Here is a 72,089-nt window from a genome sequence, read left to right as displayed (position 1 = left end):
TCCCTTAAAGATGATTAATTTTCGCCAAAATATCATTACAAAATAATTGGAGTGAATGAGCAGATAAGAAAAGAAATGAAAGAAAATGAATAAATAAACTTTGTAAAATCAGTCTGTACCAGGTTAGAAGACCTTTTGAGGTTGTTTCATCACAATATCCATCTCCAGATAGAATTGTCCCTAATGTGGATCTGGTAGCTCACCTGGCTTCAACCCCTTTTAAAACCATAAAACTTTTCAGGAGCTCCTCATTCTGTTAATTATTTGGTTACGTATAACCGATCTGTTTATTTAAAATGTGTAATGCTTATATAACTTATATATCAATACTACTGAGTTTTAAATGCCTGAGGAGGGATATATGCTACATTCTCTAGTTCATACTTTCAAAGTAATCATCACGCATATATATTTCCATTTCTGTGGCTTCCTGAGTCCTCACCCTAAGATTTCCAGGCAAAATGTGTCTTTAACTGCCTTTGGGCATTGGCACAGTGGAAGAGGCTGCCCGAGACTAGCAAAGGAAATAAAAATAGCTAGATTTCTACTATATGCTAAATATTTTATGGTATTGGGGTATTGGCTGGGCGCGGTGGCTCACACCTGTAATACCAGCACTTTGGGAGGCCGAGGTGGGCAGATCATGAGGTCAGGAGATCAAGACAATCCTGGCGAACACTGTGAAATCTCATCTCTACTAAAAATACAAAAAATTAGCCGGGCATGGTGGTGCATGCCTCTAATCCCAGCTACTTGGGAGGCTGAGGCAGGAGAATCACTTGAACCTGGGAGGCGGGGGTTGCAGTTGGCTGAGATCATGCCACTGCACTCCAGCCTGGGCGACAAAGCAAGACTCTGTATCAAAAAAAAAAGAAAGAGAAAAAGAAGAAAGAAATCCTATGTGAGTATAGTAAAATAACAATAAATAGTGAAATTATTATTTTTTTGAAGTCTTCGCTATGAAGCAGAATTGAACTTCGAATGAATGTGCATTCATATACTCAGTGCTTACTGTTCTGCAAATAACCCTGCCACTCCTGTGACAGATGGTTTCGCAGAAACAATAAGATACTATACATTTAATATTCAGACCTTAAATGTGGTATATGCATACAATGGAATATCATTAAGCATTAAAAAGAAGAAAATCTGGCCATACATGACAATGTGGCTAAACCTGGAGGACATTATGCTGAGTTGAAAAAGTCAGGCACAGAAAGACAAATACTACATGATTGTGCTTACATGAGGCAACCTAAAAGTCAAACTGATGTAAGTGAAGATGAAAATGGTGATTTCCAAGGTCTGGGAAGTGGGGGAAATGAGCGGCTGCCGCCAGTGGCTACAAAATTTCAGTAAAGAAGAATCAGGAAGTTTTAGAGATCTGCTGTCCAACCTTGTGTCTGTAGATTATGATACTATATTGTACATTTAAAAATCTGTTTAAAAGATAGCCTTAGGTTATTAAACTAAAAAGTTGGCAGAAAAAGGTGTAGGTGGCTAAAGAAAGAAAGAGAAGAAAAAAAGGAAATCTGTATAATTCAGAAACTGAGCAAACGTCTTTGAATAAGTTAAAAAAAATTAATGCAAACCTTAATACTCTAAAAAGTAAGAAACATTTATTATTCTTTCAAGCTTGTCTTTTTTATTTTCATTTGTTCTTTTTTATTTTGCTTTTTATGTCATAAAATATTTATACAAAGAAAGGATCTCCAAACATATATTAAATAAAATAATAACTAATGAATAACAATTTTTCTTGTTACTTTTCCTCAAGGTAGATTGTATCAGTTACAATGTGTACAGTGCAGATAATTTCATCCTTCTGTTTTGCTTCAGTGAAAGGTGAATGGATATGCTTGGCCTGGAAGTCACGTGTTCCTTGGACTTGTCAGGGAAGAGGTTATAATGGTCACATATGAGGCATGACCTTGTGCTCCTGCTAATTGGACCTGGAAAGGGGAAGCCAGATGAAGGGACAGATATACAGAGTCGGGGGACGGGGCTGGTGCAGAGATGTTGGAGGAAAACACCTCAGCCAATTACTTAATATGAGACCCGGAACAGCTGCTTTCCTCCAGATGTATAAACAGGTGAAATCATACCTACCTTACATGATTTCAGTGAGCATAAAACCAGATCACATACAGAAACAACAGGAAGTGTCTGGAGGAAAAGCCTGTCAGCTCACCAGGACCTGAGCCCCTCTGGCTGGCAGCACCCTCCTCAGGGTCACTCCCTGAGTGGGGCTAAGAAAGTGTCACCCAATTCCTTGGGGTACAGTCCTTTTCCAGGTACTCTCTCTGCAGGCCACTCCTGCCTTGTTCACCCATTGAAAGACTCAGGCTCAGCAGCTCCATGCAGCCTTCCTGTCCCGCACAGCCCCTCAACTAAAGGGGAGGTGGCTGGTCACAGTCCCCGCATGCCCACATCACACCTCACTTTCCTCTGCCCACCCTATCCCTGTCCTGACACTGATTCCCAGCCCTTGCCACCCCAGCCCCTACACCCTCCTCTGCCCATGCAGAGGCAGAAACACTCCCTTCTTGGTGCCAACCCTGGCCCTACCTTTCCCTGGGCAGTCCCAGGCCAGGACCTACTCTAATTTCCACCTAATCTCCTGATGTCAGCAGGCAGCCAGGCATTCCCTTCCGCCCTCCTTTCCTGGCCACCCTTCCACCCCTCCCCAGGGTTCCCTGCAGCATAGTGGGGCCACAGCGCCCCCAAGTGGCCAACATTCCATAATCCCATGGATTCACACCTGACCTGATGAGCTCAGGATAGTCCAAGTCAGGAACACGGTTGCCCCCACTCCAACCCCTGCAGCCCCCATTCTTTCACACATCCTGTCTATTGCTTTCCCGGAAGGGTTGATTTAGGGTGGAACTTCAAACTCACCCTTGACCAGTGGAGACAAAAGGACACATCTTGATTGCACAAGAAATTACTGTTACATTATTGCAATGAGCATCCTAAGATGGAAGAAAGGAGCCAGAATTATACAGGCCACAGGATGAAAGTGTGACAATATCAAGCCAATCTGGGCTGAAAATACTACATTGCAGAGCTCCCTTTGATTAGTCAGATGCACATCTTTTCACACATTGCATTTAGTTTAATTATTCACAAATTTTAGCTAGCACATTTTATAAAAAGGGTTTTTTGATTTTACAAATTTATTTCTGAATGTATAAAATCTTGAAATAAACTATCTTATCAGCTATAACTTAGGCAGATTCCGTTAGGTCTGCTATTTTCTATCCTTACCTAGAAGTGCCTAGGAGCTCTGCCAGTGATCCAGCACCTCATAAAATGCCACCAGGGGAGAAACTTCTATGTGAGTGAGTATCCACAAGAAAACACACACACACATTCACACTCACAAACACGTAATATCTTTTCATTGTCAAGGATGATAAGATTCCATTACTGAGCAAAGCTAGTTTTTTTTTTTCAATGTTGTAGATTGATTTCGGTTGATTTCATCAAGGATGATTAAGAAGCACCTTTGACTATATTCCACCCTCACCAAATCTCTAAAAATGTGGCTGTGGAAAGTGTGGTTATGGTGAGGAAGTTTTTTACAGGATTATGAGTCTTTATAAATATTACTGTACCATAATTTTCTTTCTTTAGTGATTCTTCAGTCAGCCTAAATAACATAATTTTCTTCACTCCAAAAGAACATTTGCAAATTCCAGCATTAGATACCCTTTGGGAACTTGACAGCACTGGTCATCAATCCTGACTGTGAAGACACAATTGCTAGGAATATTACAGAAGTTACATGAAATACTAAGACTATTCATAATCATTCTCCATGATATTTCATGTAGAGTCCCTTGTAAAGAGAAGACAGTAATTAATCACACTCCAGGATTCTGTATGAGAGGGCAATAACTTATTAGTTTTGCAAACATCAAAGAGTATCAATTGTATGCTTGGCTTTAAAATAAAGGAAAGAGAGTGATACAGTACAGTCCCAGGGAATGTCACAGTAAGAAGTGAAGAGGAAGGCAGGTGTGAGCCTGTCCTTGACAGATGATCAGTATGTGGCCCCGTCTTAGGAGAACAAAGGTCCTCCCAGGCCATGGAAACAGTGAGGACAAACGCAGAGGATGTAGAGACTGCTGAGTTTTAGAAAATGTTCAAAGAGCATTTGGTCATAGAAGGTAATTGGATTTGGGAGGTGAGTGTCAGAAAGGAATCCCAGGGTTGCAGAATTTATTTGGGGGGAAACTGGAAAGTATTTGCCCCTTTAGGAAGAAGGGTGACTTTACCTTCCTCTGTGTTTTGGGAAGTACCTGACTGTGGCCTGAGGAGTCAAGATCAGGGCTGGAAGAAGGAAGACAGCAGAAGCAACTCCAGGGCTCTCACAATGGCCAAGCGGCTCTTTGGTGATGCCTCCGACTGGGACCGGCTACCAGGTGATTCCAGTGGCTATAAGAACTTTCCTTATTTTTTCTAGGTATTGAAAACTTTGGGGGTGGGGGATAGAGAGTTCATGGTGCACAGAATACCACTTTTCATCACCTTCTGCTCTATCTCTATTTTCAATCATCTTTCGTTTTCTCTCTACTTGACTTTCCCAAAACCTCAATTTCTTCTCCCCAAGTTGTATAAAGCAAACCCCGTGACTCTCCCTTCTACACTACACTGTTATCAACAATCTTGACCACAAAATTAAATCCCTTGTCCTGAAAAAGAGTGCGCCAGCTGTTAAATTACACACATTTCCTCTACTCCTGTAGCTTACAGTGTCGGCAAACAAGGTAATGCTGCAGTCAACCTACGGAAGCAGCACCATCCTCTGAGCAGGCTCTCTTGGCCTTGTTTTCCCCAGCCCTAGTTGCAGAAAGCCCCAGGCTGTGGATCCTAGCATTCTAAATTGCCTTTCTTTCTCCCTGCAGTCCCCAGGTTCTCACAGATATGTCAGGGCTGAGGTTGCTCCACATTGGGCCAGGGAGGTTTGTGCACAGAATGTGGTTGGCTTTGTAGGGCTGTGCCAAGCTGCTGGCGCAAAGATAAAGGGCCGAGTCCCCCAGCTCCAAGGTGCTCACATTCATCTCAGAGCGAGAGTTAGAGAACTGGCGCCCTGAGAATCGACCAGGGAAGTTTCCTTTGTTTCTCTGTGTCTCACTGAAGTATTCGAAGAGGAACTGAAGGCCCTGTCCTGGGGTCTGTTGGTACCAGGATACACTCCTATGCCCAGAGATAGGGGAGCAGCTCAGTGTCACTTGCTGTCCTCTCGCTTTGATCAGATATCTTGGAGTTTGAGTGACTCCAGCCTCTACTGGGCCTGTGGGAAAAGCAGATGGAGAATGAGCACCGGAGACAGCCTGGTGATGCCTCCCCATGGTAAAGTGGAAGACACAGGGGTGAGGACAGGCTCAGAATGGGGTGCTATCCTGTCTGCAGGGACTCACCTGCTCCCAGGAGACAAAGCAGCACCCAACAGAGCAGCCTGGAGCCCATGGCACAAAGGGGCAGGCAGCACTGTGTCTGTGCTCAGGGCTTGGTCCTCCTGGGAAAGAGCTAAGTTCTCAGCCTTGCTTTTCCTGGTGGGAGGGGCATACTGTGATGTCACTGTCCTATGTCCTCCCCTTGCAGGCCTCCTGAGGTCCACTGCTCTCTGTTCTGCACAGCAGAATCCACTGGGCCTGTGAGGGAGGGAGACAGAGGCTAGGGCAAGAACACAGGAGGGAGCCTGAGGGTGCCTTGGATGAGGCGTGCTTCAGAGACATCCCACCTGTGCCAAGGATTCACTTGCTCCCAAGAGACAAAGGTCTTCCCATCAGAGGTACCTGGAGCCCATGGCCAGGTGGGATAGAGCTGGTCAGGTGTCACCCTGCGAGGGATACTTGTCCTCTGAGAGCTGGGGTTTTGGGCATCGCGTCTCTGAATGGATGTTAGGCTGTGATATCACTACTCTGATGTCATCTCTGCAGGTTCCCATGCATCCTGCCTTCCTCGTTATGCCCCTGGCTTACCCGATCCAGGACCTCTGCTTTGTGCTGTTGATACTCTCACATACCATGTGGGGCTGGACTGAGGTTAGGCTGCATGTCCCCCCCACAGTTCCTTTGCTTTTCCTTCCAGGCAGTTGTTCCTCTATCTGCCCCTGCCCTGGACATGCAGGTTGTCCCATCCCAGCATGGGACACCCCATCTTCATTCTCCCTCTTCGGCTCACAGAGGCTTCCTAACCCACGCGTAGCTGAAGTGCATGGCTCCCTGATGAGGGGCACACCTGCAGTTTTATGTATCCGTCATCACATTTTTTAGTGAGCACAAACATCAAGCAAGGCTGCTCCTTAACCCTCCCTGTCCCAGGCTCCTGGCTCTGTGCACGCCCGAGACATTTGGAGCTCAGTGGTTCCACAGCACCCCCATGTGGCCCACTGCGCAGTAACCAAGATTTTGCCATTGTTAGTGGACTGAATATTGATGCCCCTCCAAAATACAACCCCCAGGGAGACAATATTTGACGATAGGGTCTTTATAGAGAAAATTATGTTTACATGAGTTTATAAAAGTGGAGCCCTGATCCAGTATGATTAATGCCCTCTGAGATGAGACACTTGATGTCTGGCTTGTTCTCTCTCCACCATGTGAGGATTCAACTGGAAGAGGGTGCTCTGCAAGCCAAGAGGAGGGCCCTCACCAGAGCCCCACATGCTGGCATCCCCATTTCATGCTCTGGAGTTGTGAAAAAAAAAAGATTTGTATTTAACCCATGCAGTCTATGCTATTTGCTGTGGCTGTCTGAGCTGATGGATACAGCCTTTCTAACATGGTGCAAGGGACATGGGACATATTTAAATTAGGAACGATTTCACCATCTTGACTATTATACTGTTTCTCTAGGGGAACTAAAAGAAACCCCCACATTTTAAAACTTATGTTCTTCAAGATCACTTTTTGCACTGTAAAAGGGAAAAAAGTGATAGAAAAGAAATGTTGCCTTTGAGAAAATGCTGATGAAGGAGATGATGCAAACCTGGCCTAGCTCAGGTAGGTGTGCTGCAGGAAGAACTGTGCCAGAATCACATCAAGTCACCCCGTCTCCCTCGCGGCAGGCAGACTCTCAGGGATCTGTGGGTGATTTATTATTAAAGTTCTTTTTTCTGTGATGACTCCAGCCAGCTTGCTCCAAGCAGACCTTTCAGACCACTCTGTGCTACATGCCAACTAATCAGCTTATCCAAAAATAAACAAAACAGTACCCACTGTTCCCATGCCGCTGGGGAATTTGTTTCGTTCCCATCTATACTCTCTCTTTTAGAAATCCTCTTTTTGCCTGAGTTCACTGACAATATCCTCTTGCCCATTTTCCCATATATGAGTAAAGATATGTGCAGAAAATGATTAAATTTCTAAGTTTCTATTTGTGGTTCTATACTTAGTAAGCTAAGAAGGAGAGGCCAGACTGGGTTTAAAAAAGAAACATGAGACTAGGGAAAACAGAATCTGAGAAAGATTCCGTTACAGAACCGCTATCCTTCACTTGCTACTTCTGATTTAGTTTATTTCCAATCCAAATTTCTTTAAATATCTACATTTGACATATCTGTTATCAAATTTTAAGAATAGTTACATATATACAGTAAATCTAGATATTGTCATTATGAAATTTCTTGATTTTTAAGTCCAAAGGCAAATGACCCCATGAGAAAGCAATGAGAAGAGATTCCAATCCAGCTGCATCTGACATTAGCGGTCACTAGCCAATGTGCCAGTGAGATATGATCAATGACCGGTACCTCTTCCAAGATGCCATCCAGAGAACAAAAATACCCTACTGAGGGAGTATTCATGGATATAAACCAGTTAAAATTCTCTCAAGTTCAGATGGCAGTGTTCTATAACTTAATACCTTTTATGGATTTTCTGCATACCTCACTCTCCAAATAGAAGAATCAGCTTCTTTCATAACAGAAGCTGATTATCTGATGTGGTTTCTGATCCTAGGGAAGGTAAAGCTACTACACAAAATCATAAAAATATAAACTATCAATAGAAGTCACGTTAAGAAAAACTATGTATTTTTTACTTTTAAAGGAATACCTAAAATAAAATTGCTAGAGTACTGGTCAATTCTTTACTAGAAAAAGAAACAAACAGATATTTAGATTGCTTCTGAGATGCCTCATATCCCATGATGAATAGCCATTATATTTCAGAGAAGAGGAGGCTTAGATAATATTATAAAGAAGTGCAAAAGACCAGCGCACTCGATCTGACTGCCCCTAAAATTGCAGACTTGTAGCATCTCCTGGCTCCTTCCTCGAGCCTGATGAGACAAGAAATAACTAAGAAACCAGAAACAAACTGAAAATCATGAGAATCTTCTGGGAAGACTGAAGCTATTTTGAGCCAGAGAATGAAGAGATGAGTGGTAAGTCCAAGACTGCAGTGAGAAAACAAACCGTGAACATTGGTTAAGCTCTGCCCTGTCTGACTTCCTCCTTGCGTGGAGACAGTCTGATCTACATTTAAATTTCAGAAATCAATAGGAGAAGCTAAGCGCGGTGGCTCATACCTGTATTCCCAGAACTTTGGGAGGTAAAGGCGGGAGGATCACCAGAGCTCAAGAGTTTGAGAGAAACCTGGCAACATAGCAAGACCTCATCTCTACCAAAAATGTAAACAAAAAAATTAGCCAGTGGTGGTGGTGTGTGCCTGTAGTCACAGCTACTTGGGAGGCTGAGGTGGGAGGATTGCTTGAATCTCAGAGGTTGAGGCTGCAGTGAGCCATGATTGCATCACTGTACTCCAGCTTGGGTGACAGAGTGAGACCCTGTTTCCAAAAAAGAGAAGGTTCCCAGCTACTCGGGAGGCTGAGGCAGGAGAATGGTGTGAACCCGGGAGGCGAAGCTTGCAGTGAGTCGAGATCGCACCACTGCACTCCAGCCTGGGCAACAGAGCAAGACTCCGTCTCAAAAAAAAGAGAGAAGGTTCTGCTACCTCAATTCTTATACAGATAGAAACTTTAGAGGAAAAAATAACCAATGTAACCCCAGAAAATATAACTTGATTAGCAGCAGCTGACCAGTTACCTGGGTTATCATTGAGGTCAAATAAGCAAAAGAGAAACATAAAAATGTCAGATGTTAATCAAATAAACTACAATTAAAGTTAAAATATAAATGGAAATGACAATAAGAAAGAGAGAAGTCTGAGAAGCATGGTCACTGCAGGTCTCAGCAAAAGCTTCCCAGAGAAAAATAGGGAGCTAAGTAGAGAGCATGGCTACCTTGTACCAAGCAAAGGGGCTAAATGATTACCTGGCCCACAGTTGTGCTAATGATTTGAGAAAGTGTGTGGAGTAATTACAGATGGCAGAATCTAAGTTGAAAGCACGATATTAGGAAGCTACATCTTCCATTGGAATGTGCACTGGGTTTTCCTGCTTACTTCAATTTACAGGATTTCAGCCCAAATGAATCCATTTTCACCTCCATGGCCTTGCTCATGGAGTCCCTCTGTAACCACAATCGGGCATTATCATAGAACCCCACTTCTGCCTCTGGCTGAAATCAAGTGTTCCTGACTTGGTGAAGATGTTGCTCACTTTGCCCACCTTCTAAGGCAGGAGGAAACCCTTTCTTCACAGAAACTCCAAAGCCATTAAGCACGGACTTCTTTCCAGAGGTGACTAAATTTCTCTTTATGAGAACTTTTGTTTGTTCCTTCCAGCCTCAGAATTCTGTGAGAGCACAATCATATGAAGGGACATGTAGACAGCACTAGCCCTGTGCAATATACACATAAAACAAGATTTACTGGGGAAAACTCACAAGCAAGAAGCAGAAACACTGACTCAATTATCCACCCCTTCCTTTGTCCATGCAGAGATGTGCTTGGATAGGCATAGCTCCATGCATTGTGGAAAGTCTGCCAAAAGAAGGATCCATCACCATTCTGCCATATGTATTATGGAGACAGTGGGAGGTGCACATTTAAGGTCTACTCATGGTAGAATACATAGCAGGGGTAGCTTCTGGGCTGGAAAATTGTTTCGTGTGATTGGAGATTAGAGGTATACCCAAGCCAGTGTTGCGAGGGCTAGCTAGAAGCCTTTGCACTATCTCAATCTGACTGAATTAATTGCCTGCCAAATACTGATAAGGGTGAAGGTAGAGAGACAAAATTAAAGGAGACAGAAGGGTACTCTCATTTCATAGGGGTTGTGCCCAGGTACTATCAAGAAAGTGGAAAGGAAAATTTTCAGACTGAGGAAAAAGTTTCACAATACATATATCAGACTAGAATATTGTATCCAGATTATATAAAGGATTATATATAATATAAAAAATCCTTTATATTTTATAAAGGATTCCTATAAGTCAATATAAAAGATATATAATTTAACCTTTAAAACTGGGCAAAAGCATTAATAGGTATATGAAAAAGACATATCTGCAAATGGTAACAAAAACATTAAAATGTCCTCAACATCATTAATCCTTAGAGAAATGCAAATTAGAACGCCAATGAAAGATTAATATTATGCCAATAAATTCAACAGCAGACAAAATAAACAAATTCCCCAAAAAACACAATTACCCACTCAAAAAGTAGATAACTTGAATGTCCATAGGGATATTAAAAAATACAGGTAGAAGTAGTTTTAAAAATTGAACTCATAATAATTAAAAGCATTTCCAGAAAGAAAACTCCAGGCCCAGCTTACTTTATTGATGAAATTGAGCAAGTTTATCAATTTACAAGTTGTGAAGAATAAATAGTACTAATATTAACATAGAAGCAAAAATCCTTAACAAAAATCAAGTAAATTTAACTCACAATGTATAAAAAGATTAATATCTAATCAGTAGATGAGATTTGCCCCAGGAATGCATAATTGGTTTTATATTTAAAAAGCAATTAATGTAAGTCACCTTATTTAAAAATTACTTAATTAGATACAAAAATTTTTAACAAAATACTGGCAAGCTGTATCCAGCAGCACATCAAAAAGTTTATCTACTGCAATCAAGTAGGCTTCATTCCTGGGATGCAAGGTTGGTTCAACATACACAAATCAACAAATGTGACTCACCACATAAACAGAACTAAAAACAAACCCAGATGATCATCTCAATAAACACAGAAAAGGCTTTTTGACAATCCTATTAAAATCTCTGTAAACCTCTAGCCAGCTTTATGACCCAGGAATGTCTTTCCCAAGACTCTGGGAACCATCTTTTTGAGATACAATCGTCAAGGAAGATAGAGGCCCTGTCTCCCAGTTTTTGTGGGAGAGTAGGAGCCTAATTTAGGATCCTAACTTTGCTTAGGCAAAAGCCTAATTTTGACAACTAACTTAAGAGGCTGCTCCCCCCAAGTTGCGAAGCTACCTCATTTCATAAAACTGTGAGAAGAATATCTTCTCTTTTGATACAGCACAGATGACTGTATATCTTGGGATAGGGAATCTTTTGTCTCTATAATAAATGAATGAATGAATTAGTGAATGAAAACAGATAAACAGAACAGCCAGGACCCACTCTCCTCTCTAAAGGCTAATGTAGAGCTGCACTCTGGAGGCATTAGGCTCTGAGCCTGATGATTGAACACATTGGGAATAAAGAGACCAAAGGGGGAAAAATAATCCTTCAAGTGTCAGTCTGGAGAGGCAATCCAGGGAGGCGCTGAGATCTGAAACCAACAAGGAGGCTTCCAGCCAAGAGAAGGAGAGTGGATGAGTCAGGAAACTTCTAGACCATGATCCATGGGCTCTGCAGCAAGGGGAGCAGACAGAGGCAAGTTTGCTGCCTGCAGGGTTCAGAGAAGGTGTCTGTGCATATGTGGAGCTTTGATCAGGGCTAGAATTCACAGTCTAGCTTTCAGTGTACAAATGAGAAATTAGAGAATAGACAAGCTGGGATATAGAGTAATAGAACTGGTGAAAATAGACACATATTTCTCAAACATATTTCCCAAAGGGTGAGTCTACTACTGTCCTCTCTAGCTGGCTTCTGCACTGGGACCCTTGCCTGGAAGTTCCTTCTCTGATTTCCCAGTGCTCAGTGCTGCTTGACTCTGCATGACAACAACCTATGACGGAAGGGAACCCTTGGTCCCAAAGAAGAGTCATGGAAACCACTGGACATGAAGTGTCAGGGGAACACAGCTCCTCACAGGACGGTGTCTGACCCAGTGCAGGGTGTGCCTCTGTGGTGACACAGGTGATTGTTCAGAGGGTTCTTATAAAATTTTAAGCTACACCATCCTTACAGCATGCTTGCTTTATTTCAGGAATTTTTTTTTTTTTTTTTTTTTTTTTTTGAGACAGAATCTCACTCTGTCACCCAGGCTGGAGTGCAATGTCACAGTCTCGGCTCACCGCAACCTCCACCTCCCGAGTTCAAGTGATTCTCCTGCCTCCTGAGTAGCTGGGATTACAGGCATATGCCACCACACCCAGCTGATTTTTGTATTTTTAGCAGAGACGGGGTTTCACCATATTGGCCAGGCTGGTCTCAAACTCCTGACCTCATGATCCACTCGTCTTGGCCTCCCAAAGTGCTGGGATTACAAGCATGAGCCACCATGCCCGGCCTATTTCATGATTAAAAAAAAATTTTTTTTTTAAACTAGATCTGAATATGTTTATCTTTTTTCAAATCAGTTGATGGGGCAGAGTCACACTCAGGCAAAAGGAAACCCACACTCTAAATATGTGCATAGGATGTAAAGTTGCCACATGGATGAATTAGCAGGTGCTATGATGTTCTGAAGCTTCTGCCGGGGCTCTTGGAGGAAATGTTCACCCGAGCCCTCCGTGGCCCCCACGGCTTCCTGGCAGGCCCCGAAGGTTTCTGCACAGGAAAGCGGTGACTCTGCAAGGCTGTGTCTTGGCTGCTGGCGCAGAGATACAGGGCCAAGTCTTCTGGCTGCAGGGCGTGTAGGTGAAGGTTTAAGAGAGAGCTGTTGGGGCATTCAGGTGAGAAGCGACTTGGCACACTTTCATTTATAGAGAGTTTCTTATAGCTGTAGACAAACATGAGCTCCGGTGGCTTCTTAGCTTTCTGCTTGTACCAATACATAGCCCTGTGCCCCATATGTTGTTCACATTTCAAAGACTTCTTATTTGTCATTCCCATGACCAGGTGTTTTGGTGTCTGGGTAACTTCAGTGTCTATGGGAACTGTAGGAGGAAAGGGACAAAATTCAGGCAGAGCCCAGGAAGAGGGTTGTTCCTGCAGCCACAAGGAAAAGGGTTGGAGTCCAAGGACAGACAATTTCAACCTAACTCACCTGCTCCCAGGAGACAGAGAACCGCACAGCAGAGCAGCCTGCAGCCCATGCTAGCCTCGGGTCTGAGATGGGGCCTCTGACTGGGGTCCTTTGGGCGAGGTGCTGGGCTCTGGTCTCCTTGGCCCTGGTTGGTGGTTTTTCTTGTGATGTCGCTGCTCCTGATAGTTTCCCCAGACCCAGGGGATGTTTCTTCCTGACTGCTTTACATCCTTTCTAAGTTCTGATAGAAGGTAGATTTGAATTTGCTGGGCTAGGATGAATCGGCTGGGGAGAAAGGGCAGAGCCGGCTTTTTACCCCCCAAGGATATTCCTCTGGCAGGGGCTCCTTTGCTCTCAGCTGCTTCCTAATTATGTGGATCCTCCCTCTATCTTTGTCTCCCTGTCTTTCAGGATCCCTCTCAACAACAGACCACTCCCATTCAAGGAATCTCCTTCTGTCCTGCGGGATCACATAAAACAGTGCCATTCAAAACGTCCCTTCCCTCAATGTCTAAGTGTGGTGGAGCCCTTTCTGCCCGGCTCTGTGGAGGGAGGGTGACTGCATGAACACGGATGCAGTGTGCACCAGCTCCCATCATTCAAGGGCATGACTGTGATGCCAACCAGCCACCAGGCACTGGGGAGGGAGCTGAGGGAGCACGAAAGGGATGAGCCACCCTCTGTCCCTGAAGTGGAGGGCATGGGGCTTGGCTGGGCTTAGAGCTAACATACACAGAATGCTGAAAAAGAACAACACAAGGTGTGTGGAGCAAAGGAAAGGGAAATCAGCTTGAAGCTGATGTTAGTGTGCTTGAGCTGAGTACAGCCATGCTCTCAGTTGAGGTACGGTTGGCTCCCCATGGGCAAGATCCCTCCTGGCCCATCTCTCCTCTTACTCTCTATCCCTTCCCCAGGTCCCTGCCTCAGAGGTTTCACCAGAGCACAGCTCCTGCCTGTGGCCAAAACAGTATTTGGCCACTCACCGACCCAGTGTCAGCATCCAGATGGGTTCCACATCTCACAACCCTGAGCAGCAGAGAAGGGTTTGAAAGTCCAGGGGAGAATGAAGACGAAGGAGGTGTTGGCAACAACACAGAGAGTCAGCAGCCAGAACGCCAGGTATCCACACACATAAGACATTCTAAATTTTTACTCAACAGAAATTGTCTATGTCTGTGTCTGGGCACCATGGCAACACCTTATCTCTACAAAAATTAGCGGAATGTAGTGGTGCCTGTGTGTAGTCCCAGCTATTCAAGAGGCTGAAGTGGGAGGATTGCTTGAGCCATGGAAGTCAAGGCTGTAGTGAGCCATGATTGTGTCACTGCACTCCAGACAGAGCAAGACTCTGCTCCCACCACACCCCTCAAAAGAAAAAAAAAAAAGGAAAAGAAATGAAACGAAATGAAATAAAGAAAAGAAAAAAGAACAGAAAATTGTCTATGTCTGGATCCCTAGTAATGAGCAGAACAGACAGTATCCCAGCCCTCTTGAGTTCTTGGGCCAGTCTGACTTGTTCAACAAATACTTCTTGAGCAACAGCTAGGAGCAAGCAGAAAATCACCAACATTTTCACCCCCAGAATTCTATTTGTGTAGGGCAATTCAACATATTCAGAAAACAACTAGAGAATAAAAATATATCTTACATAAAGTTTGAGAAATGTAATCAGTATGTCATTGTTCAATCACTTCATATATGTGATGCCATATTTCCTCATATATTAAATCAGGAGAACTGAAATGAGATGATCTCTAAAGCCCTGCCATTTCTAAAATGTTAGAAACCACATTAGTTCATCAGTTCTGTGGAGAACTTTCCAACTAGGAACCAGCTGGATGACTTCCTATGGGTCTTCTGTACCTCACTGCATAAGCTATTTATGCTTTGTGACCAGTTAAGAATTGGAATATCATCAATTTTCTTAAAAGGTACTTTTATGCCAATATTGGCTTTTCATTCTAGAGCATTTGAAGATACAAATGAACACAAATAAACACAAAAATGAGATGATTCATACTTTCAAAGTGATTTTTACCATCTATTTATTGTTGTATTACATCAGTGTTACCTTTTCATGATGATAATTATAATTGTAGGCATGAGATTAGGGTCGTAAATCTATGTTATATGTAAATCTACACGGGGCTGAGGGAAGATACTTTTCCATGATTTAAGTCAAGGATTTATAATTTAGATTTGTTTTAACCTGGCGATGTGCTCAGTCAGGAGGAAAATTGTAGCATTCTTCTAATGCAAAAATTTCATCAGATTTTCAGTGTGGCCCACAAAACAAACAAACAAAAAACGTAAAGCATGTAGATTAGAATTTAATGGGGTTGAGTATTCTCCCCCTCAACAGGTTACATATAGGATCGATCTCTATCCTGCTACAGTTGGAGATATTCTATTCACTAGATAAAAACCTAAAATTAGCCTTATTTTAAACACTAGTATTATTACCATTAAAATTGTTTCCATTGGTATCTACTTCAGCAAGAAAACACTTTGGCCCTTCTACAAAGAAGTAGAACAAATTTGAACGAATAATATTTTATTGCATTGTTTGGCTCTCAATAAGTAAACCAAATTGCAAAGACAATTTAAAAAAAGCAATAGAATTTAAACTGAAAACTTGAATAATGGTGAAAGCGAAAGGTTTAATTGTCCTGAGGACAACAGCTAACATAAGCATTTCCCACAACAAGGGGTGGTGACCAGCGAGTTCAAGTGGTCTGAATTAGGGATGGATCTAAGAATGAAAATGATCTCAGGACCATGTGAATTGCAAGAAGAGTGAAGAGTGGAATGGTAAATATGGAGAAAAGCCAAGTAAACATATTTATATAAAATAGAAGTAGTATATGTGATTGAAGATAAGAGGACATAACTGACTCCAAGACAGCTGGGATTTAGGACACAGAGTACTACCAAGGAGCCCTGAGAACCTGTGTAAGAAAATCTTTTTTCATTTTTTATTTTTCTTTCTGGGCCAGGTCCTAAGTTGTGTATGCAGAGGGTGGCACTCCCGAAGGCCCAGCAGAGAACAAACTCTGGAAGGCTGTAGACATGGGCAGGGATGTCAGAAGATACCCAGGGCAGGAAGGCAATGGCATTCAGACCCAGTGAGAGTGGAGAGTCGTGGTGGGTCACTGTGATTCCCACTAAGACCCTGGAAAGGCCATGCACTAGCAATGATGACCACATGCTGGGGCTCCCTAAGAGGGAGGGCAAAGCTGAAATAGACCCTAGCAAGTCCTACATTCAACCCTCCCAGAACAAAACCCAATACATTTCCAAGAAATAACATAATGCAGAGCCTCAAGCCTATATTGTCCACAATGCTTCACATCAACCCTTTCTAATCTTTCATGTAGGATATTTAGAAGTCTCCTAATCATTCATGCCACCCAAAAATCTATCTCCTTTCTGATCCATACTACTACCAGTGTTCCTCTACCAAAATATCAGTTTCATCATGTTGTTTCACTTGGAGTAGGACCAATGGCTCACCACTGCCTAGAGATTTGTGTCCAAAGTCCTTTCAGGTCTCCCAATATCCCCAGTCACCTGGCTATTGCCTGTTCTTGAGGAGAGTTCAAGATGACATTCATCAGAATTGGGAGACACACTTGCTGGTCACCCTTCTTGAAGAGAAGGAGCCCACAACGCACAAGGCTGCCTCCATCGGCATCTCCTCAACACTTTCCAGTTTACCTATTGCCATGGAATTTCATGCCTCTCCACATATTTTTCTGTTGAATAAAGTACTTACTGATCATCAGAATTGTCTCTTGATCTTGGAAATATTTCCTTCCCCCTCCTTTATGCTTGTGCTCATCAACCATTTTTAGCAATCCTGTGTTTTTTTCATAATGTTATATAAAATATGTACCAATATGTGCCACACAGAAAGAAAAGAAAGAGCTTCTCCCATCAGTTAAGATCTTCAGTGCATGGGACAGGCTCTTTTTTGTTTGTGGAGCCCTAATACTTTAGTGGCTTTGTTGTGAAGCCTTGCTGTAGCTGATAAACAATTCTGTGAGACTTTTGTGTGCATAAAATGGAGGACTTCTCCACTGGGTGCACTAGCTGGCTGTATTACAGACTGAAACTCCATCAGAGGCCATCAGGGAATGGAGACCGGAGCCTTGGGTGCAGGTGCACACACGGCCCACAGCTTCCTGGCTGAGCCAGGAGGTTTGTGCACAGGGATGCAGTGACTTTGCAGGGCTGTGTCTTAGCTGCTGGCACAGAAATACACAGCAGAGTCACCAAGCTCCAGGGATTTGATGTGAAGATCTAAATGAGCTTTGTCTGGAGATTTAGGTGAGAAGCGATTTGGAACTGTTTCATTTATAATGAGCTCCTTATTATTGTAGCTAAACATTATCTTCAGAAATTTCTTAGAGTCCTGTTTATACCAATACATAGTATCATGGCCCAGATTTTGTTCACATTTAAGGGACTTGTCATTTCCCATCTGTGTGACCAGGTATTTTGGAGTCTGGGAAACAGCTGTGTCCAAGGGACCTGCAAAGGAAAGAAGCAGAATTCAGGCAAATCCTAGGAGACGGCCTGCTGTTGTTGTCATGGTGAAAAGGCTTAGGGACTCCAACAGGATCTTGTCACCTGGGCCCGGGACTCACCTGCTTGGAGGAGGCAGAAGGCCACACAGCAGAGGAGCCTGCAGCCCATGGCAGAGTGAGGCAGACCACGCAAGGCCCAGGGCAGGATTCTGGTCTGCAGTGGTGAGAAGACTAGGCTGTGGTTTCCACTGCCGCTGAGAGGTGCTGCGCCAGTGAGGTCACAGCCTGTAATCATTCCCCGATTCCCAGGGTCTCCTCTAGCATGGCTCCTCCCTTTCATGCCCTGCACTTGCTCCTTTAAAGGAGTTTTTGGAATTTCTGGGAATAATTGACAGGGTGGAATTGTGGCCTCCAGGATGTGTCTCTGACAGTCATTCCTGGGCCAGCAGCCCCCTCCCTCCCTGCTCCTTCCCAGGGATCTGACCACCTCCTCCCTTCCTCTCCTTTTCAGGCCCTTCTCTCAGAGTCAGCTGGTTTCCTCTCTGGATCCTTTGCTTCCCCTTCACAATAACGCAGGACATTAATTTGCTGTCTTGAATCTTTGCTCACTTGAAGGTCTTGTTAATGATCAGTGGTCCCCTTGATTCAGGAGAGACTGGCCTGAGATTTCACCTGAATACCAGCCATAGCCACCTACTCCACATGACTGTGACGCTAATGCAGAGCAAACCCTGTTGAAGCGTTATTATTGGGAGTGAACTGCAGCCTTGCTCCCTGTGATGTTCTTATCTGTCCAAGGGGCAGATTTATGAGGAAACAGGAGGCTGCTGGAAAATATGCAGACACCATGTGCTGGGAAAGAATGGCGATGAAGGTCAACAACACGGCAGTCAGAGAAAACAAAAGTAGTTGACGGTATTGCCCCTTGAGTTGTCTGCAGAGAATTCTCCTTCTTGGTACAAAGTTTACAACCGAAGCTTATTGCGGGGTTTCTCAATTTCAGCACTACTGCCATGTTGGATCAGGTGATTGTTTGTTGTGGGGAGCTGTCCTGTGTAGGGAGGATGCTTGGCGGCATCCTGGGGCCCTACCCACCTGATGGCAATGTGACGACAGAAAATGCCTTCGTGTTTTGTGAATTATCTCCTGTTGAGGACCACAGTCCCCTTTATTCTTGCCCGTGGTACTCCTCTCCTCTGCCAGCCATCAACCACCCGACCTCGGGGGTGTGGCAGGGCTGCAGCTCCTCCTGCTCTGGTCAGCAAGGTCCAGCACTCAGACCTCAGTGCCTCAGTCAGTGGCCCCAGGGCAGGAACCTCCAGGAGGAAAACCAGCGACCAGCACTGCCAGAAAGGTATCACACACACACACACACACACACACACACACTTTGGTAGTGTTGTCATCTACTGGTGAATCCCCTGCAAAGACAGACCTTGATGGTTCATTTGTGATTTACTAAACACAGAACTTGAACTAAACAAAAGAAAAATGACCACCATCCTTCTTGGAACTTCAGGCATGCTTTATTTGTTTATAGTCATTGAATGGCTACTTAGTGCAAAGCATGAGTAAACAATATTCTCACTCTCATGATGCTTATAATCCAATAGGAGCAAAAACACATTCACACATTACTTGTAGATTAAGAATATGAAATACATTTTACATGGAGGCCAGCAAAATAGTTACTATTTACATTTAAATACTTTTTTTAAAGCATCCCATTTCCTGATCTATGAAACAATGGGCAGAAATAAATAATTTTCAACACTCTGTCTAGCTCTACAATTCTGTGAACATAACCAGGTACCCCCGTAGTTGTGGGTCTTATTCGGTACCTACCACATTGCACCACACAGCTGACATGGGAACCTTTTCAAAGAAGGAATGGTAGGGAGGGAAGGTAGTGAAATGACAAGAGGCTACATTCAATGGTGATGATCATAACTATGTAAAGATGTAACCATTCTTAAAGAGTAAACTTTAAATAAATATGTATTTCACTATTTTACGCAAGAGTTTTTACCAAATCAGACGGACAGCGTCTGGGAGAGGCACTGGAATGAAACTGATAGAAAGAAACTCGCCTCATATGAGGCAATGTTAGTTCTGGTTGTTGTTTTGTTTTGTGTTTTACAGGAGACATGAAAAGCAAAAGTGTTTTATTGTCCATCAAGAATTGTCTAGACCGGGTGCAGTGGCTCACGCCTGTAAACCCAACACTTTGGGAGGCCAAGGTGGGCGGATCACGAGGTCAGGAGATCGAGACCATCCTGGCTAAAACGGGGAAACCCCGTCTCTACTAAAAACACACAAAAAAAATTAGCTGGGCGTGGAGCGGGCGCCTGTAGTCCCAGCTACTAGGAAGGCGGAGGCAGGCCTGAACCCGGGAGGCGGAGCTTGCAGTGAGCCGAGATCCTGCCACTGCACTCCAGCCTGGACTACAGAGCGAGACTTGGTCTCAACCAAAAACAAACAAACAAACAAAAAAGAATTGTCCAAAGGATAAGAAGGACAAATAAATTGATTATGTACGTATTTTCTGACAGGGCCCGCCATACTGGAGAAGGGGGAAAAAGCTACAGAAAGGAGAGAGGATAGACGCTGGGATCCCTGGGAAGAGCCAGGCTGCCGACAAGAAAGTCAAAGAGGGAAGACAACATAATAATTTTATCATGGAGATAACTTAATCCACAAAAAGGTGGAGAGTTGTAGGAGCAAAAGGAGTGAGACAGAAAGCTGCAGAAGAACTAGAACACGTCGAACTGAATGATACCAGGATGCATATTTTGAACATGGGTCATATTTTTGGCTGTCCAATATTTAAACCCCATCTTATATTTGAGCAGTTCCCCAAAGTTTGGGTCTTGGCGGGAAAAGCAAGTGTGTTGATATGTTTATAAGCAAAACCTTCCACCCTTCTAGAACCAAACTCTCCATCTCTGCCTCTTCTTTTTCACTTCTCATGAGAATATCACTCCACCTGGCAGAGTTGTCTCCCTCTTCCAGCTCCCCAAGAACGCACGGGAAATCTGTCCTGTCTCCTCTGGCGGAATAGAATGGATGAACAACCTTTTGTGTCCAATTACGTCAAATTTAGTTTCCTGAGCAGGGTCTTAGGAAGATTTCATTTCACCTGATTCTGTTTCTCTCTTCACACATGCTCAACACTGGGTTTCCAGGTTTGCAAGGGGACGAGGGCCATGGTTTCACTTCCATTCTATCAGCTGGCTGCTAGTTACTCGAGACTCTGACCCTGATTTAAAAAAAAAAAAATTATTTCATGATGACAAAAATACAAAAGTCAACATTGCATATCAGCTCATGGGATCATATCCCTGCAGGTTGACCAGCAGCTGCCAGTTTTCCAAATGAAATTCAGACCAAAATCAGATAAGACATCCTGTCTCAGGCCAGGTGTCCCTCACCTTTGCAGAGCATCAGTTCATGCTATTTGCCTGTTGAGCTATTAAAATCTCGCTTGTTCACTTAAAACATTTACATTTATTATTTCTATTCTTATATGAATCACAAATGTTTAACCCACAGTCATTTTTAGCAACAATTAACATAAATTAAACGCAATGCCATGATGGATAGAGATTATTTATTAACAGTGAAAAATGATTATACGTCATCTTATTTTTGTTACTGAGAAGAAGTTCTAGATTTTTCGTGAGGGTAGGAGTTTGAAAAGTCCAGGGGGACCCTGCCTCTCCAACCCTACGTTAGTTAGTCACTTGAGATATTTAATATTGAGCTTAGAAGTGTGTGTTTCGCATACTCTGGTTTTAGGACTTTAGCTGATTTGAAAATGGCCCATACTACAGAAAGTTAAGAAATTTAGATTCTAGCATGTAGAAATGAGATTCCTATCTTCAATACCTTCTTTTGTTCCATTCCAAAATAAACTGCAAAATTAACCTCCACAGGACAGCTAATGGTTTTCCTGTTAAACTGTTTGGCTAGACTTTCACTTCTGGGCAGCATGCTAGAATATGCATAGTAGAGTATAGAGATATTCTGAAGCTCCCTCCTGCTGAATAACTAGAGCCTATAGAAAATGTATCTTTGCTGTATTTTTGGATTTCCAAGAAGTAAGGGAAATTCCAAATGCTTTTTGAAAAGGCGAAACAGGAGGCTGTAGTCAAAACAAAATGAAGAGCCTGTTTCAGATGTGCATCCTGGAGGTCTGTCCACGCCACCTTCTTTCCCATCTCCAGGTGTTTGGCATCATCTTTTGATATCTGGACAAGTCTAGCTTCCATGGGTCTTGGTAGACAGGGATAGATATTGAAGCTGGAAGCTGGAAGGGAGTCTGGTGAGGCTGTTTTGATAGAACCATTTGCTCAGACCCAGGAGACAGGTTTCCTATCCTTCGAAGAAGCCCTTGCTCCAAGAACTTAGAGGAACATTCAGAAGAGGAAAAAGGAAAAAAAAAAAACCCTTTCTAGCTTAGGTCTTTCATCATTTAGGGTCAGGAGAATGGTGCTCCAGGTATTCTTTGGTCTGATAGGTAGATTTCCCTTGGTAATTACTCTCTTTGCAAGATCCCTCAAGGAAGCCCTGATTTGTCAGGCTCACTGCCCAGGTTCCAGGAAGTCATTTCATGGCAGGATTGAGCTGGAGGAGAGGCCCAGCATCCAGAGCCTCTCTTATTCCTCTCAGGAAGAGTTCCTCCACCGGCATCTGCTTGTGAGCTCTGCTCTTTCCCAGCTCAAATTCTCTCCCTTTCTCATCCCATGCAGGGTCACATGCAACAAATCTGGCAGTCTAGGCTCTTTGCTATATCAAAAACACCTGCACAGCAAGGCAAATGAAGAGTCTATATTTATCCTCTCACATTTCAGCATTAACACAGCTTCTGCAGACCACATTTTCCTCTGTTGTAAATAAACCCAATATTTCTTTTAACTGTCTCCCATCCTGAGAATGCTCTGCCCTTCCTCTGAGTTCCCTTAATCTCAGTAGAGTCACAGCTCCTCCTTGTGGTAAAAGGTCAAACGTGTCAAGACTCTGTCCCATGGTGGACCAAAGGCAGAAGGGTAATAGAACTCTTGGAAATAGAGATAATCTGGCCGGGAATGGAGGTTCATGCCTGTAATCCCAACACTTTGGGAGGCTGAGGAGGGCGGATCATGAGGTCAAGAGGCCAAGACTATCCTGGCCAACATGGTGAAACCCCATCTCTACTAAAAATACAAAAATTAGCTGGGTGTGGTGGTGCACGCCTGTAATCCCAGCTACTCCGGAGGCTGAGGCAGGAGAATCGCTTGAACCCCGGAGGCAGAGGTTACAGTGAGCTGAGATCGCCCCACTGCACTCCAGCCTGGGTGACAGAGTGAGAATCTGTCTCAAAAAGAAAAAAAAAAAGGGAAGGCAGAGAGGTTCACTCCTTCCTTTCTTCAAGATACTTCTACCTAAAATAAAAACATAAAACATTGCACCTCACCTTTAATAAATATAGAAACTGGCTTTCAGAGTTAATAGACTGATTTTTTGCAGAACAACACTCCCACCAAAAACAACTAGAAAAACTTAACAAAATATAAAAATAAACGTTTGAAGTCACTTGGAGCTACTGAGGCAGTAGAACTTAAGGGATTGGGATCTCAGCGAGAAAGGAGAGATCTAACAGACCACTTTCGCCTCAAGTCATTTGCCAGTTTTATATCGTTGGCTAAGTAGCTGAGAAGAAAAGGGAAGACTGAGAGTGTAGCAGGCTTTGAGGAGCATCCACCACCTTTCTGGTCTGGAGAACATTTACGTTCAGTGACTACTGAATAGGAGAGGAGCCTGGCAAAGACCCCAGGCCTTGGTGCTGGGGGTAGAAGCAGAGATTGACTGAAAATGAGCACGAAGGAACTTTCCGGGTGGGGAAAGATGAAATGTTTTAGAGCTGGATCACAGTGATTGTTGCACAACTCCACGAATTTATCAAAATTCATTGAATTGCATGCTTGCAATGGGCAAATATTATGTTATGTAATTTACAATTTGATTTAGCTGTTAAACTTCAGACATCTAGTTGGAACTTACATGGCTAAGAGCAAAGGCGAACAGCCATCATGCAGGCTGAAGCTCAGGTCTGATCCAGCTCATTCATCAGCTCAATTAAGGTGATCCGCCCCTGCTACAATTCCCAGCAGAAGCAAAAGTGAATCATTTGAGGAAGATGAAATCATTCAGAGCCTCAAATTATCTCTATAGTTTTTATATACAATATCCGGCATTCAAGTAAATTACTAGTTGTATGAGAAAACAAAATCACATGCCCAGAAACCAAACAGAGAAAACAGATGAAAGAAATAGACCCAAACAGATGCAGATGTTAAAGTTATCAAAAACTGGGTTTTAAATAACGGATGTTAATATAGTCAACAAAGTAAATGACAAAATGTTGAATTTTAGCAGACAACTGGAAATTGTAGCAAGATTTAAATGGAAATTCCAGAACTGAAATATACAAAATACCTAAGATTTAGACTTCAATAGGTATGTTTAAAAGAGGAATAATTTCTTAAATGAAACTCAAGAAGTTAATCTGGCTGCTTCAGGTTAAGTTGAAAGTGACAAATTCATTCCTGCCTCTGCCTCTAGGTGTCTCTTGGCTTTTGCTGCTGAATTCTGTTCCTGCACTGCCTTGTTTTATTCTGGCGATTCTCATGCTGGTCTAGAACTCTGTTGACCTTGAAATGGTGTGAAATATTAGACTCCATGTTTTCTACTCTCTTAACTTGTTATTTTGTGAGCTAGCATCATTAGCCCAAATGCATCACACCAGGTTCACAGGGTCATCAGATAGTTCTGCTCTTGACCACATGCTGAGCAAGAGTCATTGATAATTGAGTTCTTTGTACCAAGCCCCTTCTTCTGAAGATTTCTGTGAGCACCCTCTATATTCTCATGGAAATACCTGAACTCCCACTCAGGAATCATCTCGCCACCCTAGAAGTTAAAATGTTTTCCTAAGAAACTAAAACAAAAAAATTCTAATAAAGATGGCCAAATGGGAATGAGGAGAAGATATAAGTTACTTGGTTGTGTACAATTCTCTCATATTCAGAGCCCACCATCACACTCACACTCTGTAGTATCTGTAAACATTCTTCAAATCCTACAGTGTCTGGTCATTTCTGCCCAAGATATCTTTGGTAATTTAATTTCAGATATCTGTCTATTTGGAGACAGCTGCAAGAACAAACCCAACCAGAGACTTCCTTTTCTTAGGCAGGAAGTGGGAGCTGGCGGCTGGGAGGGAGGCAGCTCTGTGAGGGATTTTGCACAGGCTGGAGTTGTCTTTGCAAGGCTGTGGCTTCACTGCTGGCACAGAAGTACATGGCTGAGTCCTCCAGCTTTGTGGACCGGATCTTCAGAGTGAAATTTGATCCATCAGGCCTTTCAACTGAGAATTGATCATCGAATATTTCAGACTTCTCTGAGATTTTATTATTATAAAAGGAAACCAGAAACTCGACTTTCTGCCCCAAGATTTGTCTGTACCAATAGAAGTATAAGTGATTAGAGATGGGGACACAGCGCAAGATCACTTCCTGTCCCATCTGTGTGACCTGATGGCTGGGAGTCTGGGTGACTTCAGGTTCTGTGAGTCCTGTGAGAAAAGAAGAAGATTAAGAGAATGGTTTAGAATTGTCTTAGGTAAGTTCAAAGCAAGAATTTCCTAGAGTCTAAGCATCGACCTGCTTTCAAGAGACTAAAAATTGCCCAGCATACGAGCCAGGTATCCATGGCAGGATCACAGCAGGAATGAGGCCTTTCCTAGCTCAGGCATCTGGTCCTGTGGAGGAAAGGAGGGGCATTTTGAGCTCCCATGGCCCCACAGGCAAGGTCTGGCAGAATTACTGGTGTCTCTGGCAACACCCACCATCCCTGGAGCGCCCTCTATAGGAGAGAGGAGGGAGCCTTTGTGTTGGTGCAGAACCTGACAACGCAGGGCTCTACTCAGCCCCTGGGGTCTGATGGTGTGTGCAGGACTGAGGGCCATTAATTAATAAGAGCAATGCTGGAAAATATGGGGGTCAGCAAGGTAACCCTGAGTACAAAGTCTGGCTCAGAAATTCCAGGAGGTCTTGTTCTCTTATTACCTGCTGTGAGTAACAATTCAGGTACAACAGACTCCACGGCTGATAATGAATGCCAAGAAAACTTGGTATTAGGATTAAAGAGATAGAAGGAAAAAGAATCAAGTATGAATGTTATAAATCCTGTGTGGAAGAGAGCAGCCAACAAGAAGTTGAAACTCTGCACATGCCCCAGGGAGAGGGAACTAGAGAACAGTGATCCAAACCCCATGGGGAACTACTGTCCTCAGGGTAAGGCAGTGATAGAGCCACCTGAGGAGGGGATTGGGTATTCTTTAGTTTTTCAAAAAAAAAAAAAAGAAAGAAAGAAAAAGAAAAAGAAAAGGACCTGGCGGGCGCGGTGGCTCACGCCTGTAATCCCAGCACTTTGGGAGCCCGAGGGGGGCAAATCAAGAAGTTAAGAGATTGAGACCATCCTGGCCAACATGGTGAAACCCTGTCTCTACTAAAAATACAAAAATTAGCCAGTCGTGGTGCTGGGCGCCTGTAGTTCCAGCTAGCCGGGAGGCTGAGGCAGGAGAATCGCTTGAATCTGGAAGATGGAGGTGGAAGTGAGCCAAGATCGCACCACTGCACTCCAGACAGTAAGACTCTGTCTCAAAAAAGAAAGAAAGAAAGAAAGAAAGAGAGAGAGAGAGAGAGAAAGAAAGAAAGAAGAAAGAAAGAAAGAAAGAAAGAAAGAAAGAAAGAAAGAAAGAAAGAAAAGAAAGAAAGAAAGAAAGAAAGGGAGGGAAGGAAAGAAAAGAAAAGAAAAGGGCTGACCATACATATTTGGAGCTGGGATGAGGGCTGAGATCCAGGGTCTAACTTGAGTCAAAAGAAAAGTCAAAAAACGGTCCATATTGGAAGGTGGATTGGTGAGGCCAGAGTGTTAAATACCTCACACAACATTTCCCAGAGGCACAAACCGACTGAAAGATACTTGGAAAAACTTAAACTTGACGGCATCTGTCCTACATTCAAGTTCAGGCACAGTCTCATTCAAGACAAACTCAGGCCACAGGCTGCAGGAGTCTGGGCAATTTAGCATTGCCACATCCAATAAGTGACAGTATTATGATCTGAGATGTCTGCTGAGGTCCTGTGGAATGCTGAACCGAGCGCTGAGGCTCAGCTGGATGCGTTGCCCCCACGGCTTTCTGATTAGATCCAGGAGGTTTGTGCACAGGGAGGCGGTGACTCTGCAGGGCTGTGTCTTGGCTGCTGGTGCAGAGATACACAGCTGAGTCTTCTTGCTGCAGCGCGACCACATGAAGGTATAAGCGAGAGCTGTCAGGGCATTCAGGTGTGAAGTGATTTGGCACAGTCTTGTTTTCAATGAATTCCTTACAGTTGTAGTAAAACATGAACTCCAGGGATTTCTTAGCTTTCTGTCTACCAATACATAGAATCATGTCCCAGATGCTCACGTTTCATTGTCCTTTTACTCCCCATTGCTGTGACCAGGTATTTTGGTGTCTGGGTAATTCCAGTATCCATGGAGCCTGTGAAAATAAGAAGCCAAATTCAGACTAAGCCTAGGACAGAGTCTTCTGAAGCAGTTCCATGAAAAAAGCAAAAAATTTAAGGACAGAAATTTCCCACCTGTGCCCAGGACTCACCTGAAACAATGGACCACACCACAGTGGAGACTTCAGCCCATGGCAGGGTCACCCAGGGCACAGGCAGGGGGACCCCATGTCTCCCTGCTCTGTGTCCTTGTAGTCTGGGTGTGCTTCCCTGGCCCTGAGACAGGGGCTGCTTGGGAAGTCTCTGCTCCTGTTGGTGTCACTATTAGTGTCTACAGCTCACACTTCCTCTTTCCTTTCCAAGCTTGGCACTGGCACCTCAAGAGGTGGGTTTAGACTAGCTTCTCAGTGCCAGGTGTGCAGGGCGGGTTCTTTAGACAGTTGCTTTTTTCTTAGCAGCTGCCTGCCCTTCCCACAACGAATGAATGGGTCTCCCCTTCCTCTTTCTACTTATGGCTCCCCTCCTCCCTAACACACAGACCCCTTCCCTTTGGGCAGATGCCTTCCCGATGCCTGTCTTGGACCCAGGATGAGCACACTCCAGCTCCCCTCCCTCATCTCGGTGAATTCCAGGAGGCCACCTCACCTCACTCAGTGGAGCCCTTCCCCAGAGCCAGCTGTGCATCATTTTAAGACCCAGTAAGGTAATGCCAACTAGGGAGGGAGCACCTTTCAGTGGGTGCTCGGGGGGACATGAGAGGAATAATCTGCGACCCCTACCCCCAGGGAGCATCTCACCTACTTAGGATGCAGGACCTGAACACAGACTAGAATAACAGGAGGCCCTAAGGGCGTGAGCAGAGGGACTGCAGAGATGCAGGTCCAGGTGGAATGGACTTTAGTGTCTTCAAGTTGTCCACACATGGTCTCTCAACTACAACAAGGAGCAAACCCTGATACCAGAGCATTTGATTCCTTCGTTAGTCCTTTCCTCCCTCCTGCCTCTCTTCTCCCTCCATATGACTCAGGAATTTCACTAAAGTCGTAGCTCCTCCTGGAGGTGAAAGAGGCACATTGCCCTCATCTCAGCCATCTGCCCTCAGTCCTCCTGATACAGCATTGAGAGAATAGAACACAAAGGGATTCCGCAGGGGAATGCACAAAACAAGAAGGCATTTGAAACACCGAAGTAAAGGTTTAGCAACTCTAACTACCACCTACTGGTGAAACGCCTCCAACAACCTCCATATACACACTTAAGATATCAAAATAATATTATCCAATAGGTATTTATGGAACACATAACTATATGTCAGGCACTGTTTGAGGACCAGGAATAGAACAGTGAATAAAACCAACTCTCATGGGCACGTGGGCCATTTTAATTTGTTCAAACAGCTTTTGTGAATAATATTTACATTCTCAAAGTGCTTCATGGATTACAGGAGCTATAAGACATGTTTGACGTGGGCTGGGCGTGGTGGCTTACGCCTGTAATCCTAACACTCTGGGAGGCCAAGGTGGGCGGATCATGAGGTCAGGAGTTTCAAACCAGCCTAGCCAATATGGTGAAACCTCATCTCTACTAAAAATACAAAAAAATTAGCCAGGGGTGATGGCGTGCGCCTGAAGTCCCAGCTACTCAGGAGGCAGAGGCAGGAGAATCGCTTGAACTCGGGAGGCAGAGGTTGCAGTGAGCCAAGATTGTGCCACCGCACTCCATCCTGGATGACAGACTGAGACTCCATCTTAAAAAAAAAAAGACATGTTTGACATGTTTAGAGATAACATCTAATTTGGAAAGTTTTACAGGGTATGCTTTAGGAGGATTAAAGGGTTTTAGGTGCCTAAATCATTTCATCTACTGACCTTCTTATTGCCTCAATCTTGAAATCTGGTTGTGGGGAGAGGCTGAAATAATTTTCCCCAACTGTCTACCCAGCTCTGAAACAATGTAAGCCAAGCAGGGTAGACTTCACTAGGCTGCTGTGCCAGAAGCTTACATGGTTCATGGCCGCTGTCAAAATACTTTACAGAGTGCGGGTGCTTAATACATATTTGCTTAATTGGTCAATGAATAGATGGATGGAATGGAAAACAGTAAAAATCATATGTAAAAGGTAGGTCTAAGCACTTAAAAATTGTGTTTCTAATCTGCTATGGTTGGCATTGGTATATTTGTATCTGCAAATCTACAGAAATCGGGTCATAGTCTCAGTATGTAAGGCTGGAATGTAACTGATAAAAATAATTTTTATTTCAAAGGTTTTATTTATGAATAATAATCTTTCAATGTTGATGAAGCATTGTGCAAAGATGATATGGAAATAGAGGGATTGTTAATTCTTAAATTCTCCTTCCTGTCAGGGTCCCCATCATTCTTTCAGCATTTCCTTACTTTATAGCACAAGGGGTTCTAGGCTTTTCCTGCCTGTCTTGGTATCTACTATATGTCCAAAAAGTCCTGGTTCCTTCTAGTGGACAGTGGTATTTAGAAAACAGAATATGGATACTAGATCTTTTGGGGTGCTTTTGGGGTGAACTACTCTTAGGTATCACAGTGGACAGAGCTGTACATACGCATGTGTTTTCACAGTACACATATATTTACAGGTATCTTTAATTCCTGTCTATACATATTGAGAAGCGATGAGTTCACACTAGTTCCAATCCCATATTATAAGGTTTATTCTTGTGTTCTTGTGTTCTAGTGTTCTCTCTTTCCATATTTGCAACTCCCTTATCCAATACTGAGAAACATGGTTCTGTTATCCTTATAGATTTACGTATTTGATTAGTCCCTTTACAGGTAACTAAATGTGTGCTGTGGCTGCCATCATCTCTCCTTTGTAAATGGCCTCCTCTCTCCGTTCAAGTTCTGACTTCCTGTGCCATGGAGACCACCCATGTTGAAACTCTCCTCACCTCAGTCCAATTTCTGACACACCACACAAGGGATGCCTTGCCCCACGCGGTGCCCTTTGCAGTCTGCTGGGGCTTCCACAATCTGCAGGAGGCTGCTTTCCTCATCCCCTTTTGACTCCACCCCACTTTTGGGGAGACATCTTCCACATGCTGCATGGTCTCTGTCACCTTCCAACAGGCCTCCCTTCTACACAGATACAAAGAAATGCACGTTAGTCCTCTGTATTTCATGTCGCTGTGTGTTTATTGCATAACTTGAGGCACCTGACTTGGGCGATGAGCAGGGAAGACCTCAGGACCTTTCAGGAAGATCTTCTTAGTGTACAGGGTGATGGTTGCAGCTAATGAGCTTGTTTGTACTTGATTTGTCTGGGTTTCTCTGAGCCCTCTGTAGTTCTATTATTCTTCACCTTGTTCTCCAGGGAGGAATGCCAATTTCATGGTTCTAAAAGTCCTAGGTTTTTCCTTCCATACTAAAACACGTTTATGTGAGTACTTATCTCTCTTACTGGAGTGGATCTTCCTAAGATCACAGGCTGTATCTTAATCACTTCCTTTTTTCTTCTTCTTAATGCAACCCCCTTCCTCACCTGCCAGCATTTACAGACCACCTTAAAGGTGCAACAGCAGCTGTTCCTGATAGCCCACCACATGCTCTTACCATTCTCTCCCTTGAAAGTGGGAGCTGGGTGTCACCTTCCAATGCTTTCAGGTGCACAGACATTCTAATCACCTCTCATTCATCTTGCTAGGACCAAAATCTTGAGAACCACAACCAGATGTTTTGTTCTCAGCATTTGAAGGCCTGCCTGAAGTCTAACTTCCTCAGGCACTGATCCTAAGCTCTGTTCTGGTTACTGAACACCCACTGACCACAAATATATAGAAGGACCCTGATTGCAATGGGTGCCATGTGAAAGGGGGAAATAAATCCATACAAATAAAAAAAAAACTACAGGTTATTCATCTTGGTTTTCAGTGTGTGTGAATATTCTAGATGGTGTGACTGAGCCAATATTGAGAAGAAATAACTTTTTTAAATCACTATATGATATTTGACTGATCATCAAATAATCGGGCACAAACTATTCTCATCAGCATTCATAGACTATATAGAAAACCAATTATCATTTGGGGATTGATGCAATTAGAGAAGGTTTTTTGAAGGAGAGTACTCTAAGCCAGATCTTAGGGCAATCTATCTAATTCTGTTCCAAGTATTTTTTTTCTAAGAAACTATTTCTGCTGAATTGTCTACAAAGAAGCCAGCATTAGCTTTGACTACTACTACCTGGCATGCTATTTCCCAGTAATGGGGAGACACTTTTTTGATTTCCTTTCACAATTTGTAACTGCTACCTAAAGAGAAAAATGTATATTTGCTGGGCTGGAGTTTTCACTTATCTGACTCATCTTTAACTATTTTAGAACTTACAATCTTCTTTTGGCTTTGTTGACTACTTATCTTCTTACTATCTCTCTCCTGATCCTATGTCCCCAAGCTATAGGACAGAGAGAAAAAGATTCAAAGCTCTAACGAGACGATTTTCCAGCTCGATAGAAGGAAGAATTTTCCAGAAGGTCCTGTGGTTTCCTGTCCAGAATAGAGGCTGGATGACTGTTGGTGAAGATGTTTTGGACAAGGCTTAAGTGCCCAATGGGGCAAAGAAGAACAGAAGAACTTAAGCATCTACTCTATGCCAGAGACAGTGTCATAAACTGGAAATTTTAACATACAATATTTTCTTCAGAAGCTCATATTCTAGTTGAAGAGACAAGGAAATCAAAGCCTGAAACAAAATTCAAAAGTTATAATAGCAACATGCACAGGGTTTCAAAATGGCACCAATAAGAAATAGAACGGATTAGCATCTAACAAATTGGGGCATTATGGCGGTAGAGTTAGGGGAGGTCATAGGTTAATGTCAGAGATTAATTATAGATAGAGATGATACTTCAGGTAAATTTAATGGATGACTAGAAGTTCACCAGCAAAGAGGGAAAGTAACCTCATTCATTCATTCAGCAGTTATTCACTGAGCAATTACTATGTGCCACGTACATACCGGCTTTGAGGTGTAATAGTGAGCAAATCAGACATCATTTATGCCCTCAGGAATTTTAAACAACCTGGAAAAAATAGACATTAAGCAGATATTCACACAAGTAATACGTGACTGGAAGTAAATGTAATGAAAGTAAAGCCGCCTAGAAAGTTCAGGAAGGCCTGACTTTAGTTGGAGAATGTAGGTGGAGTTCAGAGTTCTCCACAGTTAAGAGTTGAAGAATGATGGGAGTTAACCAGGTAAGGTGTGTGCGGAAGGCACAGAGGTTTAAAACAGCATACAGTGTCCAAGAACATGAACTTTGGTGCTGGAATTTAAACTTATCCTGATGTCAATGTGGAGCCACCAAAGCATTTTAAGCGGAAAATGTAATGATCCGTGTGCATTTTAGAAAGATTACTCTGATGTAGAGAGTGAGTTGAAGGAGAATAAAGCCACAAACAAGGAAGTGGTTTTAGCACGATTTCAATAATTCAGGAGAGAAAATGTGATACTGAACCAAGTCATAGGTGGTTGACTTGAAAGGAAAATCAAGGATCTTCAAAGAAAAGTCAAGGATCTTTAAGACAGGTAAAATCGTCAAGACTTTGAATACAGGTAGTGAGCAAGGTGGATAAAGAAGTTAAGGGTGGGCCGGGTGTGGTAGCTTAGGCCTGTAATCCCAGCACTTTGGAAGCCCAAGGCAGGCGGATCATCTGAGGTCAGGGGTTCGAGACCAGCCTGGCCAACATGGTGAAATCCCATCTCTACTAAAAATACAAAAATAACCCAGCGTGGTGGCACACGCCTGTAATCCCAGTTACTTGGGAGGCTAAGGCAGGAGAATCGCTTGAACCCAGGAGGAGGAGGTTGCAGTGGGCCGAGATCGCATCATTTGCACTCCAGCCTGGGTGATAAGAGTGAAACTCAGTCAAAAAAAAAAAAAAGTTAAGGGTGACTTCTGTGTTTCAAGTTTGGCTAACCATATGTGTGTAGCTTCATTGCACTGACAGAAAATATAGAAAGAGAAAGCTATGATGAATTCAGCGCTAGACTAGCTGACCCTAGGTATGAGAGCAGACATGTTCAGTAGAAGTTGGATCTGAGAAAAGCTCAGGTAAGAGTCAGTATTTGAGGGATTGATTATGAATGATAAGAAATTAGATTATAAAAAGGCCAAGAGAGGTAATGTGCACAGTGAGAGAAGAATTTATCCATTGGTTGTATTGAAAGTATTTCATTCTTCAAGTAACACAGCTCTGTTTAACAGTGCTTTGTGTCATCACAGTAAAACTTTATTAAATCAAGAAAGCCAAGAGTAGTCCTTAACCAGATGAGGTCTGTAAATCCCATACTTCCCTCTGAAGGCATGTTTATGAATAACCTCAGCAACAATATTTGCCATACTTGAAAATGAAGAATCCTCCGGATGAATGTCTGGATGTCTCCTATCATACTCTTGCTGTTTCCCAGAGGTCTTGGAATATCGATAAAGTTGGTTGGTTCAGGGCATGTAAAGGGGACTATTCCCTCATTATTCTTCATCATTGAGTGAATTCAGAGAGCCACCATGAAGAACATTATCTTTGTCATGTTCCTGGAATTGCTGATAAGTGCTTTTCTTCCTTTAATATTGTAGAAAGAGAGAGTGATAGAGACTGAACTTTCAGCCTCTGTGGTCTCCTGTGTAGGTCAGAAACTCAACAGAAAATTTGTGGATTTCCATTCCTCCTATAACAGCATGGAGAAATAGAAAACTCCCCCATGCAAAATTCTTGCATGCAACATGCAAGGGCAAACTTAACTCCTCACTCACCCTCCAGTTCTGATGATCACATGAGACATTATTATACAACTAAAGTGAATATGCAATTTATTGACCAAATAGGGACATTTTTGAGAAAGAAAAGTGGTGCAATTTGTAAGTGTACCAGGACAGCACGCATAAATAATAATAATTCCTAGCTCACTAGTTGAGTTTAAGGATTAGATAAGATAATATATAAAATAAGTTTAGACCATTATCCTCAGCAAACTAACACAGGAACAGAAAACCAAATGCCACATGTTCTTACTTGTAAGTGGGAGCTGAATGATGAGAACACATGGACACAGGCAGGGAAACAAAACACACTGGCGCCTGTTGGGAAGATGGAGTGGGAGAAGGAGAAACATTAGGGAAAATAGCTAATGCATGCTGGGCTTAATACCTAGGTGATGGGTTGACCTATGTAACAAACCTGCACATCCTGCACATGTACCCCATAACTCAAAATGAGAATAATTTTTTAAATAAATAAATAAACAAAATGAGCCTAGAACAGTAAGTGCTCAAGAAATGTTAATTGTCATTATAATTATTATTATCGGCTTGTTGCTGCCCTTTGGGGGACCTGACCCTCTGGGGAGTTTGGAGAGAGGGGCAGTAGGAGGGCTTGGAGAAGTTCATATCTATGGGCGGATGGGTGTCACTTAATGTCTGTGGATAATGGTTATCACCATGTATTTTATTCAAGAATGAGTTCTTCCACAGAATACAGTTCAGAGAGTAAAGAGAAGGCTGGATCCTAGCTCCCTAATTCCTTGCAATGTTTAAAAGCGCATGTGCTCTCCAACAGCACATGCTATGAAGCCTTCCTGGGCCTGATTAGTGACAGCACAGTGTGCCTGACTTTCTTGAGCACAGGAAGAATGCCTGCCAGCTGGGTTTAATTTATCCCTACCCTGGGCCCTGCATCTGCTCAGGAGGTAGGCACACTTCCGATATTCACTTCCTCTCCTTTTGGGATGACTCTAGTTATCCTGTGGTCTTCAGTGGAACACCTCACAGCATTGTTTCCATGGGTGCAGGCTGTGTCCACAAAGGCAAACCTGACATTTTCTCCAAAGTTTGCAGATACATCAAATAAGTCCAGACATCATGGAAAGCAAACAGAAGGATTTCTATCCTCCCTGGGTCCAGGTCCAGAACCTGGAATCCACTGTAACTGTCTCACCTCTGGAGGGGCTCATATTTCTCACATAGAAATGTCAATAAAATACTTTCACTAAAACTTAATGTTGCCATCCTTCAAAATTATTCCAGGTTTCAAGGGAAAGATTTAGAGTAGTGTTTCACCAAAATGAGGTCCCCAAATCACCTACATCAGAATAATTCCAAGGAGCTTTTTACAATATTATACTACTGGGTTCTACCAATAATCAAAATTCCTCTGCATTTCTTTTTTTTTTCTTTTTTGTTTGAGACAGAGTCTCGCTTTGTTGCCCAGGTTGGAGTGCAGTGGCGCGAACTCTGCTCACTGCAAGCTCCGCCTCCTGGGTTCATGCCATTCTCCTGCCTCAGCCTCCTGAGTAGCTGGGACTACAGGCGCCCACCACCATGCCCAGCTATTTTTTTTTAATATTTTTAGTAGAGAGGGGGTTTCACCATGTTAGCCAAGATGGTCTCACTCTCCTGACCTCATGATCCACCCACCTTAGCCTCCCAAAGTGCTGGGATTACAGGTGTGAGCCATCCTCTGCATTTCTAACCATGACTTTCTTATGATGCTTATGGGCTCCAGGGTTAGAGAACATTGGCCCAGAGAAGATCTGTCCTTCCTCTGCAATCTTTGCCTGAGCTCAGCTTGCTACTATGAGGGCATTAGCCACGCTTAGTCAGAGCAGCACAGGCTGCTGCTATGATTTTCTTTAAACCCGTACAACTGGCAACTACAGAGATGGCTTGCTTCAGAGCACCTAAAATATCAAAGTCTACTTATTTACATGAAAAAGTGAATGTTTAAGTGATAAATACCAAGATAAAACAAAGCTTACGAAGGAATATCAAAACCTCCCCTTCCAACAGTAAGAAAAGAACCTTAGAAATCTATCCTCCTGTATCACGTAGAGGTGAGCTTCTCACTGCTACCCAGATGAGTTGCCATCCATTCTTACAAAATTCTTTGTTTCATTAAATGATGACATATTCTTTTGTGACTCCCACTTCTTTGTGTGTGTCCTGTCATCTACAGTCTTGTGGCATGATCCTGTGTTTCTAACACAAGAGTGCTTCAGATGTTCGATAGTAACTAACACATTCCTTTAGCATATCTTTTCCAGGCCCTGGTCTCTAGCCACCACTGAGTGATGGGATCTGCACTCCTTTAACCAAGCAGCTTTACTTCAAGTCCTCAAGACAGAGTTCCCTTTGGCTATGTCTGTTCAAGTCATGGTAGTTGGAGCAGATGCTCTCCACAGACACCAAAACCGGGCAGTAGGATTGGCAGAGCAGTGATGGAGGATTTTGAATGAGAACAGGGGAAAGCCCAAGAAGGTAGTTGCCAGCTTCAGAGGAACTGGAAGAAGGCTTGGGGTTGTCAATTTGGTCATGGGGACTGGTAAGAGCAAGAATGAACATTGTCTGGAAGGAGTCAGGATACCAGTGTGGATATTAGCACAGAAAACTGGGGACAGGCAAGCACCCATTTACTGGAGATGGTTTCAAATGTGGACTTGGTCACAGGGAACAGGTCAACGCTGAGATGCCTGAACAGAGAAGAGACAAGATCTCAGGTGGGCAACCAACAAAGGTAACCTGTTGCTGTGTCACTGGCCTCTCTGTCTCCTTGTATTCCATTTGTCTAGGAATGGCATGATATCTAATTGTGAGTGAAAACCAAGCCTGATATTAGCACTTAAAAGACTAGGAGGATTGGAAAGCTATTAGTATGAGCTAGGCAGATTTTTGTATGAAGTGTGATTTCTTTGTGTCTTAGATCAATCTTTGGTGGCATTGATTCTTCTCAGCTTTGGGTCATTAGTAAATCAGCTGCTCGGCTTCTATGTTCTCAAATCAGAGACAGTAGGGATTTTCTTACTGGAGTTCATGTGGGCTGTGAGACAAGACTTGAGAGAACATCTGGTAATTAACAGCATCCAACTTGTAGTATCACATCAAGAACATGTCTCGACCACTTAACTGCAAAAATATCATGAAAAGATCAACAAGTACTTTGCAGAAAACAAGCAAGCTAGGTTCCAGATCTTCTCCTTATTCTACAACCTAATAAACCCATTCAAAGGATAATGGGTTTAGTTTGACATGACTTGCTCTAGTGAACCAGTGTTCTCTACTAAATTTACTAAATATTCCTAATCTGATGACTGTCACTCAAAGGGAATGGGGTGGGGGAGTGACAGAGTCTCTGAGGCTCTAAGGGTCACTGTATTTGTGAATTGTTTGCCCACCTCCTTGTGTCTCAATGGGACCGAGTCATTCTTCCTAGGTTGTAATTCAAGGTGCCTATAAGTTTCTGTTTTCTACTCTGCAAACTACAATTTCCAAAACTGTAACAGGAAAGCATGGCTGAGCTAAGTAACATTTCTCTTTGGATATCAATTGATTTGGATTTAGGAAATGCATCCCATAATATTAAGGTGGGTATATTAAAGGGGGCTGGGATAATGGAGCTAGGAGGAAATAAAAAATACACTTAGAATTAATAAATCCTAATGTTCAATAGCGGAGTAGGGTGACTATAGTTAACAACAATGTATTATATAATATATTTCAAAATAGAAGAGAGGATTTGAAATGTTCCCACCACATAGAAATGATTAATACTCTAGATGATGGATACCGCAAATACCCTGAATTGACCATTATATGTTCTGTGCATGTACCAAAATATCATGTGTATCCCATAAATATGTGCAAATATTATGTATCTATGAAAAAATTTTTTTAATTATCAAGTTCCTATTGTATGCTCAACATTGTTTTGGGGATATAACTATATTTGACAGAAATTGTCTTTGTCTAAAAATTAATATGAGGTATATATTATAATTAAAAATTAATATGAGGTGTATATTATACATACTTTCCATGTTTCATGCCATTTTCCACTTATGATGCTGTCTTTGGCTGTTAGCTTCAATTTAATCTCCATCTTCGTCTCTGTTTTTCTTCCTAATCCCATTTGCTTCTAATCTAATAGGATGTTTTCTCTCCATAAATTTCTCACTGACCCCTTATATTCAGAAGTGGCAAATTTGCAATTATTTCATGATAGCATTTGTACATGTTCTGACAGCTGTGGGTTTCACATACACACACTTGTCTGTTTCCGTGATAAAACAATTTCTTTTGTTAGGTATGCTTTACCATCTAATCTTATGGGATGGAGGTAGAATATGGGCATGAACAGGAATACAGAGCAATGTAAACTAAATTCTGACAGAGATGTAAGTTTGTACCTTAACAAAACTCTAATATGCGGATCAAAAATTGTGTTAGTTTGTCCTATTTTCCCATTAGTTTCTGTGGGTATTCATTTTATACTGAGTATTTTAAAGTCCAGAGACCAATAAAAAGCTAGAAACAGAATAAAGTCTAGAACTCTGGTCACCAAATTTAAATGTTCTTTCTCCACATTGTATTGTTTCTCACACTTTGATGTACATTTTCTGTCTCTGTCAAGATTTCCTTTTTTTCCTGCATTATTCTCTGTCACTCTAATACCCCAGCCCTAAATATCCATTCCTCCACTTCTTCCTTTCTCCCGAAAGCATCTGGAGTGAAGTAAAAAGCGAGATATTTTTAATAAAATTACTAATTTTATTTTAAGCCATTCTTGATCGTTGAAACTGAACCACCATTTAATTTTAAATCTAGATACAGGGTATGAAAAGTTTCTTCCCTATCTTCTAGAGCAGGGTTGACCAATTATGGCCTGAGGAAAAAAATCTGGCCTACAGCTGACTTTAGTAAATTAGCTTTTACTGAAACACAGCCACACTCATTTATTTATAAGCTTCCATTGCAGACCAGCAGAGTAGTTGTGACAGACCACATTGCCAGCAAAGTGTGTAAAACACTTACTGTTGGGGCTTCTATTGGAAAGGTTTGCTGAACCGTGCAAACAGTTTTATGGAGAGAATCACATGTAGCCAGAGTGAAAATGCCTCCAAACTAATTCCATCCTTGAGCAGCATTCTCAAGAAAACTTAGATCTGGTTCTAGGGTTCAATTTCTCAAGAAAGGTCATCCTATTCACTAATAATGATTTTCTGTATGTTACAAAGATTAGCAATTCAGCTTAATGTAGACTTCCAGGTTCACAAGCATATACTTTACACCTTGTTCTCTTTTGCACTTTTTTTCCCCCTGACTGCTTATGGTGTGTGTGTGTGTGTGTGTTCGTACTCATTTTTTTCAGGAAAAGAAGTTTTACTTAAAATTGCCTCCATACACTAGAGTGGTTAAAAGCCAGCATGATCTAGTGATGTATTAGGTACAAAAGTGGCTGGAGAAGCTAAGAACAAAAGTCTATAGAGAAAAAGAGTATGAAATTGCCTTTGGAGTCTGGAGCCTTTTCTTCTTGCCAATACAAATGTTAATATATTTGCTGGAACCTAATCAGCCCCTAAGTTAGGCACAAGTTCAAATAGTCTTCCAAAGCCACTAAGTCGTGTGCATGAGAAAAAGAGGTGACAAATACAGACTAGTTAAATATTGGCATCTGCCTATGGGTCACCGTGTGTTTGAAGTTTGAAAAAGAAGTATAGGTACTGACCCACTCTGCTGAGCAAAAGAAAAAATATGGACATTCCCCACAGCTGATGGATCTTGTGAGATGAGGCTGAGGAAGGAGGCCCCCACACATTGTAGCATGTTCAGTATTGATTACAAACAAGAATTTATTGATGTCATGGGGAACAGAAGTTTTGCACATATAAAATGCAGCAAAAATACTTTATCAAGTCTGAGAATTTTCAACCCAATTCTCCAGTGTCATGCTTTATAAAGTGACTCACAGCATCTCAGAAACCCAATATGTCTTACAGGTCCAAGCTCCTACACAATAATGTAAGGGTATTTGACTCAGATGTGTTCACACAAATGGCAAATAGACATGCATATGTACAAAGGCACCTCATGCTAATCCTGTATTCACTCAGCCTCTTCTGCAGGGAGCATTCTCCTAATCACTTTCACTTAACATCCTGATCCACTCTGCTCCACACCCCTTCCACTCACAGGCAACACTGCAGCCACCACCATCAGTGATCCTGAAATGAGGGTGCCCACCCTCATTTCCCCAGTCATCTACCTAACACTATGTTTCTCGAAGGCTGGTAGACTCATCACTAGTAGTCCTCAACATAATTTTAGGTAGTACTCAGATGAGCATTTTTATTTGAAAAGCATGTGTTCATTTTAGTATGCATTAGATAAAAAAGCCACCAACACAAGAAATGTCGATGTCATTGCTTAAAAAGAGACTAAAAAAAAAAGAAGTCTATTTAAAAATCAAAATGTAAGTGGTTTACATGCAAAAAAAAAAAAAGTAAAAGAATGATCTGGAAATAACTGAAGTCTGGAAACTGAAGTCTAGAAACCATCGTTTAAAATTTTCCTCACATGCCCTCCACTGCTTTAGATGGCTACAGAACCATCCCAGTAGCCAGACGGGACTACTTTTCCTGTCTCAGGACTTCCTGTGTGTGAAATTGCAACTGATCCTAGATGACAACCCACATCACCTACCCCCAATCTGGCAACTCTCACTCTTTCGCTCCTGGAAGGAGTCCAAATGATCAAGCCCAGGGCACACTAGAGGCAGCTTTCTAGGCCATAACAGTACATGAGCCAATTAATCTAAAAAGTTCTGCTCTACAGTGCTATACTTTTTATATGGGCCAAGATCTCTGAAGAATCTCTGGGGAAGTTCCAAGAATGATGCAGATTTAAACAAGTTCTATCACCTCATAGGTTAAAGTATCAGCAATGGAAAATATTGAACGAGCTAAGAAGACTCCCCCTTCCCCATTCTGGGCACCGCTCCTTTCCTTACTCCTGAATATTTTCTAATTTTTAGGAATCAATTAAAGGCAGCTCCCCACTTTGGGTGCCATTCATTCAATAGTTATTGAGTGTCTATATTGTCCCACAGCTCAAGGCACTTTTTAAAGGCTATCACCTTAGAAGCAAAGTCCCATTTCCCTTCTTTCTCCCTGAGAGCTCTGGTTCTCAACTAGGGATGATTTTGCCTCCCAGGTGACATTTGGCAATGTCTGGTGACATTATTGTTGGTTATGACTGGGGGACAAAGGTATTGCTGTTTTCTTCCAGACACCAGACATATGCAGATAAACATCCTGCAATGCACAGGACAGTTATCCACAACCAAGAAATATCTGGCCCAGCATGTCCTTAGTGCTAAGGTTGAGAAACTCTGCTGTTGAGTAAGTCATCTTGACAGCAGTAATAGTTCAAATGTAAAAGATGCAGAAACTACTTCAGGAGTGATAATTTGTTTAAGCAGAAATAGATCCTGATAGGACATTTCAAATATATTGCATAGATGTCAAATCTAGCTACATCTGGCCAGGAGTTACTTCTCACTGAGATTCACTCAACTGTATGCTTCTGTCATGTTGCATTAATTCTGAAAATTCCTGCTCCAGCAACCTATTTCTTGGATTTTCCAAAATTCCAAATAGTCCTTGAAGTTAGCCATTAGTTTTGTAGAGTTCAAACTGTTCTTCCTTATTTTATTTTTTAATTTTTTGAGACAGAGTCTTGCTCTGTTGCCAGGCTGGAGTGCAGTGGCATGATCTCGGCTCACTGCAACCTCCACTCCCCAGGTTCAAGCGATTCCGCTGCCTCAGCCTTCTGATTAGCTGGGACTACAGGTGCCCGCCACCATGCCTGGCTATTTTTTTTTTTTTTTTTTTTTTTTTGTATTTTAGTAGAGACGGGGTTTCACCATGTTGGCCAGGATGGTATTGATCTCCTGACCTCGTGATCTGCCCACCTCGGCCTCCCAAAGTGCTGGGATTATAGGCTTCAGCCACTGCGCCCAGCCCTGTTCTCTCTTATTATATTCACGGCATCACTGTTGAGGGCATGAACCCTGAAGTGAGGCTGCTTAAGTTTTAACCATAGATTGGCCACTTAACAGCTATGAAACTTTGATATACTCACTTGACTTCTTTTAGCCTCTTTCTCCACATCTCTTAAATGGTGAAATTTGTAGTTTAACACTTACGGTGCTGCTTGTGAAGACTGAATGAGTTGATGCACGTAATCCACTTCCACAGTGCTGGACACATAGTAAATACTTTATAAATTTCAGCTGTGTTATCATTGTCCAAGAATTTTGCATTATCTTGGCATCCAGATTTTGGTGAACTTACTGAGAGAAGTGTTTCATAGTGATCAGGACCACAGACTCTGAAGGAAGATTTTTCTGGGTTGGAATGCTGGTGTTACCGTGTATTTGCTATGTGATTTTGGTCAAATCCCCTACAGTTTTGTGTGCCTTAGTTTCCACATCTGTAAAGTGGAAATTATAATAGGTATCTTATATGGTTGTTGTGAAGATTACTAAATTAATATGGGCAAATACTTAAAATATCCCTGACATACACAGTTTGCTGTGTATGTCAGTATTCTACGTACTTACTGACTTAATAAGTACTTAGAATAAGTACAGTAAGCTCAAGATAATTATAAGCTCAAGATAATTATGTTATTAGCATTTTTTAACTTTCCTCTTTTTCTCTATTATAAGTTCAATTAAAGCAATCTTCTTTTTCTTAGGGAAACAAGCTGTTCCTTTAACAATGAGAAGGCGAAGTACCACCTGTTGGGTACTATGCTTACTGCCTGGGTGATGAGGTTGTTGGGACCCCAAGCCTGGGTGTCACGTAATTTACTTATGCAAAAAACCTGCATATGTACCCTTTAATTTGTAATAAGAGTTGAAATTTAAAAAAGAGAAAAGCTAACATGGATATATAAGACCAGAGCGGTCAAAAGACAAAGTATATAATTGTAAAAGAGTCTACATTATGAAACTTCAAAAGTGCAGTCGTTCTTAGAATAAACATATACAGTTGATATGCCCAACTACTTAAGATTTTTTATCTGGGAATCTGGACACCTGTAACTCTGTCCTGTGACCTTACTCCACCTTACTTACCTATTATGGGGTACAGTTTCTACCAGGTGGGTTTATTACTTTCAGTCCCATGACCCTCTAGAAAAGTAGGCAAATGTTAATGTTCAAAATTTATGTTGAGTTATCTTGCATCTGTCACAGAATTTAGATTTAGATTTGTGAGTTTACAGTGAAATCACTTTTCTGGCCCTTGTGGCCATGAATGTCAAGACAAGTCCGTTGGTATAAATAGCTGTGGAAGAAAAGCTGTCATCCTATTTCCAAGTCCAGGTGAAGTGAGCAACCATGAAGACCTTCATCTTCCTTGCTCTCCTGTGAGCTGCTGGTGAGTATCTTTTAATGAGTGAATCAGCGGATGTCAAACATAAACTTAAGTTTGCACTTTATACTCTGGAAGACAACAATGAATGTTGAATCTGGTCTCTGTATTCAAGAAGCTTAAAATATTGAAACAACAGTGCAAAATACATATGTTTGTGGATAATTAAATTTCACTTGTTGGAGGAAGATCACAGTGAGCAAAAGTGATCAGGGTAGAAGATATAAAGACACAGGACTTGCTCTCAACTTCTGGGTAACATTAAGGAAGAAGGAGAGAAAAGGAAAAAGCCCAAATTAAGGAGGCGCTTATCCTGATCTTTCCAAGAATTTGGAGTTAATAATTGAAACTAATCCTGTGCTCTTACAGAGGCTGCAGGTGTCAGAGCCTGCATCTTCTCCACACTAAAGGGCTAGTGATATAAAGCCAAAGGGAAAAGCAATTTTCTTTTTCATGAATAAAAGTTACGGGCTGTGTTTTATATTTTTGCCATGGATGTCTCTCTGGTGTAAAGTAACATGTCATTTCATCATGAATATAATAGAAAAATGATGAGTTTTCCTTTTATATTACTAAATTTTATACGACTAAAACTTAATACTACATTTTCTCAAGTTAGGTATAAATTCAATGCATCTGTCTACACACTTGCTAACTTCTTTCCTAAAACTATTAAAAATATCAGAACAATGGGGCTCCTAAAATATAATCACAAACGTTTGGAGCTACAAGATATAAAGTGGGCTAGGCTTTAAAAGCTGAATAAATTCATAAGTGTTGGAAAGATAATTGGCATAAGAGGAAAGGCTGAAGAGGGTCATCCTATAATGCTCTGTAAAATGATCTTAATAAAAATTCTAGACTGGAATCAAGAAGAGAAATTAGGAGAGCAAAAATATAAATCTCTAATTTCATTCCAGACTAGAAAATTCTCAGTTGCCTTAGTTTTTTTTTTTGTTTTTTTATGAGACAGAGTCTCGCCCTGTCACCCAGGCTGGAGTGCAGTGGTGCCATCTCGGCTCACTGCAAGCTCCACCTCCCAGGTTCATGCCATGCTCCTGCCTCAGCCTCCTGAGTAGCTGGGACTACAGGTGCCCGCCACCACGCCCAGCTAATTTTCTGTATTTTTAGTAGAGACAGGGTTTCACTGTGTTAGCCAGGATGGTCTCGATCTCCTGACCTCGTGATCTGCCCACCTCGGCCTCCCAAAGTGCTGGGATTACAGGCGTGAGCCACCGCACCCGGCCTCAGGTGCCTTTTTAAAGCTTCCTTTCTGTTACTGTATGGGGCTCTCTCTCCCATACCAACATCCCACCAACGACCACAAACCAACATCAGCACGACTACTGAAAAGCATTATACCTAACTGTATGGCTGCGGAGCAGAGTTCTGTGAAAAAAGTTTCCTTGTGCCTTCAGGAAGTGATATCCAGGACATTTACTGTGTCAAGAGTTTCTGATCTTTGAGTGTGTGTGTGTGTGTGTGCGTGCGTGTGTGTGTGAGTCTGAATAGTACATATATTAAAAAAAGAATGCATTTATCAAAGTTAAAGCATAAATTAAAAAATAGATAGTTATAATGTTATAAGTGGGGTACAATTTAAAGGTATGGGATAATAAATTTCCCCCCCAAATTACCTTAAAGCCACCATTTCCTGATTATGTGAGACAAGAGAACGTTCTGCTCTTTTGGTAAATCTGAGAAAACTTTTCATGGTATTGTAGAAACTTTAAGATGAATCTGTTTAACTGATAGTTCCCAACTTTCCTCTGTCAGCCGCTTTCCCCACTAGTGATGATGATGACAAGATCGTTGGGGGCTACACCTGTCAGAGGAATGCTGTCCCTTATCAGGGTCCCTGAATGCTGGCTATCACTTCTGTGGTGGCTCCCTCATCAATAACAAATGGGAGGTGTCCGCGGCTCACTGCTATAAGTCGTAAGTCATTGATACTCACTTTCTTATGCACTAAGATTAATTAATCCTCTATCCCTGACAAAACACAATCCAGAGTAAACTGCAGAGTTGTGCTTGAGGGTGAGGCATTCAGACCTCCAGAGACTTCTTATTTTCTCAGGCATTATCTGATGTATAAAGGGGGGTTTGCATGGAGAGGTACCCTTCAGGGTTCCCTGATGTCTTCCCAAATGATGGTATTCAAGATATGGAAGGGAAATAGTGAGTGACGAACTATCCCTAGAAATAGCTTATGACATGAATCAGTACATAGTGCTAATTACTGTAGCTCAGCCAGTATAAACTGTATATGGAGGTAATAAAATACAGAGAATTTACAGTGCAACATTAAAAATATGCATGATTCATTCTGTTCCCTTAACATTCTGCCATTTCTCTGACTCCTGCTTCATTCCCTGTGATAACTGGTGATCCCAACCAGAGAGAAATGGCAAGTGCTCATCAATCTCCACCAACTTCCTTTTTATCTCCAACTGTTTTATTCAAGTCCTTCAGTTCTCATTCCCATTCCTTACTATTCTAACAAGATGGTGGGCAGTGAGTCTGCACTTGCAGTGACACTTTCCTAAGGAAAACTCTAACCTGTACCATGTGGTGGTGCAGAATGCTACCTTAAGTGCACAATTACTGTGTGACTGATTGCTTGAAAAGGATGGTGTCTGTGTTTATCCTCATAAATGGGGGGTCAGGAGGAGTGGAAATAGCTCAAGCTAGATACTTAGGAACCTCTTATATATTTTAATCCAGCCGAATCCAAGTGCGTCTCAGAGAATACAACATTAAGGTCTATGAAGGCAATGAACAATTCATAAATGCAGCCAAGATTATTTGCCACCCCAAGTATAACTCAGCCACCATTGATAATGACATCATGCTGATTAAGCTGAGCTCAGCCGCCACCATCAGCTCTCAAGTGGCCACCATCTCTCTGCCAAGATCCTGTGCAGCGGCTGGTACTCAGTGCCTCATCTCTGGCTGGGGCAACACCCTGAGCAGTGGCAGTAAGTGTCGTCTGAAACAGAAGTACAAGTGTGACAATTTTAGAGCTGAAAGACATGTGGAAAGTCAGCTAGTCCAAACTCACTTAAGGTTAAGTTCCCAGAGCATAGTTTTTGGATACATGGAATCTCAGAAATATACTATTAATAATTGAAATGAAGAAGATTCCTTTGCTGGAACCATGTAGAAGACACAATAATGAAGTACTATGAAGATATCAGGGTATTTAACTGAAGTGTGATTAGTGATGGGCAGAGAACTATAAACTGAGGAGGTAAACAAAACAAAGACTCAGGGATTTGGTCTTGCCTAGAACATATACCTGCTTGAGGAATAAAGTCACTAAAAGGGAGATCTGTGGTCACTGATGCTAGTGTCAGAGAAAGAACAATTCATTGATTAGAACCATTTGGGAAAGCTTCTAGAAAAGAAAGTATTGTTTTCTCAAATTAGAAGTCATTGGCTAATTGACAGAAAGAGTGAGAGTATTGAGGAAGAGGGGAGATGTATTGAGAAAGAAATTTTTGGAAACCTCATGAGTAATCTTGCATTTTTTACTCTTCCACTCCACAGCCAACTACCCTGATCTCCTGCAGTGTCTGAAGGCTCCCATTCTCTCTAACACTGCTTGCTGCACAGCCTACCCAGGCAAGATTACTACAAACATGATATGTCTGGGATTCCTGGAGGGTTGAAAGGACTCTTGCCAGGTTAGTTTCTTTGTACTGCTTCTCAATTCCAGCTCATTCTTAGTCTTCTCCACCATAATTCCCCTTTTCAGAAACACAGAAGATTGTAAAACTGTCCCTATAACTGATTGTGAGAGGTGAGGGATAGTCTTGGGACAAATTAAATATTTTATTTTTATTGTATTAATGTCTAGGTTTAAGAGTTAAAAGATGCACAGAAGATGGTGTGCAAATAGTACTTCTAAGTGCCCTTCTGAGGAGGTAAACTGTGGAAAGGAACTCTAGTGGAAGGAGCAGAGCTAGTTAAGCAGCATGAAACCTCCTCTTGGCCCAATTGGCCTACCAAGGAAAGAGAAGGGGCCCAAATCAGGTATAAGGAAGACTAACTACTGATATAGTAAGTAGATTGAGGGTTGGAGGGTTTCAAGAGGAAGAGAAAGTGCTTCATGCTGGATCAGCAGTGTGGGACAATGGCTCCAGCACAATGGAAGAACATCTTACGGCCCATTCTCCCACCTGGGCATAAATAAGATCTCTGAATATCCCTTCCTTTTTGCCCAGGGTGACTCTGGTTGTCCTGTGGTCTGCAACGGAGAACTCCAGGGCATTGTCTCCTGGGGCTATGGTTGTCCTCAGAAGAACAAACCTGGAGTCTACACTAAAGTTTGCAACCACGTGAAATGGATTCAGCAGACCATTGCTGCCAACTAAACACCTTTATCTCTTCATGTTCCATATCCTATTCATCAACTTTACCTTCTTTCTATGCCAAAAAACAGTATCTAAATAAAAATATACTGTCTTGTACCACGTCTTTTCAAGAATGGTCCCTGTCGGCATTGATTAACTTTCTCTTGAAACTAGCTGTTAAGAAGATGGACATAGGGTCAAACTATTATATTGAGAAAATGTGAAAGGTTATTGATATGGTTTGGCTGTGTGTCCCCACCCAAGTCTCATGTCGAATTGTAATTCCCAGTATTGGAGGTGGGGCCTGGTGGGAGGTGATTGAATCGTGGGGGCAGGCTTCCCCCTTGCTGTTCTTGTGATAGAGTTCTCCCAAAACCTGCTTGTTTCAAGTGGGTAGCACCCCCCTAATCCTGCCATCCACGTGAAGATGTGTTTGCTTTCCCTTCTACCATGATTATAAGTTTCCTGAGGCCTCCCAAGAAGCAGAAGCCTGTACAGCCTGCAGAACCACGAGCTGTCTAAACTTCTTTTCTTTATAAATTACTCAGTTGCAGGTATGTCTTTATAGCAGTGTGAGAATGGACTAATACAGTTATTTAGTCATTAATTCAACCTAATCAATATAAGTTTACCGATCACCAACTATATGCCAAACTCTATGTGATACACTGAGAATAAAAAGGTGAACAAGCTTAGAGGTCACTGTTACCACCATATTTTGTTTTTTTACAAAATCAAGAGCTCTAAAAATATGTCAGATAAATTTTGTTTTAAGATTTGGCCACAGTATGTATTTTAACTTGCATTTCTGGGGCCAGGTGTGGTGGCTTATGCCTGTAATCCAAACTCCTTGAGAAGCCAAGTTGGGAGGATCACTTGAGGTCAGGAGTTTGAGATCAGCCTGGGCAACAGTTAAGAGACCAGCCTGGACAACACTGCCTCTACAAAAAATTAAAAAATTATCTGGGCATGGTGGTGCATGCCTGTAGTTCCAGCTACTTGAAAGGCTAAGGTGAGAAGATTACTTGAGCCCAGGAGTTTGAGGCTGCAGTGAGCTTTGATTGTGCCACTGCACTTCAGCCTAGGAGACACAAGTCCCTATCTCTAAAAATAAAAATCAATTAATTGAAAACATGAACTTTTATGGTAGATCATGCATTCATACCTTACAAGATATAATGACACTAAAATGCAGAAAATTTAAATTAATTGCCCAAAATCATTCAAAATATTCACAGTAAAGCTAAGATAAAGCCCAAGTGGGCATTCCCAGTGGATTGCTGCTGATAGAACAGAATGGTCTTTCTTTCCTTTTTCTTCAATCTATCTGAAACTCTGGGAAGCTAGGTAGCAGAAACCTGTAGATGCAGAAATATTTAAAATTCACAGGTTTCCTGTGTTTTCCAAGGTTTCACCTACCTGTATATTCCTTTCCTCCAAGATCTTTCTTGTTTTCCAACTAGAAATTTGCTATAGCAGGCCTCGTCTCTGGAGACAATCTGTGTCCCTTTTTCACCACAAGTTCCCCCAAATCCCAGCCCACATGATGTACTAATTTAAACTACAAACAGAAACAAAAAGGTACAAATTCAGATAAGTTTGCAGAAAATAGATATTGCGCCTTGAGGTCATAAATGGCTACAGATGTATTATCTATTCTCTTCAGTCCTGTTTGAAGAGTGCATCACAGACTCTGGCTTTAGTTCTTCCACGAGTCGTCCCTCAAATCTTCATTGTTCTGTGCGGCATTGAAAGGAGGGCTTGGAGCAGAAGACCCTGCACGTGACTCTCATTGTTATCTGGAATGAGACAAAGGAAAAGACACACTGGGATCAGAAAACAGAACGGTACAGGTGCAGGCAGTTGGAAATCGAAGTTTATTTGTGGTTCAGTGATAAGGTGAAGGAAGGGTACTATCTTAGGCAGCTCAGTCAGCTATAACAAAAATATCACAGACTGGGCGGCTTGCACAACAGACACTTATTTCTTGCAGTGGAGCCTGTGAAGTCCAAGATCAAGACACCAGGTAGTCTGGTGTCTGGTGAGGATAGCTTCCAGGTTTCCTAATGGCCATCTTCTAGTTGCATCCACTCATGGCCAAGAGAGCCAGTTCTAGTCCTTTTTCTCTTCTTACAAATTAGTACATTAATCCCATCATGGGGGCCACCCTCTAGACCTTATCTAAACCTAATTACCTCCCAAAGACTCCACCTCAACACCATCCCATTGGAGGTTAAATTTTTAATATATGAATTTGGGAGGGGGGGCACAAACATGCAGTCCATAATAAATATTTCAGAGGAGGAGAGTACTGAAAAGTATACATGCCCATTAGCAATTTTCTATCCTTTTGTAAGTATGGATGGCACGTTTGTAGAGAAAAGCTGAGCTCTTAATACTGCCTTATCACTGCCCCTAAAATGCAGCCAAAATTTCTTAGCCTTGCATTCAACATTCTCAAATATTTGATCACAACTAACCTTTTGTCTTATTTCCTTTGTTCTCATTGAATTGTTTTTATGTTTGTGTATAATCTAAATTAATTTCATATATAGCTCTCTTTGTGTAAATAGGTAGCCTTATATCTACCCCAACTAAAACATCTTGGGCTTCCGCCTTGAACAAAATGAGATTAAGTTTTCTCTGTTCCCTCTGAAATACTTTTCTGCTCCACTTAATCACCACCATCAATACCTACCTATTCACCTTCCCACCCCAGATAGAGGGAAGGTTCCAAGACTTAACAGGAAGTGTGAGATACACAGAAGATGAGAGATCAGGGCAGGTCCAGAGAAAAGAAAAAGGCAAACAAATTATTAATCCTTTATGTTATCCAATAGTGTTTGTTTAGTACTTATTCTTGCCATTTTCAGTCTCTTATTTTGTTTAATGCTTTACAATTTGTGAATTTTTATTAAACTGTATATGTCATATGCCATTTTAAACAACAACTTAGCTTTTATAAATTCACCCTAATAAAATAAGCGTTTAAGTTAAAAGAAAAGGTACAAATGTGAACACATCTCTTAAGAAGTTGCAAGGAACAGAATATCTGACTAATAAAGTCTTTAAAAAATTCACAAATGGAAGCTTAGGAGTAGGGAGGGCTTCAAGAATATTTATATAAGAACATTTGTCTTAAGATAAATTGCTAAATTTATCTCTATAAATAAATTATCTCTTTTTCCCTATAAATCTTATTTAATTTATTATTTTGCTGTAACACCACTATTTATCTTTCATGGAAAGTGACTTTAGGTTTGAAATCAAATTTTAAAAGGTCTTTAAAAAATAAAATATTTTCTATCTTCATATTATTTAGTCTCACTTTTAAAAGTCAATTTAAAATGTCAATTTGTTGATGGGGCACAAATACAATAGTCTTAGTCCTAGAGATACTCATTTATTCTGACTAGCTCAGTCTAACCACTTTCTATTTGTATGCCATCTAAACTATAGGATTTCCAGACATCTTGAAGAAATCATAGTTTTCAATAATTTCTTAGTTTCTCCATTTTTTTTAACCAGGTCCCAACTTCTACAGAATAAATCATTTCATTTTCTCCTTTACTAACTGATCTCATCTTCTCACTGCAAGGCACAAATTCCTTCATCGAAACTTACCTGAGAGTTACATAAGCGCTCTAACACGACCTCAACAGTCTACTGTGATTTTATGTACACAGTCCCCATGCAAAGCCTTCATTACTTAACAGAGTTTATTTTTAAGGACACGTCCGTGTGCATAATCCAAGTTCATTTTTTAAATGACTTTCCTATTTTTGTGGTCCATTTCTATTATTTGCAGTGTTCTTAGCCCTTGCCAGCTCTGCCTCTGAGACTCTTATTAGACTTGGAGGGACCCATGAAGTGAAAGGCCACAGGTTTCCTCCAAGGCCAGCTTCTGGCTCAAAGATCTGATAGCAGTAGAGTACACTGTTTTCCAAACAGAAAATATAAGGCCATATGGTCTGAAGAACTGTTGGAAAGTTAGTTTTGTCTTCATTCGTAAGGGGAACTTTCACAGTTCACACAACTTTGTGTTGTGGTAATTTCTCATACCACTCATGTACTATATCTGCAGTTTAAAAAATTATAAGACAAAAGATTATGCTTCCCTGGGAGTCACTGGATTGTTGTCCTGGCGTGTTAGAAGCCTCCCTCATCACCCCACTGCATTTCTCTCTATTGCATGTAGAATGGAAAGGCTGGGCAGATTTCCGAGAAACGCCTCTCCAAGCCTCTAAAGTTTCTTTACGCATAACTGCCTCTCCCACGGGGCCTCTTCCTCCATTTTCTTTTCCAAGGAGCACTCATACAGAATTATAGACACTGCTCCGATGTGACTCTCACCATTGAATTATCATATAACTTTCTTTTGGGGATTTCCTCACTTCAAAATCACATTTTCCGTTTTTGATGATCAACACTTTGAACTCTGAAACTGCAGTTTTGAAATCAGTAACTCCCTCCTTAATCCCCTGAAGTCCTTTTCATTTTCTTCTTCCTGTTTAACTGCTAGGATTATTTTGCCCTCGATAAAGAAATTTCCATTTACTGCCATGTCTAGGAAAAATAAATTTTCTTCACTGTAGCTTAGCATGTTCTCCACATTATTACATTGTTTTACATGTGTTTACCAAAAAAAAAAAGACAAAATCTCTCATTTCATTTGAGAAAAAGGCATAACAAAATATTTTATTCTTTTTTTTTTAGCTATGTAATTTAACCCCCTTCTTTCAACCCAAATCAGCTACATTTTTGTTCAATCAATAACTTCATAAGCCACATGGGATGGGAGAGTTACACCCTCCCACAGGATGGCTACCTGCCATGTTCTACTGAGTGAGACATGCAAACTGAAGGCTGGATCTAATGGAGAAGACAATAATCTTTTAAAAAAAGAGAGAGAGAGACATTAGAGACGTAGAAGAAGAAAAGAGGTAAGGTAGGATAGACTTAGGAAGAAATTTCAAAAAAGAATAAAAATAACTAAAATAGATCTTTAGAAAATTATGCTGTGTGGTAATATAATACAAATTCTTTTCTTTAGTTTCCTGTGTAGTGTCCAGAACAATTTTTATTTTTGCTACTGTATTTTAGTTTTGAATCTGATTTGGAGAATGGAATAAAATAGTAGTTAGATGAACTTTAAACACTGGCTTTGGGCAAAAGATGACCCACATCTGGGTAACAAGAATGAGGCAGGATGGGGAAGGTATATTTCTTTGTCAATCATAGCAGTTACCAAATATTAGAAATAAAGTGTCTTCACACCATAGAAAATTTATCTTCCCATAGCTCTGGGTTCCACCAAAGATTTTTCCTCAGACATTGTATTACTCCAGATTCATTCAGGAAATACAAACCACATCAGCAATATAAAGAGAAGAAATTTTAGTATAAACAACTATTAAATTTTGGCCGGGTGCAATGGCTCATGTCTGCAATCCCAGCACTTTGGGAGGCTGAGGCAGGAGGATCTCTTGAAGCCAGGAGTTTGAGACCAGCCTGGACAACATAGCAAGGCTTTGTATCTATAATAATAATAATAATAATAATAATAAGCGGGGTGTGGTGGTGCATGCTTGCAGGTCCAGGTACTCAGGAGGCTGAGGCAGGAGAATCACTAGAGAAAAAAGAATTATTTACTTTTTTGGTGAGGGAAAAAATATAAAGAATGGGGTAAAGGAAAAAGATCATTTTGTGGTGGCTGACATGTCAATGCGAGCAACTCTAAAAGGAGTTGCAGGTTTTTATTGTTGTTTCATATTTATGTTGTTCCTTTTCTGCATTTTTCTTGATAAACAGGTGTTGGGTTTTATAAAACAAAGATAACATTTGTCTTTAATGAAATTTCCAGGATGTCTGGCTTATAAAATGTAGTATTAATCTTTCTCACCTTACAAAAATCCCTTAATCCACCCTAATCTGCAGGAAGAAAGCCAGTTGACAATGAGTGCAACCCATTCAGGTTGGGAGGCTTCCCAGCACTGACCTGCTCCATCCTCTCATCCCTCCACATCTTTTCTGAGCCTCATGCTAGTCACGAGATGTCCCTAGTGAAACATGAGTAGAATTGGAGGGGGTAATACATTTTCTCTTTAGAGAGAGGGGTATTGAGCTAGGAAGAGCTGAAACCTAAGAAGTCCAGTAATTCTGAATCACTGACCTCAGGAGGGACCCAGTTCCAGGACATTGCTGGAGCCAAATCACACAATCCTGTGAACCAGGAGCATCCAGAAGGTTTTCTCCTTTCTAGTACTCAGGAGTTTTGCAGAGGTGAAAAAGGTAATAGTGATGATAACTCACATTTATTATCTTCTGTGTGTCATATACTGTGCTTAAGTGTTTTTAAATAATATTTAATCCTCATGACTATCTTATGAGGTAAGTACTAATCTTTCCATTTTATAGCTTAGAATACTGAGGCTTAAGGTAGTTAAACGTCCTTCTCAGGATAAGGCAGCTGGTAAGTCAATAGGAATTGAACCCTATCAGGCCAACTCCAAAGCCCACGCTCTTCACCATGTTAACCAAAAAAAAAAAAAAAAAAGAAAGAAAGAAATAAACAAGAAAATATCATAAAGATTTAAGAACTTCACAACAATATTTTGATATAAGATAAATTACTGTCACTGAAAGCCTGGAAAATATGGGAATCCTAAAGTTACAGTCATTTTATTTTATTTAACCAACATTTAAATAGCATTTACTATTTGTTAGGCAGTGTCCAAAGCCACTTTAAAAACACTAACTCTTTTCACTTTCCTAAAAACAATCGATGTAATGGGCTTTTCATTTTACAAGAAAGGAAACTGATAAAGCCAGAGATAAGAAACTTGCCCAAGGGTGTATGGCTACAAAATGTGTCATAATCAGAGCTCATTATGATCAAGCTTCAGAGGCTACCATGAGAATTACAGGCAGTTTATTATGAACACTCATACTCTTATCTTTTCTACTGTAGATTCCAACATCTTCTCTCATAGGAGCGTTTTCTAATCCTTTTTCTATTTTAGTCCTAAAGGTGGAAAGAATCACACCTCATGCTCACTTTAAACTGCCCTGCCAAACCCTTCTCTGGATGATCTTGATCCCTCCGTCCATCAGGCCACCACTCCCCAGAATTGAGGCTTAAACATGAAATTAGAGCAAACTAATGGACCCAGATAAATTGCTTTCCAGTCCTTCAGGATTGGGAGGACACAACAGGGACCCCGGAACCACTCAGGCAGAATCACCCTCTTGGAATACTTGCTTCACCTATCACCATTAGAAAACGGAGTAGAGTTGGAAATGATTTGACTCCAGTCCTGGTTATTGATTACTGCATAGAAAACCGCTTCAAATTTAGCAGAATATAGCAATGTCAATCACTTGTTATCACTATTTCTCGTGGCTTTAGGATTTGACCAGGCTCCTCTAGGCAGTCATTGCTGAGAATCTCTCATGCTTTGCAGGCAGCTGGTGGCTGGGCTTGGGGCCATCTCAAAGACTTCCTCACTCATAGGTCTGGTGGCTGATACTGGCTGTCAGCTGGGACTTCAGCTTGATTTTTGGCCACGGCACCTGTGCATGGCTTCTCTATGTGCCTCCAGATGGGATGGCTTCAGCTTACTTATAGCAAAGCAGATGTACTCTAAGAATATTTGAAGAAGAGAGCCAGATGGAAATTTATTGACTTTTAGAAACTGTTCTCCAAAATTATGCCAGTTCATATTTAAGAGGAACCAAATTAGAATTTACATTTTGTAGGGAAGAGAGCCAAACAATAAAGGAATATTTTCTAAGCCACACATCATCTCACATCCAGGAAAAATCTCTTGGGAACTGAATTATGCTTTTTTAAAAGTTTTATTTTAGGTTTTGGGGTACATGTAAAGGTTTGTTACATAGATAAACACGTGTCATGGGGTTTGTTGTACATATTATTATATCACCCAGGTATTAAGCTCAGTACCCAATAGTTGTCTTTTCTGCTCCTCTCCCTTCTCCGACCATCCCCCTCAAGTAGACCTCAGTGTCTGTTGTTTCCTTCTTGTGTTCATAAGCTCTTATCATTCAGCTCTCACTTACATGTGAGATCATGTGGTATTTGGTTTTCCTTTCCTGGGTTAGTTTGCTAATTTGATAATAGCCTCTAGCTCCATTCATGTTCCTGCAAAAGGCATGATCTCATTCTTTTCTATGGATGCATTATATTTCATGGGGTATATGTACCAGATTTATTTTATCCAGTGTGTCACTGATGGGCACTGAGGTTGATTCCATGTCTTTGCTATTGTGAGCAGTGCTGCAATGAACATTTGTGGGAATGTCTCTTTATGGTAGAATGCTTTATATTCCTCTGGGTATATACCCAGTAATGAGATTGCTGGGTCGAATGGTAGTTCAGCTTTTGGCTCTTTGAGGGATTGTTGTGCTGCTTTCAACAATGGTTGAACTAATTTACACTCCCACCAACAGTGTATAAGTGTTCCCTTTTCTCTGCAACCTCGCCAGCCTCTGTTACTTTTTGACTTAATAATAGCCATTCTCAGTGACGTGAGATGATATCTCCTTGTGGTTTTGGTTTGCATTTATCTTATGATCAGAGATATTGAGCTTTTTTTCATATGCTTGTTGGCCACGTGTATGTCTTCTTTTGAGAAGGGTTTGTTCATGTCCTTTGCCCACTTTTTAATAGGGTCGTTTGTTTTCCTTTTGTAAGTTTGCTTAAGTTCCTTATAGATGCTGGATATTAGACCTTTGTCAGTTTGTAAACATTTTCTCCCATTCTGAAGGTTGTCTGTTTACTCTGTTGATAGTTTCTTTTTCTGTGCAGAAACTCTTAAGTTTAATTAGATCCCACTTGTCAACTTTTGCTTTTGTTGTGATTGCTTTTGGTGTCTTTGTCATTAATATGGTTTATGTCCCCACCCAAATCTCATCTGGAATTCCCTTGTGTTGTGGGACGGACCTGGTGGCAGGTAACTGAATCATGGCGGCAAGTCTTTCTCATGCTATTTCTGTGATAGTGAATAAGTCTCAGAAGATCTGATGGCTTTAAAAAGAGGAGTTCCCCTGCACAAGCTCTCTCTGTTTGCCTGCTGCCGTCATGTAAGATGTGACTTGCTCTTCCTTGCCTTCTGCCATGATTGTGAGGCTTCCCCAGCCACATGGAACTATAAGTCCAGTTAAATATCTTTCTTTTGTAAATTGCCAAGTCTTGGGTATGGCTTCATCAGCAGCATGCAAACTGACTAATACAGTCATGAAATCTTTGCCCATTCCTAGGTACAGGATGGTATTGCCTAGGTTGTCTTCCAGGGTTTTTATAGTTTTGGGTTTTACATTTTAGTCTTTAATCCATATTGAGTTGATTTTTGTACATGGTGTAAAGAAGGGGTCCAGTTTCAATCTCCATTGGCTAGCCAGTTATCCCAGCACCATTTATTGAATAGAGAGGCTCTGTCCCATTGCTTGTTTGTGCCAGCTTTGTCAAAGATGAGATGTCATAGATGTGCAGCCTTATTTCTAGGCTGTCTATTCTGTTCCATTGGTCTATGTGCCTGTTTTTGTACCAGTACCATGCTGTTTTAGTCACTGTAGCTCTTGTAGTACAGTTTGAAGTCAGGTAACTTGCTTCCTTCAGCTTTGTTCTTTTTGCTTAGCATTGCCTTGGCTATTTGGGCTTGCTTTTTTGGTTCCATATAAATTTTAAAATATTTTTTCTAGTTCTGTGAAGAATGTCATTGGTAGTTGGATAGGAATAGCATTGAATCTATAAATTGTTTTGGGAAGTATAGCCATTTTAATGATATTGATTCTTCCTATCTGTGAGCATGGGATGTTTCTCCACTTGTTTGTGTCTTGTCTGATTTCTTTCAGCAGTGTTTTGTAATTCACAGTGTGGAGATCTTTCACCCCCCTGATTAGCTGTATTCCTAGGTTTTGGGGTTTTTTTTTGTTTGTGCATGGCAATTGTGAATGGGACTAACTTTCTAATTGGCTCTCAGTTTGTTGTTGGTGTATGGGAATGCTAGTGATTTTTGTACATTGATTTTGTATCCTGCAGTTTTGATGAAGCTGTTTATCAGCTGAAGGAGCTTGGGGGCCAACACTATGGGGTTTTCTTGACATAGAATCATGTCATCTGCAAAGAGAGATAGTTTGACTTCCTCTCTTCCCATTTGGTTGTCTTTTATTTCTTTCTCTTGCTTGATTGCTCTGGCTAGGACTTCTAATACTATGTTGAATAGAAGTGGTGAGAGAGGGCACCTTTGTCTGGCACCAGTTTTCAAGGGGAATGCTTCCAGCTTTTGCCCATTTAGTATAATGTTGGTTGTGGTTTTGTCATAGATGGCTCTTATTATTTTGAGGTGTGTTCCTTCAATACCTGGTTTATTAAGCATTTTTAACATGAAGTAATGTTGAATATTATCAAAAGCCTTTTCTGCATTTATTGAGATAATCATGTGATTTTTATCATTAGTTCTGTTTATGAGACGAGTCACATTTATTGATTTTTGTATGTTGAACCAACCTTGCATCCCAAGGATGAAGCCTATTTGATCATGGTGGATTAGCTTTATGATACGCTTCTGGATTCAGTTTGTAAGTATTTTGTTGAGGGCTTTTACATCTTTGTTCATCAAAGACATTGGCCTGCAGTGTTCTTTTTTCTTGTCTTTCTGCCAGGTTTTGGTATCAAGATGATGCTGGCCTTGTAGAATGAGTTGGGGAGAAGTCCTTCCTCCTCAATTTTTTGGAATTGTTTCTGTAGGAATGGTACCAGTTTTTCTTTGTACATACAGTGGAATTCAGCTGTGGATCCATCAGGTCCTGTGCTTTTATTGATTGGTAGGCTATTCATTGCGGATTAAATTTTGGAGCTTGTTATAGGTCTGTTCAGGGATTCAGTTTCTCTCTGGATCAGTCTAGGGAGGGTGTATGTATCCAAAAATGTATTCATCTCCTCTAGGTTTTCTAGTTTGTGTGTGTAGAGGTGTACATAGTGGTTTCTGATGGTTGTTTTTATTTCTGTGGGTTCAGTAGTAACATTCCCATCATCATTTCTATTGTGTCTGTTTGGACCTTCTCTTTTTTCTTCTTAATTAGCTAACTAGTGGCCTTTTTTTTTTTTTTTTTTCAAAAAACCAACTCCTGGATTCTTTGGTCTTTTGAATGGTTTACTTGTGTCTTAATTTCCTTCATTTCAGCTCTTATTTGTGTTATTTCTTATCCTCTTTTGGGGTTGATTTTTTCTTGCCTCTCTAATTCTTTCAGTTGGGAAGTTAGGTTGTTAATTTGAGATCTTCCTAACTTTTTGATGTGAACATTTAGTGCTATGAATTTTCCTCTTAACACTGCCTTAGCTGTGTCCCAGAGATTCTGGTTTGTTGTATCTTTGTTCTCATTATTTTCAAAGAACTTCTTGATTTCCACCTTAATTGCATTGTTTACCCAAAACTCATTCAGCAGCATGTTAATTTCCATGTAATTGTGTTGTTTTGAGGAATTTTCATTGTGTTGACTTCTGTTTTTATTTCACTGTGGTCCAAGAGTGTGATTGGTATGATTTTGATTCTTTTGTTGAGGATTATTTTATGTCTAATTACATGGTCAATTTTAGAGCATGTGCCATGTGATAATGAGAAAAATGTATATTCTCTTGTTGTGGGGTGGAGACTTCTGTGAAGGTTTATCAGATCCATTTGGTCCAATGCTGAGTTTAGGTCCTAAATATCTTTGTTAATTTTCTGCCTCAATGATATAATACTGTCAGTGGAATGTTGAAGTATCCCACTATCATAGTGTAGGGATCTATGTCTCTTTGTAGGTCTCTAAGAACTTGCTTTATGGATCTGGATGCTCCTGTGTTGGATGAATATATATTTAGGAGAGTTAGGTCTTCTTGTTGAACTGAACCCTTTACCATTATGTCATGCCCTTCCTTGTCTTTTGTTGATCTTTGTTTTGTCTGAAATTGGAATTGCAACCCCTGCATTTTTCTGTTTTCTGGTCGGTTGGTAGATTTTTCTCCATCCCTTTATTTAGAGGCTATGCGTGTCATTACATGTGAGATGGATCTCTTGAAGACAGCATACCATTGGGTCATGTGTTTTTATCCAGCTTGTCACTCTGTGCCTTTTAAGTAGAGTATTTAGCCTGTTTAGTTTTAAAGGTTAGTTTTGACGTGTGAATTTGATCCTGTCATTGTGCTGTTAGCTGGTTATTATGTTGGCTTGTTTGTGTGGTTGCTTTACAGTGATGCTGGGCTGTGTGTTTAAGTGTGTTTTTGTATTAGCTGATAGCAGTCATTCCTTTCTATATTTAGTGCTCCTTTCAAGATCCCTTGTAAGGCAAGTCTGGTGATAATAAAGTCTCTCAACATTTGCTTATCTGAAAAAGATCTTATTTCTCCTTCACTTAGGAAACTTAGTTTGGCTGGATATGAAACACTTGGTTGAAGATTTTTTTCTTTAGTTGTGTTGAAGGTAGACCTGCAATCTCTTCTGGTTTGTAGGGTTTCTCCAGCCACATCCTACAGGTGCTTTTGGGCTGCCAATATGTCTGTACCTCCCTGGGACAAAGCTCCCAGAGGCAGGGACAGGCTACCATCTTTGCTGTTTTGCAGCCTTCATTGGTGACACCTCCAGGTTCTAGAAAATCCAAGGTGACTAGAGACTGGAGCAGGCCCCAAGCATATTGCAGCAACCCTACAGAAAAGTGGCCAGACTGGTACATAGGTGCCTATTCCCATATCTCCTCACTGGGCAGGTCCTCCAGGCCTGGGCCTCCAGCCACCCCTCACCAGAGCTGTCATGCCAGTACCAACTCAGCAACTCCCTGGACAGAGCCTCCAGGGGAAACTGACAGCTCTAGGCCACTGCCTCTGCAGTGAATTATGCTTGCCGAAGTCACAATTGAGTGACCTTTATTAGAACATTATACGAGAAATTATAAAGAAGATAGTGACTATAATCTCTTATATCCATTAAATAAATTGTATCCTCTCACTTCTTTACAAAGCAAATAGTTGAATTTAGCCTATTCTTTCCATGAGAAAAGAAAAGAAAAAGACATTTTAAAAGAAAGGAAACTAACAATAGTTGCCTTCATATTCTCATTGGTGAGGCTTTGTGGGAGAGAGGCAGAGATTGAGAATAGAGAGAGAAAATATAGATTTCTCAATGTAAGATAGTAACAAAAATTTTCAGTTCTCCTCCGATAGCTTAAAAGGGTAGATGTTTGTCTCTCTCTACTTGGGGCTTCTGGGCAGCAGAAATGTGAGCTGACTAAAGACATGAAGAAAACAAGAAAATAGAAAAGGAATTCAGGGTAGGTTCCAGCAATGTGGCAGAAACCAGGTTATAGGTTAACAGACTCCGTGGACTGTAGGTGATTCATAAACATTCACAAAGTGATTTCTGATATACCATTTAAAGATGTTTTCAGGCTGGTGCTAAAATTTCCTGTAATATCTCCAAAGCTTCAGTAAAAGTCTGAAACCCACCCTAGAATTAGGTTAGTGGTGAATTAAGAAATAAAATGAAGACAGCTATTTTCATGTGCTGGGACAAAGAAGGCTGGAGATAAGCAAAGAACTTAGCAGAAATAAGGCCCAGTCCTACCAGATAAATAATTGGAACAAGTAGAGGGATGCTGGATTTCCTAAAATGTTGGGGGTCATGGGCTTCAACAGTATGGTTGTGAGCAAGGTTTTTAACCATACAGAGCTTCAGCTTGAAAGTGAGTAATAACAATATTTAATGTATAGGCCTGTGATAAAGGATAAATTAGGTCACACATGCTGGGCATATAGCACAGTATTTGTCACATGGTACAAAACAAATACTGACTTTATTATTATAATAATTATTATTTTAAAACCTTTGGGTACTAAAGAAATATTGTCCCCAAAAGTTTAGAGTACATGGGAACATACTGATGAGGTTTTAAGTTAATAATTAAATTTTAGGAGAACTAAGTCTGCCTATAATTTTTACAGATATAGGAATGTTATGTTTATGGACTTTTATAACTGATCAGCTCCTTAATTACTCTGATAAAGATCAGTTTGATACTATATAGTTTGCATTTTTCCAGTCTACTCTATATAAAATGTGGGATTGAACCTACTATTATTACCCGTCTCTGTGGGACAGGCTGGAAGTTACCATATAAGGGTAGCTAATAAAAAGAAAAAATGGGGTGCATTTTGAGAGTAATCAGCATAGAAGACAAAAAGGGAACTAGTAAGGAGATTGGTTGCATTCAGATCATCCAATAGGAGAGCATCCAAGATCTGAAGATTATGAAGTATCTTGGCAGGGTGGTTTTGCCCTGGAATTTTTATAGGGAGAAAAAGATAAGTTTGAGGTGGGGAGATTTATAGTGGGGGTTGTTTTACAATCAGGGGGAAGCCTCAGTTAGTTGGCTGAATAGGAAATGTTTATTTTTTAATGTAGCTAGTTTCGAGGAGACAAACCATTCTAATCTCAGCTAATCATGTTTGAAGCAAAAAATGGGGAGTTGGATGGTCCATGTCTGGCCATGCCAGCAAGTCCGGGAAAAAGAGGAAAGGTCTGTATTTGATGCATCACAGGTAAGCAAGAGAACCATGTGAAATTTTCTGGGAGCTGGGAGAAAGAAGGGGCAGAGAGTCTTATTTAAGTCATATAGGAAAGGTAGTTCTTTGTGGTAATTCATTTCTAAGAACACAAAATGATGGGGGGATTTCTTAACCATTGCTCTTTTCTGGGAACACAGGCTAAGATAGAGTTCAGCCTTGACACAGAGAATATGGAGACTGAGTTCTGAGTCCTGACTTTGCCACTAACTTCCAAGAGAACCATAGCTTCCTCATCACTAAAATTACAAGGAATGAAAAAAGCAATGATTTATTAAGTGCATTTCATTCCCCAATCCTCTGGAAGTCTCTGGAAGAGGTGAGATGGCAGCAGGATGGGCAGGGAGAGCAGTTTAAGTCACAGACGGAGAAGGAGACAACAAAGAAAGGTTGTGTCATAGAGAGGGGAGGGAAAATCAGCAGGTACATAATAACTCCGGGCAAGATTTGTAGGATAGGAAAGGAGGCACCAGGACCTTGGCTTGGTCTGTGCCACTCTCACCCACATCAGAGACGGCTCCCAGCAATGCTGTATATATTTGGGTCTTGATAAGGACTCATGTGAAGACTGCTCTCCTCTCATCTGTCTTCTGCCCATAATCTCCACAGCTGTTCTTGGCAAGGACACTTGGACTAAAGATTGGGACAGCTTACATCTTGATCAACTTGTCTGTTCCTGGCGAGATCAGTCTGTGGTGAAGGGTTTTCTCATCGTCGCTCTCTTGAGTGCAGCTGGTGAGAGTCTGGGGCTTTGTTTCTGCCTAGTGTGACACCCAGGATAGTCTATGAAAGATTGGAAAGAGGAGTAGCTGGGCACAACTAAAGAGCTAGGAAGTGGAGGACATTTAAATAAAACAACCGTTGAAGAAAACAAAAGGAACCACATTAGAGGACATGGGCCTGGAAAAGGGGGGTGAGCTGGGTCAGGGGCTCTGGAAGCCCTAAGCTTTTCTATTTTTCATCACCAAAGTCAGGCAGTAATTTTTTACCCCAATTTATGGCAAAAGTGAATTTAAAAAAATTTAAATCACGCCATACTTTTTTACCCCCATTTATGGCAAAATGAATTTAAAAAAAATTTCAAGTAGTCATTATTTTTTTCATCTTTGTAACACACAGCACTGCCAATAAGAGCTTCTGATCAATATGTAAGTTAGTTTCACAGAATTTTAATGTAATTTCATCTCAGCAAAGCCATGTGTCAATTTTCTTATTGTGTATAACTTAGAGGACATGCATTATTTTCCTTGATTAAAATATGAAAGGTAAATTGAAGACCTTTACATTACATTTGAAAACCTTAGGTTAGGGAAAACTACCCTAGCCAGTTCTGGCCTTTTAACTTCTTTTTCCCTTTCCACCTATGGCCCCTTGATTCTCCAGGAGCTGCTCTGGCTAAAGACTCTAAAGATAATCAGGAGTTGTCATATAATTTTACCATTCCTTACATGGTCTATCTTCAGTCCTTCCCAGAACCCTGCGTGGGGTCTCTCATTCACCCTGACTGGGTATTGACAGCTGCCCACTGCCCCTTACCGTAAGTATCCATTTCTCTTGTGAGCTGGGAGGAATCTGTTCAAACAAATGTAGATCTGGTGAAGCATCCCAGAAAATTTTTAGTAAAATCAGAAGACACGGAAAAAGAGAGACTCTTGTTCCCATTGGGAAACAGAATACAAATTTGGGCAGTTTAGGAGGAGATCAGTAGGAAGATGTCAGAGGATTCCCTCTCATGGATAGTAAATAATATTCATTCATCAACAATACTTGTTAAACATTTATTATCTAGCAAGGGCTACTTAATCACTGATGAAACAGTGAAGGAACAAGATGAAAATAAGTGTTCCCTCATGGAGCTTACATTTTGGTAGAGGGAGTAGCCACCACAAATAAATGACCAAAAACAAAGTATTTTTTTTTTAATGGCAAGCTGTAATACATGGGCATGAAATAAGAAATCTGCTTTAGTTAATGTGGTCATGTCCATCATCTCTGAAGAGGTGAGATCCATAGGAAGAGAAGGAGCCAGCGAAATGAATAAATCCTGGGGGATATTCCAGGCCAAGGGAACAATATTCATATACTCCCTGAAGTAGCAAAGATATTAAGGTGTTTGGCAAGCTGAGAAATCGGCAGGAATTAAGGGTAATGAGCAGGGGGAATGCTCATAGGATGAGGTCAAAGACTTAGGCAGAAGCCATATCATGCAGTGACAGTAGAGGGCAAGGGAGCACGATACAAAATAAAGCAATTCCTTGCAAATTGCAGTGTTTCTGTTGTGTGTGAGAATGTGCTGTGTGATCAAGACCTACTCAGTTTCATGAGTATAGAAGGGTCCTTTCAAATTCAGAAATCTTAGCCATCTGGCTGTCCAAGGCAGTTTAGTTTAACGCAGACTAACCTCTGCTCTGTGGTATATGGGAAATACAAAGGAAATACACAGTTCACATCCTTCCAGAATAAAAATTGAAAAGGCAGATGTTCTTTCTTACATCCATACTTAACACATGAACTGGATGTGTGCTGCCTCTCTATTAGCTGCTAATTCAGATGATAAAAATCTTAATAACAAGGCTCCACTGACTTGTGTTTTAGTTGCCAGACACGATGTCAGACATTTTACAAATTTATGTCTCTAATACAACAATTCTGTAAATTATTGCTATTGTTTTATAGACAAGGGAAGGCCATGTTAGTTCTCAGGTTAAGAAATAAAGTTAAAATAATTAAAGAGGGTGGCCCGTAGGATTTCTTGTAATCCATCATCTTATGACTCTCTTTCTTCTCATCTCTCTGCCCTCTTTCTTCCAAAGTGTTGAAATTCGACTGGGAGTTTCTCAACCTAGCATCACAAACAAGAAACAACAGATACGAAACTATTCATCGATTGTGTCCTACCCTGACTTTGATGCAAAATCCTTGAACAATGACCTAATGATGATCAAACTATCAACACCTGCTTCACTCAACCCCCATGTGGGGACTATAGCCATAGCCTTGGAACCCATTCCATTTAATGAATCCTGCTTTATTCCAACCTGGACCTGGAATGAATATAAAAACCATATGTGTTGGATGCTGTGTTCTTTATGCTGAGGAGGTTGGAGCTGGGAGAAAATGTAGAGGGATGTCCCTAATGGAAATCGCTGCTATGAGACAATGTTGTCCACCATAGAGGGATTCCCGCCAGGGACCCAAACCACCATCACTGGAGGTCAAAGATAAAATTCAAAGAGACTGATAAAGGGCAGCCACTCTGACACCAACAAATGGAGCAGACAGTAATTTTCCTATCTCTAGAATATTGAAGACAAGAGTCCAGAGAACTGGATTGAAATACAGGTGGGAGAAATAGGAGTCCTCGTGCACAAAGACAGTATGAAGGCAGCCTGCGGGAGGGTGACACTCATTGATAGTTGCTGAAAGCCCATCACACAATGGAAGAACAGTGGGGGAAATGAACATAAAATATATGTGATGCGGTGAAGCAGTAGAGGATGCTTCCTACACCTTCCACAGAGAACCCAATTATGTGCAGAGAACCCTGGGAGAGAAGAGAATGGTTGAGGGAGTACCTGTCCTGTCACCAGAGCTGGTTCCCTCACAGAGTGCTACTCATACCCACTGCTTCTTCCTAGAGTTCCCATTTAGGGGTGGAGACTTGGGTGGTTCGTAGGGAAATTGATTATTATGACATAATCAGTTGTTATCTCCCCGGTCTGACATGCCTCACAGGAAAAACAGTGGCAGCCCATGTTGTAAGCACACACCCATCTCCCCTGTGAGCTGAAATTGGGATGAGCAGAAAGATCTGGTCTCAGCAGGAGTCTGTCTAATAAAGAACACCTGTGAAGAAAACTACTTTCTAATAAGTTTGTTGGTCCTTGTTGGCTGTTACTCCATTATTCTCTCTTTAGGTATTGTTGAGGATGAGGATACCACCACTTGATATCTGAAATGAAATGACAAATGTAAATCTATTGCTTATTACAGCAAGTCAGAGCAATGCTGAACAGGCACCATCCCACTAAGCAGAATGGAGTGCTGATTTAGCATAAGGGGTTTGTGGGAAGCTTGGAGTTGAGGGATTGGAGGACTTTCAGAGGTATGAATGGGTTCCATCATCTGTTGAGGCCTGGCTACTTCAGGGGGATTGCTGTTGATTGATTGGTGCTCTGAGACATGTTTTTCAGAGGACCTCTGATCCTGATCAGCTGGTTTTAAGAAGTGAAGGCTGACATTGATTATATTGCAAAAGTTATGTTCACTCAAGCAAGTTATCCTGGATCTATTAATCAGGTTTAAATCTCTCTCTGGTGGCTACAGAACAATACACGTGCTCTGTAAAAGCAAATAAAAGTGGAATTTTAGAAGTCAGTCTTTGGTAAAAAACAGAAATAAAAAGCAGAAACTATTATATTCTCAGTATTTTGCAGATTCATTTTTCCACTTAGAAGCAAGTACTTGGGAATCTAAGTGAACACGTTTTCTGAACAATTACAGCTTGTATGATTTTTGTCCTTGATTTTATAAGTCTTATTCAAAGTAATTGAATCACAACTTACAGAAGTAATTTATTAAGTACAAATTGAAAACAAAACAAAACTATTCAGAGTTATTTAGGCTCTGCATGTCAAAATCACAGTGACAAACTCTACCTCTATAAGCTTTCTGGTGCAGGGCTTCCAATATTTATTAGAAATTCATTATTTCAAGTAACTTAAGTTACTTTCACCTAGTTTTTTACACATATTTTAATTTAGTTCCCATAAAAACATAAAACTGAACATAATTTCTCTTTCTTCTCTGACCTGACAACTTCTGGCCTAATCTGCTTTAGGGCATTTGATTGGATACACTCTATCAGAAAAAATCCTGCTCCTTAAACAACACTGGACTTAGCTTGAGCAATCTCTGGTCAGCGTTTTTGTTTCCTTTCTCTTTGCTATTCTCTACCAGAAATTTAAATTACTTGATACCTTCATTAAAGTCTCTGTATCCTGAATTTGACAGTATAATAGCAATTGCTATTATGGAGATGAACAACATGACAACTTCTTAGGGGGAAATATATATGTATATTTATATCAATACGCATACTATAAACTCATAAATAATCTGTTTAACTCAAAAAGCAGTTTTATATGCATTAAAAATAGTTTCTCCCTTTATAACTAAACGTGAAAAGGATCAAGTAGATGCCCAATAAAGGTGCGTGTGTAGGGGGAAAATCTTTGGGACGATGGTTTCGTTACTGTCTCTTTCTCCTTGTGGTCACTAATAACTCATAGTTTTTTCAAAATTTTATAAATGATGCATAGTACAGAAAGAACTATGGATTTGATATCTGACAAAGGGGACTTATAAACCTACTTCTCTAACATGGAGATTACTGAACAAGGAATCCTACTGAGAATGGAGTGTCTGCTGCTACCTGCATTGAATATTCTCAGGACTGAATTTATTTACAAAACAGGATCTGGTTAGAAGAGCCCTTGTGATAAGAAGAGTCACTCTGGAATTTGTTTTCTCTTTCCCACAGTCAGTGATCCTGACATCCTGACATGGATCAACCAATATTCTCTTCCATTCCGTGACTGTCAGGATAGACTCAAAGAAGAACAGGCAGGAAACATCATTTGTGTAGGACACCCTCTAAGGATCCTATCTAAAAACAAGGTATTTCTCCCTTCTCTATACTGGAAGATAGCAAGAGTCCCATGGGAGGAGTGATGATAGTGCAGAATCAAAGAGCACTCATCCAAAAGGCCTCCTAAGAGTGAGAAGAAGAGCTGGAGTCCCTCTCCCCTCCCTACTCACCTCTGGGTTTCTAACCATTGCCCTTCTCATCTTTCAGAGTGGGAGAGATTTGGGGTAGAACTATTTGTCCTTTGTCTTGCTTGCACTTGGGTTGGGTCAAGCTTGAACCTTAGAAGTAAGACTTATGTGGATGTAAAGAGAAGTCTGCCACCTCTCAAGAAAAAAAAGCCCATTCTCTTAGATGGTTTTGCTACTGTTATGTGCCGCTTTTTGGCATTTACTATTTTTTTTTTTTTTTTTTTGGAGATGTAGTCTCACTCTGTCACCCAGCCTGGAGTGCAGTGGCACGATCTTGGCTCACTGCAACCTCCGTCTCCCAGGTTCAAGCGATTCTCAGCCTGCTGAGTAGCTGGGATTACAGGCACGCACCATCACGACTGGCTAATTTTTGTATTTTAGTAGAGACAGGGTTTCACCACTTGGCCAGCATGGTCTTGATCTCCTGACCTTGTGATCCACCCACCTCTGCCTCCCAAAGTACTGGGATTACAGGCATGAGCCACCGCACCCAGCTGGCATTTACTCTTGTTCCATAAGGACAAGGACACATTGACCTTCTGTTCCTTCTCTCTATAAGGAAGTTTCGGCTGCCCCAGCCATCTGCAATGGGAGGTTGCATGGAATCTTGTCTTGGGCAGAAGGAAGTGTCACCCTAGGAAGTGAAGGATTCTTCACAGGTGTTCATCGCTATGCAAGATGGATCTTGAAAATTATGGATACCCACTGAGGCGCCTCTGTTCCCATATCCCCTCAGTACCACCTCTTCATAAGTTCTACACTGGATCTACAACTCTCTTCATCTTTGTTATTTTGGAACAAAATCCAAAGAGGAAACATCTGATTTAAAAAAAAAAAAAAAAGAGTAGCTGAGAACCTGTGCCATGACTCCTGCTGTCTTTGTCATGTAAACTTTGAGGATAATGAGAAATTTAGCAACCTCTTCACCTTGTGTTTGTTCATTCATGTATTCATTCAAAAATGAACCACTAGCTGTTTAGTAGGCACTGCCTTTGCTAAGGATGCCTGAGTGACTATGACATGACCTTGGCCATCAGTTAGCTAATTATAATACCTTTTGATAACTGCTATAATAGAGATGAGCAGTAAGCTCCATGAAAACATAAAATAAAACATTCTGAGTGGTAGTGCCAGGAGAAGTAACACCAGAGAGGCAGACAAATTAGGGGAGGATATTGTAAAACTGAGCATATAGTTTATTAAAAGGCAAAAAAGCATATGAAAGTGTGGTATAGGCTGGAAAATATATGTAAATAAGCAAACCTTGAAGGTAGAAAACAAATTGTAGAAAAGGAAGAATAATGTGATAAAATATTATTCTATTATAGGCAGGCAAATGTTGAGAGATGAAGGGCCTGACCTGCTCTATAAAGGAACTTAGATTTTTACCTCGTAGGCATTAGAGGGGGTGTCATTGAAGCTTTTACAGTAAACAAAACACCATCCAATTTCTGATTTGAGAGATACTAAGGAAGTAACATCTGTAAGATTTGGACATACTTACTGTAAGAAGAAAGGCAAGGGAGATGTCAGGGATAACTCTCCCAAGTTTTTGACTTGGACAACAGGTAAGATGGTGATTCTCAAAGATAATATGAGGATAACAAGTGCATTTGTGTGCAAGGTATCAAGAGCATGGTCCTGCATGAGGAGACAGGTGGCCTGCTATATTGAGATCCTTTAAGGATGTAGAGGTGGTTATTTCCAGCAGGCAGTTGGAGACAGTGATCTGAAATCCAGATGCTGCCTGAAGAGTGACTAACAAACAGGAGTCCTACATTGGTGGGTGGGAGCTGCGGGGTTTGGGAGGGCTCTCTGCTATGGAGAAGAGCTGTGATGGGTGCTCAGCCCTTCTCTCACACTGGCATATGTTGGGGAGATGTGCAGCATCCCATAGCCACTGACCAAATCATCTAAAAACAGAGACAGAGTTAAGGGGATTCTGAGTGGCCCCCCAAAGTTAGGGGTTTGAGTGACATATGAGAGACCAAAGAGCAACAGAGAGAAAAGGGTCAATATGACATAGGGATCTTATGTTAAAAAAGAAAAGATGGGCAGAGGAGGCCAGTGAAGATGGGAACAGAGAACCACACCACAGGAGAAACCCCCTGTGGGAGGCGTAAAGAGGTTTGAGGTTTCTTCCCTTGAGGGGCGCAGTGAATCTAGGGCATCTATAAAGTCTGCAGAGGTGAGTTGGTTTTTGGACCCTGAACCTGGATGCCTGAATCTGTTTTCTCTTCTCCTAAAACAAAACAAAACAAAACCCACATGCGGTGACTCAGGTCTACAATCCCAGCACTTTTGGAGGCTGAGGTGGGAGGATTGTTTGAGACCAGGAATTTAGGACCAGCCTTGGTAACACAGAGAAACCTTTGTCTCTACATAGAATAGTAATAAAAAAAAACCTCCTAACTACATGGGAGGCTGACAGGGGAGGAGGCCACGGCTGCAATGAGCTATTATTGTGCCACTGAATTCCGGCCTGAGTGACAGAGCAAGACCCTGTGTCTAAAACAACAACAACAAAAACCAAAACCAGAGAGCTTAGGTGCATCTAAGACCAGTAGCTTGTTCTGGTCCATTCACAGAAATTTTCTTTGTTCTAAAATCTAGATACTAAAGCCATTTCATTCACTATATGATTATTTTTTTCTGTAATTTCTGGCCCCATCCAAATGACACGTCCTCAGTTTGCCAGTCTTCTCTCACATTTTCCCCAGTTTCCTGTCTCTGACTCACTGCCCAAAGCACCCTTAATGAATCATGTCTGTATTTGTGCCAGAGTTTTTTTTAAATTTCAACTTTTATTTTAGACGCGGGGGGACACGCGTAGGTATGTTACGTGGGTATATTGTGTTATGCTGAGGTTTGGGGTATGGATCCCATCACTCAGGTAGTAAGCATAGTACCTGGTAGGTAGTTTTTCAAACCGTGCCCCTCTCCCTCCCTCCAACTTCTAGTAATCTGCAGTGTCTATTGTTCTCATGTTTATGTCCATGTGTGCTCAATATTTAGCTCCCACTTATAAGTGAGAACATGCGATATTTGGTTTTCTGTTGCCGTGTTAATTCGCTTAGGATTATAGAGCTCAACTAATTACTTCTTGTAACCCTTGAATTACATCTTTAGCACTTATTGGCAATCCTGTCTTCTCCAATAAATTGTTTGTATAATTCTCCGCAGTAGCAATTTCAAACCCTCTCCTCTCTCCTCAAACTTTTAATGCTCACTTTTAGCAGATGACCTTTAGTGTGGGAGTAGAGAAAAACTGAAACCAGCAGAAGATACCTCCCTGAAATTGCCACCACTAAACCTGCAAATATACTTGCTTTCCCCCACCTTTTTTCTTTTTCATTCTTCCTGCTATAGTGGAAGCAAGACCTTACTATTTACAGCCTCTATCTCTACCTGTGAAATGGACCCCATCTTGTCTGACTTCCTCATGGACTTGCTTTATTGATTATCTCCAATTTTCCCTATCTATCACCTTCTTCCTGTTATCATTTAAGGAAAATAAAGCCTCACTCATCTAAAATACAGAACCCGAGGACATGTTTCTTTGACCTACTCTCTGATTGCCTCCTCTATCTCCTTTGCAGGCAGTTCTTACTCGACAAATCCTGCAAAGTCTGTTTCATATGATTCTCCTATCTGTGTCTCCTTGCTTGTCTCTCTCTTCATTCTCTTTTTTACATTCCGTGTTCTCCTTGGA

At 41.3% G+C, this 72,089-nt stretch overlaps 1 protein-coding gene, 1 pseudogene and 2 gene segments (V, D, J or C); 2 read left to right on the top strand and 2 right to left on the bottom strand.

Annotated features, from left to right (window-relative positions):
• Positions 1–12,616: 12,616 nt before the first annotated feature.
• Positions 12,617–13,447, bottom strand: LOC472539 (T cell receptor beta variable 4-1-like). The segment is given in 2 exon segments: positions 12,617–13,155; positions 13,266–13,447. Coding segments are annotated over 2 exon segments (474 nt in total).
• A 4,037-nt stretch (positions 13,448–17,484) lies between these two features.
• LOC463792 (T cell receptor beta variable 3-1-like) lies at positions 17,485–18,302 on the bottom strand. The segment is given in 2 exon segments: positions 17,485–17,777; positions 17,894–18,302. Coding segments are annotated over 2 exon segments (513 nt in total).
• Positions 18,303–43,533: 25,231 nt separating this feature from the next.
• On the top strand, positions 43,534–47,961 carry LOC100616521 (trypsin-like; annotated as a pseudogene).
• A 14,473-nt stretch (positions 47,962–62,434) lies between these two features.
• On the top strand, positions 62,435–65,725 carry LOC463791 (putative trypsin-6). The gene is given in 5 exon segments (XM_054687282.2): positions 62,435–62,515; positions 62,993–63,035; positions 63,038–63,274; positions 63,923–64,076; positions 65,353–65,725. Coding segments are annotated over 5 exon segments (798 nt in total). The 3' UTR covers positions 65,636–65,725.
• Positions 65,726–72,089: the final 6,364 nt, after the last annotated feature.

This window comes from Pan troglodytes, chromosome 6 (assembly GCF_028858775.2).
Source record: "Pan troglodytes isolate AG18354 chromosome 6, NHGRI_mPanTro3-v2.0_pri, whole genome shotgun sequence".
Lineage (NCBI taxonomy): Eukaryota > Metazoa > Chordata > Mammalia > Primates > Hominidae > Pan > Pan troglodytes.
Note: the sequence above shows the minus strand (reverse complement) of the source record. Positions and strands in the feature narration are given on the sequence as shown.